Here is a 72,089-nt window from a genome sequence, read left to right as displayed (position 1 = left end):
AGAAATGCTAGCATCTATATGTGCAGATCTTGTCAAAAAAAACCATCCAAACGCCATGGAAACATAAGAGAAGGCCTGGTGGGCAATGTGGTGGCCAGAGGCTGTCTTGGGCTCAGCAGCCATGAAATGATAGAGTTTTCAGTTCTTGGAGAAGCAAGGAAGGGGGCCAGCAAAACCTCTACTCTGAACATCAGAAGGGCAGACTTTGGCCTCTTTAGGAGTCTGGTTGGGAGAGTCCCTTGGGAGGCAGTCCTGAAGGGCAAAGGAGTCCAGGAAGGCTGGATGTTATTCAAGAAGGAAGCCTCAAAGGCACAGGAGCAGGCCGTCCCCATGTGCCATAAGTTGACCAGGTGGGGGAGAAGACCGGCCTGGCTGAACAGAGAGCTTTGGCTGGAACTCAAGAAAAAAAGGAGAGCTTACCGCCTTTAGAAGATGGGGCAGGTGACTCAGGAGGACTACAAGGATGTTGTGAGGTTATGCAGGGAGAAGATCAGAAAGGCGAAGGCCTAGCTGGAACTTAAACTGGCCACCGCCGTTCAAGATAACAAAAAAAGTTTTTCCAAATATACCAGTGACAATAGGAGGGCCAGGGAGAATCTCCATCCTTTGTTCGATGAGGAACGTTACTTTGCCACGAAGAATGAGGAGAAGGCTGAGGTACTTAGTGCTTTCTTTGCTTCAGTCTTTAACAGTCAGACTGGTCATCCTTGGGGTTTTCAGGCCGCTGAGCTGGGAGATGGAGATAGGATGCAGAATGAAGCCGCAGCTGTCGAAGAGGTGTCAGTCACTGACCTGCTCCTCCACCTGAATGCTCACAAGTCCATGGGGCCAGACGGGATCCAGCCAAGGATACTGAAGGAGCTGGCAGAGGAGCCTGCCAAGCCACTCTCCATCATTTATCAGCAGTCCTTGTCACCGGGCAGGTCCCAGATGACTGGAAGTTAGCAAATGTGACACCCCTCTACAAGAAGGGTCAGAAGGAGGATCTGGGGAACTACAGGCCTGTCAGCCTGACCTCAGTGCCAGGGTAGGTCATGGAACAAATCATCTCAAGTGCCATTACGCGGCACATGTGGGACAATCAGGGGATCAGGCCCAGCCAGCATGGGTTTATGAAAAGGAGGTCCTGCTTCCACTAACCTGGTCTCCTTCTATGACAAGGTGACCCGCTTAGTGGATGAGGGGAAGGCTGTGGATGTTGTCTACTTGGACTTTAGTAAGGCCTTTGACACTGTCTCCCACAGCATTCTCCTGGAGAAGCTGGCTGCTCACGGCTTGGATAAGTGCACTCTGCGCTGGGTTAAAAACTGGCTGCATGGCCAAGTGCAGAGAGTGGTGGTGAATGGAGTCAAATCCAGTTGGCGGCCTGTCATGAGTGGTGTTCCCCAGGGCTCAGTGTTGGGGCTGGTCCTGTTCAATATCTTCACTGATGATCTGGATGAGGGGACTGGGCGCACCCTCAGTAAGTTTGCAGATGACACCAAGTTGGGTGGAAGTGTCGATCTGCTGGGGCAAGTTGGGTGGAAGTGTCGATCTGCTGGGGCATAGGAAGGCCCTGCAGAGGGACCTGGACAGGCTGGATCACTGGGCCGGCGCCAACTGTATGAGATTCAACAAGGCTAAGTGCCGGGTCCTGCAATTGGGTCACAACAACCCCATGCAACACTACAGGCTTGGGAAGGAGTGGCTGGAGAGCTGCCTGGCAGAAAAGGACCTGGGGGTGTTGGTTGACAGCCACCTGAACATGAGCCAGCAGTGTGCTCAGGTGGCCAAGAGGGCCAATGGCATCCTGGCTTGTATCAGGAATAGTGTGGCCAGCAGGACCAGGGCGGTGATAGTGCCCCTGTACTTGGCACTGGTGAGGCCGCACCTCGAGTACTGGGTTCAGTTTTGGGCCCCTCACTACAAGAAGGACATGGAGGTCCTGGAGCACGTGTAAAGAAGGGCAACGAAGTTGGTGAAGGGTCTAGAGCACAAGTCTTATGAGGAGCGTCTGAGGGAGCTGGGGTTGTTTAGCCTGGAGAAGAGGAGGCTGAGGGGAGACCTTATTGCTCTCTACAACTACCTGAAAGGAGGTTGTAGCGAGGTGGGGGTCGGCCTCTTGTCCCTAGTAACAAGTGATATGATGAGAGAAAAAGGCCTCAAGTTATACCAGGGGAAGTTTAGGTTGGATATTAGGAAAAACTTCTTCACTGAAAGGGTAGTCAGGCATTGGAACAGGCTGTTAAAGGAAGTGGTTGAGTCTCCATCCCTGGAGGTATTTAAAAGACGGGTAGACGTGGTGCTCGAGGACACGGTTTAGTGGTGGACTTGGTAGTGATAGGTTAACGGTTGGACTCGATGATCTTGGGGGTCTTTTCCAACCTTAATGATTCTATGATTCTATGATAACTGTCTGGAAAAGCAAGATTTCAGAATAGTTTTCATCAAAAATTGTTAAAAGTAACTTTAATGTCACATTTCCTGCTGTCATATTTTCTTCATTTAGAAAGTTCTGGGAAAATAGTGAAAAAGAAATACTTTTTAAAAGACAGTATAAAGATAATTACTGAACATTATCATATTTTATGGCAAAAAGATGGAGAAAGAAAGAATCTAAAAACAACATTTTGAATTATTAGAAAGATTTTGCTATAAGGGAAATTTGGAAGTGCTAATGTTTCTTTCTGAAATCTCCTTGTTTATAGAAACATTATTATTGAGAAACCAAAAGGAAAAAAATGTTACAAAAAATCAATTTAATCCAGTTAGCTGTGATTACTTTATCCTTTTGTCACTTGGCCTTCTGTGTGTCCTGATATGATTTTGATAACTAGTATATTTTGATTACTGTTGCAGTATGCAAAATGCAAATCATCACCAGATCAAAGTGTCAGGTGATATCAGAACAAAACATCTGAGGGCAATGGGACTTTCAGATGCTCAGCACTTTTACAAATTGGACAGGTGCCCTAGGCTTCTAATTTTGAAATCTCATCTCTACAAAAAGAATGCTCAATTTTCTAATTTTTATGTTCAAAATCAAGAAGCAGACAGAGAGACAGTCTCTGTGACAAATCCTTTTCTAGCTAAATTTTCCTCTAACATGTATAAATAACCTGTTTTTCTTTACTGGTACTATTATCCTTTCTATCAAGATGTGCACTGCTGGAAAACAGTTACTCCGACAAGCAGACAATTAACTGAAGGAAAACACATTTATTTTTGTATATATAGTAGTGAAGTAGATTATTTAACTTACAATACTGCACTATTGTGTGATAGAAACAGTGATATCTTTTTACAATTGTTGAAATTTCATCATTTAGACATTCTTTAAGAAAATACTTGCAACAGTAATAACTGTCATTCAGCAGACATCTGAAGAGGTTAGCTTGTAACAAGGAAATACAAAGACAACAAAGCAGGTTTCCAAATACTTTGAGAGTACTTTTAACAAACTATCCTTCTTGCTCTGGAAGGTTAGTGGGTTTTTTTTATGACAAATGGCAGCCAGATTTTCTTCATATATTTTGACCTGATTCTGTTTCTGTTGTTTAAATATGTGACAACAAAACTTCTACATTTCCAGATGAGACACTACAAAGCTGCACCCCACCATGTTTACCAATGAAATAGAGTTAGGCAAATTAAAAAAACCCCACAGCCTCTATGCCTTTCAGCACACACACTTTTCCAAGACTGTTAAGGACCAACCAAATCTCAGTTTGTTAATTTATGCTCTGTATGAAATTTTTGCTAAGTGGGAATTGCAAGTGTTGTCTCTTTTTACACTGTAGCATAGGAAGACAGGAAATTATTGCTTTTTGTTAACTCTTTATTCCATAATTGGCAAAATGAAAAGCACTGTTTGTTAACCTGGCTCCCTATTTGTTTGAGCTATCTGGAAAATGAATGGACTAGTAATGAAGCATAATCTGACAGATGATGGCAGGAGGTAGGACTAGGGAAGCTGGTTCTTAGCGTTAAAACCCTGTGCAATCCTGCTTCAATAACAGAGTAATTAATCAACTGGGCCTAACATATAATCTGATTAAATCCTTCTTTGCTAAAATGGTGTAAAGCAAAGCCCAAAATTGAGTCTGAGTGAGCAGAGAAAGATGTAGAAAGCCTAAGCATTCCAGGAGCTGTCTCCCAAATCTTGCATCTAGAAACTGAGTAATTTTTTCTTTAACAGTTGTGGAAATTAGAACTTCTTCATACCTCACAGGTTTCAGAAGGTTTGACTTAAATTTGCAGAGGAGCAGAAACCAGAGCTAGGATTCTGAGGTTGGTGTTTGTTTACAGTGGTGAAATAGTCGCAGCTTAGATAAAGAGTGACTGAAATTTGAATGTTGTCTGATCATCAGATGTTGGAGCTGTGTAACGGCAAGGGTACAATTCAGAAAAGTGTATTTGTGAATGGCTTGATATTGTTTCCTGAAATCACATTGCATCCCATATTAGAGCACAGAAACACATTTTATTCTTCCATCTTAGCAGTGTTACAAGTACTGTGTCAAACTGCTGAGTACAGCAAAATGTGCGGGCCTGCATAATATGAACCCCATGACAAAATGACTTGGGATTAGCAATTTCCATTACTGCTTAGCATTGGAAAACCTCAGCTACCAGTGCCCAAGGTATAATTCCACTTCATAATGTCGACAGGTAATGCATAAATTAACCAGTAACTCACAACAGGGCATGTGCTACTGACTAATGTAAGATGAATATTAGTCTGTTGCAATTTGGGTTCACACAAAAGTTCAGGTGCTTAGCTGAAAAATATGAACCTCTTTATTCTGCAAAACTAGCTTAGATTCCTTTTTTTTTTTTTTAATAAAGCTTTTTTTTTATACTTGTACCAAAGGAATGCAAAAATAAGAAGTGATGAATGAGGAAAAAAAATCAATGGAACTTTTATGAACTTCCAAACTTTGAGCTTTTGTAGAGCTTGTGTGAAGTCTTGGGGAGTTTTCACCATTTACACACTGTTTGAGCCATTTCTTTTAGCAGACAGCTACATGAGGTAAAACCTGGGAGCCAAATTCTGGTCTTACATCCAGGCAATCTCATTAAAAACAAGGGAGTTTTAGAATTCACACAGCCTGTAGATCTTGATAACAGTTATGCTCTCACATCGAGCACGCGCTAGCTACATCTCCCTGGATATGCTGTCCTCCTAGTCTTTGGATTAGTTTAGCCTTGAAGTTTAGTGGTCCTAAACTCAGTGTAAACATTAAAATAATTTTAGTGCTATGAATTTGTCGTTGTGCTATAGTTGGATCTCATTCCACTTAGATCCAAGCTGACTGGACAAAAGAAAAGGTGTGAGGGGCAGGGGCTGGGGAAGGGGTGAGGGGGCAGGTGGAGTGGAAGGGGTGGAGAGGAGTCTGGCAGGGAAAAGTTACACTGCACATATTCGTGAAGGAGCCTTAGAAGAAAGCTATAAAGGGAAAATTAGCCTTCTGGATTTCATTTATGTCTCGCAGTTCTCTGAGGACAAGCAGAATATCAACATAGTAAATGCTGAAGCCTAAATTGGAAAAGACGACAGTGCTGGAGCCCATATTTTGATTTTCAGTGTGGCAGTAAATTCTTGTTACCTCTTCCTAACTTCTGCTAATGCAGTTTTGCCAAAAATCTGAGCACAAATCTATGATTCCCTTTTTGCTCCATTCTCCTCTTTTGTAGTGATATTTCGGTAAATTGTGATGATTCTTTTCTTCAGCTTTGAACCTGCCCAGTTCAAATCAAGGAACATCCATGAAATAATAGTGTTTCTAGTGATTTTTAACAAAGTAATTGTATAAATAACAAAGATTTAGATTCCACCATCACTTCACACAATGGTGTTAGCTCTGAAAGGCCAGTCAGCCAACTGGCAGTGACGAAATGCAATCTTGACACTAAAATCAGTGTGATTTTTATTTATCACAGTAACACAGGGGAAGTGTCCTCAGTCATGTCTCTTTTCCTCTGTCTGAACTCCCTTTTCCTTGCTATATTGGAGCCATTGTCAGGCCCAGGCTACTGACAACTATGTTGGGCTGATCTTCAATACATTGGTAAAGTGCACTTTAAAAACACTTTATGTGCACCTCACATTGAACTACTTTGCAAAGCAACCGCTCCTATGGAAGAATCTCACCCATGGAGAAGAAACTCAGACGAGTGCTACTTCTTGGATGTATGCCATACATCAATCAAATAAAAGTGGTGCTTGAAAATTAATATTATAGGATTTATTTCTAGAGATCAGCAGGCAGCATTGTTCAACAATAGAAATGGACAAGCAATTAATTTAACATGCCCAGGAGTAGAACACTTTTTAAATTTAAAATAGACGTGATATAATTCTTTCTTATGATTTCAATTACGTTATGCTAATGTTCATAGCCATAGCTAAACTTTATAAAATATTTAATACACATAACAGACACTTACCTAGAAAAAGTTACGTTGGTTCCCAATTATCTTTCTGAATTCTGATATCACAACTGATATTTTAGAAACCTGATGACTGGAAGACAGTGTTCTTGGGTCCTGGACTTCAAACATTTATCTCTCTCTCCTATTTTTCCAACTGAATGAGAGGGAAAGATTAGTTTACTCAGTAGGAGATCCCAATGCCTGTTTCTGATGTCTCTCAGTCTTTAGTATAGGCAAAAAACTTAACTGACGTATTTGATACCAGCATAACTAGACACATAAATAAATGGCTAAGGGAAAGATCATTATGCATACTTGCTTTTCTAAATGGTCTGTTGTTACTAAGTATGTAGGCAAAGTTTACAATGGTATCAGCAAGACTTTCAGGTGGACAAGGGCATGAAATACTCTTAAGAGTTTCACTACAGCCAATTCAGTGCGCCTGCCTTGTCCATAACTGGAAAGGTCAGGAGGATTCTGGAGGCAATTCTTTAACAGGTTCTGTACACAGTTGTTATATAGCGTCCAAAAAGCAAGTCCAAAAACCCTTATGAGACTTCTCATCTTCTCTAGAGATATGACAAAACCTATAGGTATGGGATCTATGGGGCAAATGCCTTGTAGATATTCAGTAGAGGATATTTACAAGATAGTATTCCATAATAACATGACAGTAGACAGGTTCTTAACAGTCAAATTCTACTCTTTTAAGCTATTAAGACTGAACAGTGGTCAGCTATTCAAAGGAAGAAAGAAGAAATTAAGGAAGAAAATTACTGGGAAAAATTAATAAATTATATTTAAAAGCTCATGAAAAAACTTACTTGCATTAAAAGTCGTAACATGTTATTAGTATAATCACAGTGAACACTATTTGTAGCCTGCCATATTTGCCTTATGTTCTCCTATATTATGGAGAAGTTGAATTGTGCCAAGGAGTTTTACCTGGATTTCAGTACTTGTCCAAACCAACAATTCTGTTCTAGTTAGCATGACATGCAGGGCTACTAATCAGATATGACCTTATACACTGGGTTTCTGAACATTATTTCTTATCCATTTTCACTATGTATGTGCAGATATAACTAGTGTCATAATGTCATCCAACAAGAGAACAAGTGTATTATTTGTTCTTAGAATGCAGGAAAAGTTTGGTGTCACTGTATATGGGTTTCTCCTTACTTAAATAAAAAGCTGTAACTAGGCTCAAATCTAATGTTAATGTTGTCAGCTGCCTCATGGGGCCCTTTCTCCCTCCCTGTTTTCCTGTTATCCATTATAAATTTTAATAATATCACAGAAACTAATATTTGGCGTTTTCTGAGTTAGACTTGTTTATTTGTTTGTTTTCATCTCTTCAGGTAATGACTGATGTGTCACTTTCACACTTTCATAGATTTCCCAGTTAAAAAAAAAAAAAAAAAGGCAAGTAAAAAAAAAAAAAAGCTGGCCAGCTGTGGGAAATAAAAACCCAAACACTGAGAGATTAATGGTCTGATAACCTGTACCTGCAGAGTAGTAATGACAGGACCCATACTGAAATGGAGGAAAACCAAAAGGCTGAGTGAGGCACTCAGTTTAGAAATATTGGATACAACCATGACATGATTTTAGGCAGTGAAAAGCTGTCTTGTTTTACTTTTGAGCTGAGGTTTTCTTGCTGCTTCTATTTTTTTTGCTTGCCTTAAAGAGTTCAGTTTGATCATTTAAATCATGTTATCCTTTAAAAAAAAAAGGCATATAATTAATTAAACTCATCAATTTGTTTTACTTTTTTTTTCATATATTCCGATTTGTGACATAGGTACACCACGATACAAGCTAGTGTGTTATGTAGCTTACAGAGTTAACCAGCAGAATCCTATGACTCCTGCACACAAACACATAGTATGAAAGAGAAATGCTATGCTCTTTCAGTGTGAAAAGATGTAGTGTTAAAAGAAAGAATCTCTTGCTACCTTCACAATGCACTCTCTATACTCACCATAATCTATCATGAGTCATCTCTAATAAAGTCTTTGAACACCGTTTCAAACAATTTTTTCTGGACAGTCACAAGGTCTCTGTGAGAAGGGAATGTTTATAAATATCCGTGTCCACATACACTATCACTCACACACATACACATGAGAGAGAGAGAGGATTATACATATATATGTATACATCTTTCTCCCAATGACTGCAAGGAAAGTTTTAATTCCCCCTACATAATGGTCCATTTGCCTCGAGTGTTTCAGAATGGTTCAATAATCACTAGCCATGTGTGCAGTTTGTTGAATTATTTAAGCTTATTTCCAGGGGGAAAAAGACAGGGAGGAAGGCAACTGATTCAATGCAAATGAAAAGCTTTTGAAGCTCCCTATGGTGAAGATGTGATTACAGTCAGACAGTTAATAACCTAGACTTAGAAAAATCTGAAGGTTTTAAAACTGTCTGGCCAGTCAGTAAATGAGGTTTTTCCACACTATCGACCAACTGCCATGCGTTGTAATGGTTTCAGATTTGTTTGGAGTGTGAGTGGACCCACAAATGAGGAAAGGACCCCCCTGCTTCATGATTAAGAAGAGCAGTTGGTAAATCTCAAAGGTTTTCTTCTGGATTTGTGCTCGAGCCTTCAGCCTTCAATTGCGTACTTTTTTCCAAAGCCTTCAGAGATTACTGGGCTGTCCAGGTCTAGGCTTTTGTAGGAAGAAGTTCATTTATGTCACGCTTTCTCTCTAGGGCTGACAGGATCCTTTCCCCTGCCCTCACTATCCCCAGTGCTCCATCTCTCCTGTTCCTTGACACAGGCAAGTCCTGTTGCTTAATACCTTATACGTTTTATATCTTCCAATAACTGACAGTGGAGGGGAAAAAAAAAAAAAGCAGTAATCCACACACAGTTCTAACTCTAAATGCATGTAAACAGCTCTGAAGTGTTCATAGTCCCTCAATAACAATAAAAGATGTGTCTGTAATCTACGTATGCTACATGGCGGCTGGCTCAAAGCTGTTTCAAAGAGATGTTGTTAGCCAGCCACAAAGAACAACCCCTATTTATGGGCGTCCCAGTGAAATTAAGTCACTGTAGACTGAATCTCATCTCCAATGAGCTCCATTATAAATCATCTGTCTTGATCATCTTGTCCAGTGTGCAGCCACGTGGAAAAGCATAAACACTTGCCATCTGTGCAAAATGGTAGGAAGAAGTGCAAAATACTGTCCATCCTTATGCTTCCTCCCATGCAAGAAGCACTGCACTGGTGTGTGCTGCAAAGGACACTGAGGATGTGCTATCATAGAAAATGGGGGCATTTCCTTTGACAAAGGCAGTGTGCCCACAGGAGCCTGACCAATGTATACTCTTATACCATGCATGTAGCCCAGGGCTGAAGCAGCCATAGGCATCTTTAAATTATGTGCCAGACAGTTGGCAGCCAAGGAAACATGAGCAATATCAACTGACGGATGTACCTGCAGGGAATGCTTTCCACATCCCGCCCTCCGGAACTGGCCCATGGGGACATCGACCTTTGTAGTACTCCCTCAGTGACAAATTGGATGCTGATATCCTTGTGCTTCTTGCTTCCGTTTTCCTCAAAAGCCAGCTGAGAGGCACCCGGCCCCCTGAGAGGTGACTGCAGGCCTGGCACTGTGGTTCTGTCTCTCAGACAATGGGGTGTGCTGTTTCTCTGTGCCATGGATGACAAGGAACCTGCAATTTTCTTTTAATAATTTTCTCCTTTTTTTGCCCAGTTTTGGCCAAATTTCCCAGCCATGTTCACTGCCTTAAAACCCAGTTGGCCATTACTATTGCACATGTTGATTAAGGAGTGAGAAATTGCTGTCATTAATGTTAAAATTTAACAGTAACATTTTTTGAGTGAAAGGAGACAAGGAGACAAGCTTCTCCTTGCTCTTTTGTTCAGCCTCCCTCTGAACAGATATGTTGCCTAAAAGTAGAAATACAGTCTTGAAATCAAGAACCTGAAAGTATACCTGAATTACACCTCATTCTTTCCAAATGATTTATTTCCACTTTTTTTACCTTCTGTGCAAAGTTCAGCTTTGCCTCTTTTAGTTCCTCTGATTTCCTCACCCTTTTGTTGTTAGACAGATTATCCTTGTATTCTTCTCATGGCACAAGTAAAACATCAGGCAAAGTCTGAGCTCTTATGAGTCTCCTGTGACTGTTGGTTCACAAGGGACCTTCAACCTAGTTTTCAAATGTGCAGTGAATAATTTTTTCTGGCTGGGTTTTTTAATACAAACTGCCCATCTTCAGCTGTCTCTGTGTGAAAGGGGCCAGTCAGGATAACATTCATCTACTCAATCAACAGTAATTTTTGGAGAAAAGTTGTGCCTATTGATAAAATTAAAGTCAGGTTTGACTCTTCTCAGGGAATATTTTCAGGTGCCAAAGAGTTTGGGTAATCACTCCACAGCAGCCAATCGTTTAAATGTTTGCCGTCAATTGACAGTATGTGTACGGATCACTCTCTGTGTCACTTTTGAGAGTCAGATATCTTTGCACACAGCAAGACATTAGACTACCTCATATCCTGAGATTTAAAAAGAGGATGATAAGAAAGAAGAGGGAGAAACTTTCTACTTCTGAAAATTTCAAGAACAAAGGAGAAATATTAGTCTTTAAGTGAATCATTGACAGTTAGAGGACATTACATAGCAAACTATTAATGTGATTAGTTCATATAGCTTTTTCTACAAATTGGATTTGAAAAGGTAAAATATCCATGTACAGCAGCCTCTACTATGTGTTGACATTAAAAACTGCATGATAAAATGCACAACTGGAAAAACTGTCACGTTGTAACTCCAGGAAAAGGCTCGTAACATTTTATTTCCATTGAGTCTTAGAGGTCTTTTACACGGCAGATACTCAGCATTGAACTTCTTCCTGTCAGCTTCAGGTGGGTTAATAGCGTTATTAAAACAAAAGCCAAAGCTTTAGGACAACACATATTGGTGTCAGTGCTGGCAAATATGGATAAGAAGATTGCACTTTTCTTTTGCAAGTCACATGCTGAGCCTGTCAAGCATCAAATGTTAAGCTGCAGAAGGGTTACCAAAAAAGAAATGGTGCCATTTCTGGTGAACAAATACTGGAGATAAGATGGAACTGGTGTGACTTCAGGCTTTACACAGAACAGAGGCAGCATGACCTGGAGAAATGGGACCAACCAAAAGAGAGAAGCTATGCCACACTTTAACTGGCAAATCACTTTATCTTTCTTTTCTCATTAAGCTGAGTTTTCAAAACATCCATATTTACTGAATTGTCTCAGCATTTTTTAAATTCTTTGAAATGCTATAAAATAAAATGCAACTTACATTTAAAATAACTCAGCACTAGGTCCATAAGCTTGTGATGAATGTTTCATGTTTTATGAAGTGCTGTGTCTGAAAAGTTGTGCAAACTCAATAATTATCTGTGGTATGGCATTCCTAGTTTCATAGATTGTACTTGGGGTGGGAATCTAGCTACTTGTATTGAGACAGTTAATAAATTCCAACATGCAAATTTTCCTGTGCAGCAGCTTGTGAAAAAAAGGACCATTTATGCAGGAAGAGTCAAATTTTATTTCCATTGCTCATGTTCTTTTGTGTTCCATAAGAGCTTTATTGCTTTATTTCTGATTTATTGATCTTTTGGTGAGACTTCCAAAATCTTATGTGTAGGATAAATCTTAGGGTTACACTATTTTAACATTTTACCACTCACATGCTAACCCTGGCAGTAGTGAAATACCTTCAGTTGTCCTTACACTAAAGAAAATAGAAAACATACCAATAAAAAGACTTAAACCCAGCAATGTGCAGGAATGTGTATCTTTGACTGAAAGCACTTGGGGTTAAAGAGGACCAAAATCTTTGGCTTCTTGCTGTATTTATCTTGGGAGGTATCTAGTTAGAGTTTGGGGTGGCGGGGGTGTTGGTTGGTTTGTTTTTGGTTGTTTTTTTTTAGTTAGCGTTTTTTTTATTCTCTCTCATTTATGAAATCTTAATTGTATTTCCAGTGTTTAAGTCTGAACATCAGTTTTTGACGCTGCTGTCTTTCACTACCCAGGCACATGTGAAGCTTGTAATGGAGATAAAAGAAATGATCACAAGCCTGTTTGTTTCAAAAACAACCATAACAAACAAAAGATTTTTTCTCCAGACGAGAAAAAAAAGTGAATTTTGGTTTCACAGAGAAATGGGCCAGGTGTGTTTTGAACTGAATCAAAACATTAGTGCTTGAATAGAGACGAGGTGCAGGGATTCAGTCAGAGAAGTAATCAAGCCTTTCTGATGAATAAAGCAAACAACCTCCAGATCTCAAACAAAGTTGCTGTTGAATGTGAAATTGTTATTTCAAGCTGTGCATTAGAAAAATAATCTTTCAAGGAGGACAAAAACATGAGTGATTTCTAGTTTTCAAGAATTGATGGCATATCTACGCAGACTTCTGTGCTTCATAAAAGAAAGGAATGAGCATATTATATCTTTTAGGAACTATTTTCCTAACAAGCATAGCCGCCTGTGCTGCATTAAAAGCCCCAATTGTTGCCTCATAGAGAAAGGAAGAGGCAAGTTTGCAAACCAACAAGGGATTCCAAGGGATTTTTATATTAGCCCATAATTAAATAATAGTTCATGTTGCCTTCTTCCACTGGGAATTACATCCTTTTCACCTCTCCTCTGCTAAAGCAGAGACATCCATTACGATGAGTAGCTACAACACTTGTCAGATCCAATCAGCTCCAAACGACTGAAGACCAACTGACGTGTGCTCTCTTAAAGCATGGTTTCTTCTCCCCCAAAAGCCCACTGTCCTTTCACGTGCATGTAACAGTCAGAAGAGATCACATCACACAATGAAGAAAAACAGAAGCATATGGTACTAAGGGGCCTCTGCAGGAGATGGCTAAAATGCCAAGGCTCGCACATAAACAAAATATATGCAAAAATATGTGTTCATATGGAATGCCAGATACAAGCAGATGACAAAAACAGCACAGAAAGGCAAAATTCTGCCATCATTACAGTTACCTCAGAGTATTTTTTCTTTTTTTTTTTTATTATTGTCTAAAGTGGTGCACAAAAAATAACAACCACGGGCACTTAATTATACATAAGCAGTTGCAAAGTTCACTTTTCCAGTATAATATCAAGCCACGTATTCTTCACACTACATTTTGCTCATGCCTACAGTAAGTTTCAACACGACAACTGAATTGCAGACTCTAAGTGACTACACCAGCAGATTTCTCTTCCTCATCCCATTGTTATTAAATAGTGTATGTAAAAGCAGGGACATAGATTCACTGCATATTCTTAACCAACATGTAATTCTCTCTCTCTCTCTCCCCATCTCTCTCTCTCTCTCTCTCTCTCTGGAGACGCATCGCTTGCTTCCTGCTTCTAACCCAGAGAACAGTGTTTTCTGAACTGCACAACCTATTAGGTGTTTTGCAAAGAAAATTAATGTGCTGAGGATTCTTCCCTCTCCCCCTTAATTCCATATGTGTAAGATACTTTTGCTGCAATAACTCTGCATTAAACAACATGTACTAAAAGATGCTTCTTTTATCATGTTACTATAAACTGAGGCAGCAGCTGTTTTGGGAACACTTCGCAGTATATAAACTGATAGTTACAGAGCTTGTTTTGTAAGCCATAAATTGACCAGAAGCTTTAGAATGTTATTGTCAGAGAAGAAAATGTTTCTTGTGGTTTGTAATACCGTCACAAAGCATGTTTAAAGGAAACAGGGAATTTACAAAGACAAAATTCACCAACAGAGATGTTCTTTGATCCATAAAATATATCTGAAAGCCATTTCGTGCCAATGTTCGGTGACGCCATTGTTTAATTCCTGTATGAAGCCTCAGAAATGACCAAATGGATTATGCAGGAGGGGTTTTAATTTCAGCAAAATCTGTGGTTTTCCTCATCTTAATTTCTGAATCTTCATATCTTAAATCAATACACCTTTGAAAGCAAAACAAAAGTCCCGACAGAACAAGCACTGGGAAGGACCTTGATTCACTTACAACCCTTCGCTACAAGATTTTATGAGAAATTGTCTCTCTGATCATCAAAAATATGCACTCATTCTTCTGTAGCAATGATCATGTCTCTAATTCAGGATGTTAAAAAATGACTGCACTTTTAACAGCCGTCTGTGTTGATTTACACAGATTAAATTTCTTCCATTTAAAAAATGGTGTAGATCTGAATATTTTTAAAATGGTTGAGACATCAATTGATTTTAATTTCAAGAAGGTTCCCTGCCTTGCAAAGATACATTGGATGCTGTAAGATTGCGTTCTAATCTGGACTTTCATCAAAACATTCCAATAGAACCAGGCTGTTAAAAAACAGCTGTCCCAATGTCGCAAGTTATGCTGTGAAAACATTATTTTAAAAAAAAGAATGAGTAACTTGAATTCAGAATATTCTGCATGCATTTATCAGTTTGCTAAATTCATTTTGTTACAATATACATTAGTCAGAGAAGCAATTTTTTAAGAAAAAAAATAAAGCTGTAGAAATATAATGAAAAAATGTGAGATTTGGATGATTCCTCAATTCAAGTTGTCATTCATCTCTGAAACTCTGTGACATTTATGTAAGACATGGATTTCAAACAGGGCAGGTATTTTTTGCTTCATCTGACAGGTGCTGATATATTCTGGTTAGACTGTTCTTGATACAGAGGTTTAATTCCTATTTTCTATAAATACAGCATTTTAACAGAAATTGTAATTATGCAGATAAAACTTACCTTTTTTAGTCAAGTGCTTTCCTTTTTCTTTAACATTTGAAACAAAAATAAGAAACATTCTCTTTTAATGACAAAAAACTATCACTAATCTGATGACTAGAAGTAAAATAAGAATGGAATGTGCAGGGCTATTATTTTACATTTGGTAAGGAAGAAAATAATCTAAAATCCTTGAAGTGGTTTCAAAAATTAACCCATATCTCAGTTAGTCTGGCCACCCTTTTTGCCTGATGGGTATGTTAGTCACCAGTGTAGGAAACACATCTTGCCACCAGCACAATCTGATGTTGTTGCTTCCATCTTCTACCTTCTCCTCCAAGTTATCTTATGTATTGTTTTCCCAGGTTTGGACCACTCCCACAGGAAATAATCTACTTCTGAAGTGGTTATGTAAATCTGTGTAGCAAAATTAGAAGTTGCATATGTAAAGTGGAAACTGGCACTTTGCATGACAAAAGTATTTTTATCACACTGTTGATGTCAAGCACTGATGATATAAAACATGGTTGATTCACACCAGAACTTTTCTCTGATGAAACATTCAGTTTTTAAAATGACTCTTTTTAAGGATTACTATGACAAGTTGTTTTTTTTTTTTTTTTTCAGTACAAGAAGCAGGTGTGCTTTTTAAGAATGGAAGGTCTTGTTAAAAAAATCCCAAACCCCATTTTTCCTGGTGACATAAAGCTTATGGCATCTCCAAATGAAATCTGTTTTTCTGTTTTCCTGAATGCACCCTCTTCTTGTAACCTGGGGAACTGGAAAGCATTGTAACTATTTTTCAGATCTTATTAGTTAGATCCCTGGCAAAAGACAAAGATTGTAAGATCAACCTAAATACAAGTGACAGAAAGTTGTGGTGTGCAGTTCATGAGGCCTCATATTATAGTTTTGCTATCATGCAAACCATAAGTTCATGAATGCAGTTTTTAGCACCTTTATGTTCTTTTTTCTGTTATTTTACTTTAGTGAGAGGAAAATTGAAAATACCTTCTCTTTATGCACAACATCCTATTTAACAAAATAGAATGTGCAAAGCAGAAGCATTGAAAATGTTACAGTTACAGCTATGGACTGAAACTTCTTTAACCTTTATAATCCCCCCAAAGCAAAATTCTGTGTTGGATGGTCAAAGGTTAAGGAAACATAATCAATGTATGAGAAGTATTATTCATTTTTATGGTTCATAAAAGTTAAGCAGGGAGGGACACTCAAAGCATGTGTTACTGTCAGGTAACAGGTATGGTGCTGCAATGACTCAGTAAGTCAAAAGGGAAGCTAAAATAAAACCATGTTTTGAGTTTAGGCTACCACATAACAACAATGTATTGGGTCCTCCAGAATAAAAGAATCTGATATTAGTATGAAAGTCTTCAGTTTTAGTATGTAAATAACGACTTTTTCTCTTTCCAGTATGTGCGAGTATTCCAAATTTTCTCTTTCCAACATGTACTCTCTAACATGTGAATATGGAGGTAAGTGACAGCTGCTAGACATAAATGAAATACTTGAATAATGTTGATGCACACTTGAAAAATAGTTCACTGGAAGTCCTAAAGTTTTGGTGTGATTTGGGGTTAAGGTTTTTGGGTTTGGTGTTTTGTGTTGTTTTTTTTTTTTTTTTTAAATGATACAATATGTACAATTCAATATGAAACAGAGGGATAAGTGTGATTATGAGCTGGACCCACTGAGAAGGGTTGCGCTATTCCTTGTAAGGAGACACAGTATAATTTCAAATTATTTTTTTTCTAGATATTCACAACCTTGGTTGTTACAGTTCTGTTCAGATATGAAACTTCTTTTTTCAAACCAAATTTATGTGTTTACTAAGTTTTGGTTGTCTTTTTCCAGTTCCAATCCTCATTCATAAGTCTGCCAGAATCCAGGCACTGATTTGGGAATCAGGAGCTCTATGTCATTTCAAGGTGTGTGTCTCACTGAGTCAAACAAACTGACTAGAATAATGGAATCTGATCTTATTGCAAGTTACAAGATGCCAAGAAATACAAGTATGTGTGTAGTATTGTAAAGAAATGTCACAGTTCTGGAGGGTTTTGAAATCAATATAATATGATTAGCAGCACTTTCTTGTGACTACCAGATTGGTATACACATTTAGTAACAACAAAGGATGCTTTTATAGCTTTCAGACCGAAGAACTACTAAAGAAACAATTTAAAATTTAAAATAATAGAAGACAAATATATATTGGCATATCGTTTCATTTATTTACACAGCATATATGTAATTTAGTTGTTTTATTTCAAATTCAGCTAAAGTGATCTAATATTCAGATTGCAATAAGTTGACAAAATATTGATGTTTTGAGGTGCTGAAACTCCAGGACTTAATTTAATGTCTTACCACTGTGAGGTATGGATCAAGAGTTAGAGGCTGCTAGACTGGATGCAAACTGACATTGTAGCATGAAAATAACAAAATAACTGCAGTGAGAATTCTTTGTTTCACTACTAGCTGGCAACAAAACTCTATTAAATTACCATATAACATTATATTCTTTTGTGTAAATCATGTGTGATATGTATCTGAAACTTGCCCAGCATGAAGATGATTACATTTAAATAGCAAATAGTCTAAAGTCACAGCATTTATTTATATATTTAGAAGGCCTTGTCTGTAAGAGAAAGAGTGTCGAAAGGGAATACAGAATAGCTATTTCTGTAGATATTCAATCCAGCTGTTTGTACAGGGGCTTTTATTCTGAAATGAGAGTGCCTTTTCTTGTCCATTTGATAGTGGATTAAGCAGACCACACAAAGACTTTTTTGTTGTGGGCTATACCTGGAGTTCATACAGACTAATTAGAGTTGTAGCCTACCATTCTTCACAATAGTTTCAGCCTAAAGACAGGCTTTATTGTTAAGACACAGACCTAGAAGTCTGCACCTTCTTAGCAGTCTCTTTAGCCTGTGTCAGCCTGGTTGTTCTCTGATGACAGCTACACAGTAGTATCCATCTGAAAAGTGCTGACTGTCTTCATCCCAGACTCACAGAGTAATTTAGACATGTGCTGCTTCACTTTGCCAGACTTGGATCATGGTTCTCAGGATCTCAGAGGGCCAAGTTCTGACAGACACCCTCATGGTCAACACACCTCGATTCCACTGCATATAAAATAAGGAAGTGATATTTCATATTTTAAAGACTTGTAGATCCACTTTTACCAAAAGGAAAAAAAAAAGGCTGATTAGTGGTAAACATCTATCTAATGGGTTAAAAAATGCCTGGAACTGTGGGGGTTTTTTAAAGCATGTACAAAATAAAGAATGATCTATTGTAATTAATTCTGTACGGATATTGTAGTTTCACAGCCTCTTTTCACTTGACAGGTAAATGGTTGAAGACAGAAGACTTATTATGTATTTTACATCCAACCCATAAGGATTTGGACTGATTCCACAGAGCAGGTTCAGGTCAACTAAGTCCTTTCCTTCAAAGCATCATGGGTGTCTCTGAGCATCATTGCAAGCTTGTTCTGGCAGTAAGCCAGGCTTCAAAAGCCTTTCACTGTGCAGTCACTGACTCACTAATGGGCAACTGCAGGCTTTCTGATTTTCCTTTCGTTTCATGTGTTCATTTGACATAAATTTAATTAAACCAAATCTGGTGTTAAAGCAAAAAGAGATAAAAGCGATATGTCACAAATTAAAGAACTGTGAATGATACAGGAAACATGACTTTTTTTCCTGTTCCTGTAAAATATTGTCGATTTCAGTAAGCTTACTACTTAAAGTCTGCAAAAAATGTACAGATATGCATTATTAAGAATAATGTGCATCCAGGGTTAGATGAAGGTCTCAGCCCTATATTCTCTGTAGTAAAACCTTTCAGAGAATTCTTATACTTTCTTTCATACCCACACTTCAGGTAGTCACCTCTTCACAGGATATGAGACAAGTTTGCCCTTCTGCCGGCTACATATCCATAGTTGTTAGACAGCTCAAAAGCATACAACAGCAGAAACATGAAAAGATCACATATTAAATATAAAAAATCATCATTTTTCAAAGGTCTCTTTTGGTTTTTACTTAAGGCTAAGGAGGTGACAGTGAAAATGAAAAAGATCATGCTGTTAAAAAGGTTTCATTTAATTGCTTTGAATGTTGCTTTAGGAAACATCGAACTTTCTTCTTGTTCTTTTTAAAAGTCTTTTTTTTAAAATTAAAAGAAAATTCAGACTGGAAATATACTAATGCAAACTGAAAGGGTATTTGCAAGCTGCCCAGAGATGAGCTGAACCAATCATATTCAATGGGGTTCCAGTACTGTCATTTCATAAGAACTATATATAAGTTCCTAGCACTGAAAGCATTAGCACTGCAGGAAAGAACATGAACAGTGGAAGGAGGATGTAATGACCAATGAGCAATTTTTGCAAAGCCTCCTATTTGCTTATATGATATACAAGCTATGTGTGGATAATTCATGTATGGGACAAATTCTGGTGGTCAAGCCGGTACAAATAGGAATTTATTTTTCATAGCACCAGTTTTCTGGCCTCCTTTCCTTTATCGATGACCATGGGTGTCTTTGTTTTTTTCAAGGTGGGTGGGTGGGGGTTCAATGATAATTCCTCCAGCTACCGACGCCTATGCACAGAGGGCTGCTAATGTAAAGGGGGCTACGTCGCAACTGACTGAATGAAGGTCTCCCTGGCCATGCCTGTACTGAGGATGAAGGTGATTTTGTGGTGTTTTCCACAGCTGTCATCCGCATCTGTAACCTCACTCCTGCTTAGGGCAAGATGGGGTTACACATCACCCCTTTGCAGTCCTTGTTGCCTGTGGGGGAAAGCCTCAATACAGTCCACTGCTTGGGCAATCAGAGCCGATGAGAAAAAACTCTGCAGAATATAGACAAAGGCTCTGAGGGCAGGATCCTTTAACACCCTGTAATCCCCCTTATCTCTATTCCAAACACCACATAAAGCTTTTTCATGAGGAAAAAGGGAAGCAGCTTTGAAGAAAACAATCAGAAATTCTTTCTTTAGAGAAAATGTTCCCTTCCAGAATGGTAAAAATGATGTAAATAAAGTGCACAGAAACAAGTGTTATCTGGATAATACAAAGTCTTTTTCCTGCCCGTGTTGAAGCATTTCCTTTTCCTCTTCCTAACAAGACAGAATAATATTGGAGGTATCAAAATCAAAGACTTTACTTTGAATCATGAACTTACTTCATTTGTAAAATCTTATTTAACAACTAACTATTCTAAAATTCTGAGCAGTTCAAGTGAAAGACATATTTTAGGATGCAAAAATTTAATTCCATAGGATTTTTGTGAACACCAAACTGTATACATGAAAATTAGGACATGTTAATGCTTGTCTAATTAAAAAATAAAAACAAAACAAAACAAAACAAAAAACCAAAACAACAAAAAAAACCAACAAAACCAAAGAGCCAAAAAAAAGAAAAGCAGTTTCATTTAAACAGACAACTTCTCATCAACCTAGTTCTCAATGGGGATAAATTTAGCATTTGACATAAGCAAAGACATTCAGGGTACACTTTTTTAAAGCAACTACTGCTGTTTATGTGCTCATCTCCTTTTGACTTGTAGTGCTTAACTCCCTGCACTTAAAAAAATCTTAATGTTTTTCACAAGTAAAATGCTACACAGGGATTGAAAATGGAGACTATGAAAGAAAAATTAATTACAATACAGTGCTATCTTTGCTACAGACTGTAAATGCTGCAATAATATAGTGTGGCAGAGTTGATGATCTGCTTTAGGAAAATACTATTTTTTAATGACAATTCTAGTTTAACTCAACACTAACAATGGAGGCCCTGACAAAAGCATACTGGGAAAGCAAGTGGCTACATATGTTCCTCTTAGTTCAAGAGCTCTTTTACATACCAGGTGTATGTGAGTAAACCTGATAGTATGTACAAGTTATACTGTTAGTTAGATTTATTATCATTATCTGATCTTGGAGATTTATCCAGGTGAAGCAGTTTTCACTACAAGGTCTTCAGCTATTATAATTTATTTACAATAAATGCATAAAGCAACAGAGGCCAAAAACTTATGACAGTCTACATATTGCTTCATCTTTGTTCGCAATCTATTTTTAGACAAGCTTAGCACAGTTAGGCAGAGGCATTCTGACGTTTAAAAAGCTTATGTTAATCCAGAAATGCTGCACCTCCTTATAAACACCAGAAGGTGGAGGGCACCATTATCCGACTGCTTTGCTTTCTATATTTGCTCCACAGAGAATATCAGTGCCAACCTGAAGGCCTTTACTGGAGCTGTCACAAATGGTTTTGGCTAGACCTTCTCTATCTCAGTGTGCTCCCTCACGGCAGTAAGTTCCTTAGAAACTAAAATTCTAGAATGAAACATATTAGGTGAGAAACAAGGATCCTAATTTAGTTTCCTGGAATCTGTCACAGAGACCTACTGCGTAAACCTTATCGCCTTCAAAGGGAAGAGTAAAAGTAAAATCTGTGATTGCTAAGGATGAGAGAGCAAGGTGAGACTGGTTTGCAGAAGAAAAGAAAAAGAGAAAGACACAAAGGAGAAAGAATTATAGCAGACAGATGAGTTGAGATTAAGTTATCATAAATAAGGCACACTGGAATTCTGAAAATATTACCTAAAAATAACAAAAATTACATAAACTGCTAATTTGTCTAAACTCTATCGCCCAAAGCATGGTGTTCTGTTCAGAGGCAATAATCAGATCTGAAATTAATATTCACAGATTTTGCCTCGTCTTTCAAACCTGCAAGTTGTCCTTTTACTCAGTAGGCATCCTCCAGGGCTGCTTCTGTTTTTTCTGAACATTGAAGGTCTCAGGGTAGTTTCTGGAAGGGAGGAATGCATGCACTACTGCTCTTTGTTCTTTGCCAAAATGTCTTCTAAATACAGAATATGTACAATATTTTACATAGACTCATTGCATATTTAGGTACTCTATCTTTACTTGCCTTCCTGACATGTAAGTGGCTCACCCAATTAAAAAGACCTTTAAGCGGTGTAATAAAACTGTATTATTTCTCTGTTCACCTCAGTGAAAAAAGCTATGGTAGTGTACACCAAGTGTTTAGGTTTTTTTTTTTTGATGAAAGACACTGTGTACTGCATAACAAGTGTAAAATATTATTATTGCTAGACAAAAGGCCTTTTTTTTCGCCCAATGTTTCCATTAGCATTACTTTCAAATGTGAATACATGTTTCATATTTTCCTATTTTCTTCTCCAGCTGAACAGCCCAGTTGTTCTGTTTCTTCTGCATTTGTAATCCTAAACGGAGGTCAATAATAAAGATGACTGAAAATGTTTGGCAGAAGAGTAAAGAATAGGAGTCTTCTGTGAAAGCTGCATATCTGCTGCCCTTTCAAGCAAAACATGGAGACTATTTAGCTCAAACTCACTGTCCCTGATCTTCAATATGTTCATGACATTCTCACCTCCCCTTCAGCAGTGACACTGCAGCAGGTCTTCACCCATTGTGCTCAAACATAGCCTTTCAGTAAAACTCTTGCTCCTGCCCCTTGCCAGAAGGCATGATCTATTTTAAGGTTAGGTGGAGGTAGGCACTAGGGAGCTGTTACAGAACTGTGACATCAGGAGTGGGAAGCTAATGATTTATGGTAAAAACCAGACAAGTAGTGCAGAAGAGCTTCAGAAAGCCTTGAGAGTTCGTCCAAAGACACACACCCTACCAGTTGCCGTAAACCCTAACCTGAAGTCAAAATAAGATTTATGCCCAAGGGTTAACAAAGCTCCATACAACTTCCTCTCAGGAGGATGTTTTCTGTAGACATTGAATTTGGCTTAAAGATGTTCCCCTCAAAATTTTTAAAGAATGAAAGCCTAGGACCCAGTACAAAGCTAGGAAAATCATTGGTTTCAAAGGATTTTGTATCAAGACCTCCTGGTCTAAAGTAGATGACTTGCTTCCCAAACGCATGTTACTGCACCAAGTGGAAACACCAGACATGAAGTTTCAGGGAAGAGGACTGAAAAATGTTGCAAGATTGTGCATGTATGTGATTTGAATATCAAAATCTCCTGTTGAAAACATATACTGTGATACTTTTAAGAAGCTGGCCAGGCTTTAGGTAAGAGATACAGTAATGTTTACATAAATGTGATAGAAAAGAAAATTCATTTTTAAAATACCCATAATTCAGAATAAGTAGAGCACACATGCAGCAATCCTCTGACGTTTCACAAATTACACTGTTATCACTGTCTTTCCTTCTCTCCTACTGTGTAGTTTAATCATTTGTCTTTAATTGGACTATAGAGATATCATGTCAAGGACTATGTTTTACTGTATATGTTTGTATAGGACCTAGCACAGTAGGTCTTTGATCCTGCCTGGGACATTAAGGTAATACTTCAGAATAATATGCACACTATTTTCAGAATATCGTATAGTCACCTGCAAAACTGGTCAGATAATGAATAGATCTGAATAATTTATTATAAGCAAAAGGTTCTAATTAATCAGATAAATTACCAGCAATTAATAATTTAACAAATCTAACTGTAGGGAGCAATCTTTCACTTGCAGGGGAATGAACCAGATGACCCAAGATCTTTCCAATTTCTATTTCTCATCTCCTAGGAAATAAAAATTTTAAAAAGTCAGTGACAATTGAGAATTTTTGCATAACCAAAACCTCGTCTAAACCCACAATTTTCCTGAAGGCAGAATGAGACATATGAGAAAGGGCACCATGGAGATTCCCAAGAGACCCAGAAAGTGGAAGCTGTGTGCCAACACCTCTGGGGAGGTTTTTCCTTGATATGTTTGAGAGAAGCAACAAAGTCAGATTGTGTTCTTGTCCTCTCACCTCACACTGTAGCTCCGTATATAAGAAGCTCTTTCCTCCAAAGCTCGATGTATACCAATCAAACCTGAAATTGTCATATACCTGCATACACAATAGACCATTCCCATACACATACTAACATTCTTGCATTTTGGTGACCATGGTTTCACCACCTGCCTTCTCTGACTTGACAAAAAAAAAGCATTTTGAATTCTGCATATTTGATTGCTTCACATAATAACATATTTCCAAAGGCAGCTTTTGAACACATTTGTTTGATGAACATGAGCAAAAGCATGATCTACTCACAGATATTCTCTGAGCAGAAGGCTAAATTCTCTTGAGTGTATTATCTGCTACAAATTATTCACTTAGCTCTACTTAGTCTCAAAATACTGAGCTTCTCTGTATCTGGACTGGGGGCTGAACCCATCTGACAGATAAAGCAGTTGAACTGTGCTGATGAGCTCCAAAGAGAGCCAAACATCTGTCCCCATTTTGCTGTTGCATGTTCCCGACAGACATTTATGCATTAAGTCTATTTATCAGACAACACTTTGTCTAAGCCAAGATACAGTCAGCCATCATAATAGGATATATTACTAATATGGGAATATGAATGATTGTTACTTTGATAAGATATTCTTATCAGAATACAAGCATTGCCATTTGGCTTATCTTCAATACTGCCAGACATTTTTCATCATTTATAAACAAGATCTCTCATAAGGGTGATATATCCACATTTATGCAGAATGTCCCCTCCCTTTAGGGTTACAAAAATGAGATAGTGTTGTCTAGTGATCAAGTCCCAGACTTACTTTCATCCTGAGAGATATACGAGCTGTTTCTCTGCAAGCACAGAGCATTGCTTGCTCCTTGCAGTTGTGCATTCAGTGAGTACCTTGTATAAAACAATGAACTTCTTCTAAATATTCTACTAATGTTAGGTACAGAAGAAGACTCCAGCAGTGCCCCCACCCCCAGCACCATTATGCATACATATTTTTATTTAAGATATTAAACAAAAATGTTGACGAAAGGAGGGATGCTCCTATTGAAGAAGATGATAACCCATGGTGTATTTTTCTTTCTTTTCTGCAAAGGCATGGAAAGATGCACTGGTGGTTTGGTGACGTTAAATTTACTCAGCCTTGAAGTAAGGTTCTGTTTCCAAGTCACAAAGTTAGTTTGATATTAGAAGAATGAAAACTCCATCTTTTAATACCATTACAGTACAGTTGCAAGCTCGTTGATTGTCGGTGAGAGAGCAGATTGACAGCAAATCTCTTCCACGACTGGGACTTGTGTCTCCAGAAGGTTTAGCATGAAAAGGACCACGTGTGAAAACCTGCAGGTGATACTGGCAAAGTTTCCGAGGACAGATTTTATATCAGCCTAGCAATTTGCCGCGATGCAAGGCCATTGGTTCAAATTTGATTTCTTCTATTCTCTGCTTAAGACAGCAAATTTAGTTTCCAGAGGACTGAAATACTTTGGTTTAACTAAAGTGTTTGAGATTCATATGGGGTAAAAATGGTGTATGCTGAGCAGGATTTATTGATGATTCTCTCTTGCATGAAACCTTATGAAACTTTGATATATTACATTAACAATACTAATTGCACTTGTTATTTATTTTACTGATTTTTTTTTCGTTTTAAGTCCTCAAATTAATGTTGGGAAGGTATATGTAAATAAGTGCCAAGGAAGAAATATTCATTCAACTAGCAAACCAAGAGCTGAAGAAAATTTCCACCTAGAAGTCACTATTATGAGAATTAGTTTTCTGAAATGAAATTAGTGAAATGGACTGGAAAGAAATTGAAAGAAATACTGGTAACAAAAAAATCATAAATCTGGAGGATAACAGTCAGAGATTAAGGTGTGGGAAGTTAGTAGTTTAGATAAGAAAGCAATCCCATTTGAAGTGTTTTGTAAACAATGAAAAGAACATTTTGGTTTTTAATATTGTCCTAGTCAATATACTAGTTGGGACTGAATTCAGAAGAAATAAGTGAAATGTCTAGACAAACAGCTCAGAAAATATGTAAAGAGCATATATTATTATTAAGGAGACTAGAGAAGGCAGAACAATTGCAAGACAGTAAAATAAAACAAGAGAAAACAAGAAAAAAATGATTATTTATCTGTTTGTATTTTGTAGTGACAATCAGCAAAATAAATAAAATGTATGTGTTAAAAGCAGAAAAAAACATTGGCTTTGGAAATACCATTAGAGAGACATTACTTGAAATGTGCTGTGGCATTTCTAGATTCTGTATGTTAATATTACATTTTGTGCAAATCATATGTTTCATAAACATCATTCAGAATGCTCCAAGTGGTCTGTTGCAGAAATTCTGAGTTTGGAATGGAGATTTACAGCAGAGTACTTTGAGGTTACCCTGAAATAATACTCAAAATAATTGTTAGAATAATTTAAACTTACTAGAGACATTAATTTTATGACCTCTTACATTCATTATTGTGTATTTTTTATTAAATTAGTACAAATCTGAGTTTTGTGAACAAATAAGTGTAACACAAACAATTTTGTGATTAATAATGCAGAAGTGCAGGCACTTTAAATTTTCCTTTGCTTGGCAGCTCCTCCATTTTACTAACTCAGTGTTTAAAAGCTGGAAAATGTATATACTAAGATAAAAGACCAGAATATATTGCACATAAAAATTGCTGACAGAGCATTAAAACACACAGAAACAACACACAGAAAAAAAAATTCTCCTCATATTCTAAAATGTAGTTTAAATTTAAGATTCGGTCTATAGGTCTGTCCAATCACTTTCCCAAATGAACTTCACAGAACTGCTGCTAATATAGTTCCTGGATTTAAATGAAGGGGAAAAAATTCTAGAGGAAAAAAGCACCATGGATACAGTATTCCTGCACAAATTATAGCTGAACATCAGGCATTGCACCTTCAGGGCAATCTATGCATCTTTTTAACACAAACTCTCTCAGATGGGCTTGTCTGGAAACACTAAAAGCACTTGGGCCAAGAATTTTAGCATTAAAAATACAGAAGTGGCTGGAAATGCTGTTGTGTGTCAACCTTTGTTTGTCCTTTAAACCAAGAAAAAAGAACAAATGTATGCCTGTAGGCCAAATGCAGAAGGGTTTTAAGGTGGTTTGTTTTTTTTTTTTTTTTCTCCCTCCAATTTAGATGAGATTTGTACAATGAATTGTAATAGGAGGTTCAGATGACAAAAATTACAGTGGTACAGCCAAGAAAAATACCCATGGGGCTTTCTGCTTCCCTTGTGCCTGGCCTGAACTATCAGATCAGCCTTCTGGACTCAAATGCAACACTGTCAATAGGAATACATCATCTTTTTTGTGGTGTAGAAGAGCTGTCGGTTGCAATTCCCATTATTCCAGGGCCAGGATTTTCCATTAGTGTAGCCACCTGCTGGGTTTCTCTACTCAGGTTTAATGGAGTCTGAATTTGAATTTATCACCATCTGTGGGAAGACAGGAAATGAGAGGAGCATCACTAATTCCTTTCTTCATTTACTAAGCATAAGCATAATCTTTATAAGGAGATAGGCAGAAGCAGCAGTGATCAGGGAGACAGAGAAAATATTTTAACTCATATTGACATCAGAGTTCCAGACCAAGAAAAATGCTGTCTGCTCCTCAGCCAATTCCAGCAACAAAAAGAATGTCTTAATTTCCTATGTAATGTTGTACCAAAACATGCAGACATGGGATATTATTTCATTTTTGCTTCTAAGGAGGCCTCTAAAGATTTAATAATTTAGACTATTAAAAAAATAAATAAATTAAGGGCTTGGAATGTGAATAAGTTCTCAGAAGAGTTAAGAACACTGCACAGTAAAGTTTGTTTATTAAATGAAAAATCTAATATCATCAGTTTACACATTTTGTTCTTGTTTTCTCCTGCCCCCCAAAAAAATTTGAAAAAAAGCACTAAGGAAGAGAAAACAAATATTTAATTGAAAGAACTGTTCAGTGCAAGGGCAACATGAAGAACTCAAAAAATACAATAAAAAGCAGAACTTCTGTATTAACATGAAAAGGAATATTTTTGTTATTTTAGAATATCCCAACCAGATAATATTGAAGTAATTTCCTGCCTAAATATAACAATGGAAGACTGTTTGTGATGCTTTCATATGGCACTGCAGCTCAATTTGGAGTCACCAGTGGGCTAGGAACCATAATTCCAGTCCACCTAAATGTATAATTTGTTGTTCTTGTCTATTGAGGTTGAGATTTATGTACTTCTGTTTGAACATGGTAATTGGTGCTTTGGAGTGGGCAGAGGAGAAGGAGAAAGTTTGAAAATGTGTATTTTTAAAAATCTTATGTAATATCCGTCTGCACTCATCAAAGGGATGCTAACCTCCAAACTGCATTCATGAAAGGGGTGCCATGAGTTCAAGCCTTTCTCATTAATTTTGGTCCATGCATGGAATCTTTGGATTTATGATCTTGAACTTGTGAGGCTGCTCTCTTGTCATGTGCGTCAACAAAAGGAGTTTGAGGAACTTAAATAATTTAAAAGAATGTTATTCATTGCAGTGAAGAAACAATTTCAAGAGGGAAAAAAACCACCACCACCAACAACAACAACAACAAACCAAAACCAAACAAATAACTGTGAAAGTTTTCTTTTCCTCCTTTTCTTTTTACTTTTAAACTATCTAAATTCCTCTTCCGTTAGAGGAGTTTTGCACATTGTGTTCTGACAAAGCAAAAAGCCTTCAGGTTATCTGTTTTTAGTAAAAATCATCTGTCATTGGGTCCATAATGAGGCAGAGGATACAACAATCTTCCTGATTGCTTGATGAGTAAACTGGATGGTTGAGTTTACCTTGTTTCATTGTAGTGTTGATAGTTACCAATTTGTAATTTGTTAGATACCGCTTGGTCTTGTCATACTAACAAATATTGTAACATAGCTGATAATCCTACCACATTTTGCATTGCAGACTGGGATTAACCACGGGAATGACTCTTGATCATTCTTATATTGTTTGGTTTCATTATGCTTGTCTTCCATTTTTGTCTTACACCTACTGTGGAATTTGTTTAGGCTTAAAAAACAATAATTAAACATTAGGATGTGGATGTTGCTGAAATGACAGCTTTCTCATTAATGTTACGAATTGCCTTTGACCATATGCATCCTGAGATTTGGTGACTATTTTTCATTTATTTATTAGGGTTAAACTATTGTGGGACCATAAAGAACCTTTGAGGTGGGTACAGATTACACTTAAACTACCTTGAAGCCTTTTTTCTCAAGCAGACTGGCAGTTCATCAGATTCTTGCAATGATCTTTGAGTCACTGGGCAAAGTTTTCATTCAAAAATACGAAGAACCTAACATGCTGATAGAAAATAGAGACATACGTTTGCAGAGCAAATTCTAATGAAAGTTCTTCATACTTAAGGTTTCCTTCGTTCTTGATTTATTAAATCTGAAGTCTACTGGAAGATTTTCACGTGACTTCAAGTACTCTGCCTACTGGATATTGAAGGACAGGTCTTTATACTTCCTAGGTACAGGAATTCCAGTGGCCTCCAGTATCTTTGTAGAGCTGGACTTGGATGGTTTACCCCTCTGCCTTCCACAGAAGTGGTTTTATTAGTGAATTATTTTTTAGTTACTTCTAGAAATAAAAGGATGGTGAGGATAGAAGCATTATCTATTAATTGGCTGAAGAATTTACAACACATATTGGGCATCTTCCTTTTAACCAACAGTGTACAAATGTGTAAGTTTTGAAGCAGCACCACCCAAAATCTGAAGACCTAGGAATTTTTAAAAGACATGTGTATGTATGTAAGATTCAGAATCCCAGCCTGCACCTGATCTGTATGCCTGAACCTTAGTATCACAGAAGAAAAACTATGGAGAAGACAGTAAATTAAATGAGTAGTTAACTGTGGCTTGCCTGTTTTGTATGATGTCACACATATGATTATTCATACTGAGGGTGGCAACTTTAGTGATTCAAGACTAACACAAGAAAATCTGTCAGCTCTAGTTAAATGAACATTGTTATTACCTCAGGTCAAGCAGATGGAGGGCAAACTTCTCTGTTGGATTCTGCTGCTCTTTAATTAATGTCCACATTTGTTATGTCAACATGATGCATCATGTTTGGTTTAAAAGTTTGTTTTATTCCTAATACAAATGCCTATAGAATTTAATTTTCTACATTCTAAGAGTTGATCTGGAAAATGGGGGACCTGAGACGGATGAAGATTCCTTCAGTTACATTTTGGAAGAAAATATTTAGAAGAAAATTCTTTAATACTTCTGTAATATTACTTTCTTCTTCTTCTTCTTCTTCTTCTTCTTCTTCTTCTTCTTCTTCTTCTTCTTCTTCTTCTTCTTCTTCTTCTTCCTCTTCTTCTTCTTCCTCTTCTTCTTCTTCTTCTTCTTTGAAAAACAAGCCTTTTCAATGGGGAAGGGAGATGTTTCTTCTCTGCAAAAAAATTAACAAGCTGTATCTTGTGGAATGCCTCCTTGGAACATTCTTTCTCCATGCAGAAATCATGAAAATAACACCAGAAGAAGGAAAAAAAATAGTAATTGCATGATTTTGTGTACATAGGCTTTTTCATGGTAGATACATTAAAAAAAAAAAAAAAAAAAAAAAGGTAAATAGGCTGAACAAATACCTCACTTCTGTCATTTAAATCCTAGGAAGCAAAAGAAATCTGTTGGCAGTTGCCAAAATAATAAACGAAGAAGCCTGATGCTTCAAAGAAGCAGAAAATAAATATAAAAAATCTGCACAGTGTGATGTTCTTTCTTAAACAGTTGGCAGATCCAGGTTTGCTGCCCAGAAAACAGTTTTTTACAATGTTTGTAAGCATTTAATATTGCAAGTTTGTTGCATTTATAAAGAAGTTTTCTGGCAACTATTCAGTAGCATTAAGGAATTGTGTGTCTTGCATTTTTCATTACTTCAGTGAGGCTTAGCCCTTATTGGATGATTGTAAAAGCTGCCTTCAGAAGGGTTGCAATGTTGATTACCTATGAAAAGGGACTGTAGACTGGCTGTGCAGGACAATTGTTTCATCTAGAGTGTAGTCTTGGATAGAGGTCTCCAGAAGAAGTGAGTATTGGGAAGTGAATCAGTGGAAGTTAGCCATGGCCCTATGCATGTGGTCAGTGTCTCCTGCAAAAGAAAAAAAAAAGTCATGTAGGGGAATATTCTTGTAAGAATAATGACTGCACGTTACTACTTCTTTGATCTTATTCTTTCCGCCCTCCATGCTCTTCATCAAAAAAAAAAAAAAAAAGGAAAAATAAAAAGAGAATTTTAAAGGATCAGATATAGCTGTCACAAAACCACTAATTTGTATATGTTATATTGACAGATCTGCTCATATATGCATCAAGAATTTCTTTATATACACAAATATACATCAAGATTTAGTACAAGTACACATTTTTCAAAACATTAATAAATAATACCAATGTTCTTTATGGCTATACTCTAATATAATGCTTTAGTTTGTTTACATATAGTCTTTTATTATTATACCCATTTCCATTCACTTCTTATCTGAAATATTCTGCTTTGAAAATGAAGAAACTTTCCTGGTAAGAGCAGGATTGTTTTTGTTGGAAAGCAAGGGAATAATCGTTTCAAGTTTGGAGTGGACACACACACACACTTGCCAGTTCAAAGATATATGGCTTAATCCATCACATCTTCTGCTACAGAAACCTGAACAAAAGCGTGGAAGCCTAATTGTATAAAAAAGATGACGAAATTCCATCTGAGATTTGCTTTTAATGATCCTGCAGGTTGACTGGCTTGAGAAATTCAAATATAGATATCAAGTCATCTGTAATCTTGGCTATGTAGACAAGGTTGTTCCTTGTCTCTTGGCATTATAATAATATTTTGCATTTCCTTCCTTCCCCTTTCCTGCCAGTTTTCCAAAACAAGCACTTCACAGCAAGGAAAACAGTTCCCTTCATTAGCTGCCTTCCCCCTGGATTTGAGCAATATGAGGTATAGAAGAAATAACTGTTGTCCTAACAGTCCCGTGAAAATTCTCTACAATATAAATCTGGTTTGGAATCATGACCTAGAACAACCTTCTCAATAGATGAGGTTATAGCAAATAAAATTCTTGTGAAGAGTATCTTTTTTTGTATTTGAGTTCCCTCATGCCTACTGTGCATAGCCTATATTGTCCTTCCCTGGTTCTCTAAGACATCCTGCATAGTTTCTCCCATGTGATTTTTACAGACTTTTTACCTCCATACACCTTTAGTCCATGTTTACAATTTGACATACACCCATAATCGATTCCTACATTATTAGGTTCCACTTTGTTATTGAATCTCTCAGACCCAGCAATATATCCCATTCCAGGGTAACAGAAGATTCCTAGAACCATATTTTTACAAATAATTAATTCCAGCATGAAGTCCCAGGCTTGGGACATCAGATAAACTAAATGTCAAAAAGGAGTGAGTAAAGAGAATGAGAATCTAGTTCCTACCCATGGTGTCTTGAAGCGTCATTGACCTTTGTCCCAAAGGTTTAATAATAGCATGATATTTGGTGATACTGTGACACTTTTGATTGCAGGAGCCATAAAAGATTCCACTGTCTTTAGTCTCAGTATTCTACACTGTTTGGTCAGCACAAGCTGTACTATCTCCTCATATTTAAAAAAGTACATAGAAGACTCTGCAACTTTGACAACATTAGTATTTTGTCTGTTTCCAATGTAGAGAAAGCAGATGTCCACCAGGTTTTCCAGACAGCTGTCATAGCAATTAAAAAAAAGAAAGTAGGAATAAACAAAATCTATGTGAGAAGGTGTCCCCTCTGGTTACAAAAACGGAATAAGACTGGCTTTACAATGTGACATTTAAAAGATGGCTCTGAGAAATTAGAGGATAGCAGTTTCCAGAACTGAAGCTTCTAACAGAATAGCTTCCTCTGGTGACCTTACCACTGAATGTCTCCATTTCAGCTGCTCTCCTCCAACAAGCACTATTTACACCCAGCTCTAAAGTCTTTTATCATCTCTCGCTGTTTACTCACTGAAGAACCTGGTTCCCTCTTCTGCCATTGCAACCTTGCTCAAAACTTGAACAAATACCTGCTTATCCATTTTCCCCAGGTCTTTATCAAGTGCACATGCCTTGTTGACTTTCCCTAGCTTGTCTTCTTCTAACTGCATGGTTAAAAGTGTTTGGGAAAAGTTGTGAGAGCACTTGTACACAGAGGTGACTTGAAAAATCTGTCAACACAAGGTGAGAAGCTAGCTGGTCTCTTTTTCTGGATCACTTCTGAAAGTTTGAAGATCAAATGGAATAATAATTTTTCTATTAAAGTTTTAGATATTTCTTTAGTTATTTCTTTAATTTTGATATGGTATACAAAACATGCACATATATGTAGGAGCTTAGGTGTTTCTACTGACTGAATATCTTGATACAGATCAGTAACATCTCAAGAAATATTTGAAAATGCATTTGTTTTTATGTGTTCCTTCTAGTAAAGTTATTACCTGTTTGACCAGAAAAATGTCATGGAATATTAACCTGCCTATGAAGTACAATTATGTTAAATTTTGAAGCTAAATTTGAATCTATAGGTCCAATATAAAAGGATATAAATCCTACATTTAGTGAAATTTCAACACACCTTTTGCACATGAACCATCTTAATTATATATTCTTCACACTTGCCCATGTGCTCTGTCCACTCCACTTTCTCTTTTTTCCTTCTGGGGATATTTTCCTTCTAACCAATAGAAAATAAATTAATTTTGATTTTAAAGCAATAAACAACATAATATAGCTCATTTCATCAAATGGATGTATAACTTGTCATTGCTAAGACCATGAAACTTCAATATAGGTTCTGTATTGCTAACTTAATATAGTTCACAAGATTATATTGGTGAGATATTTACAATATGAACACAGCATTCCTTGAAATATTTTTAATACAGTACAGTGAATTATACTTCGGTTAAAAATTTGCTATTGCAATTTCAAAATTCAGTAAATACATCTATAAGCAGCCTTTGGTTGGAAACTGGGTTTTCAGATCCGCACATTACACAGACTCCGAGGCAGAGGCTCCTGGCTTAAAGAACAAAGTGCCTGTGGAACAAAAATTGTTAGGGGAAGAAATTAGAGCCTACGTACTCAAACAGGAGCTTATGGAATTAATAATGGGAATAGAGGAAGACATCTATGCCTAAAGAGAAATATTGGACAATAGGAAAGGCAATATGTTTAGTATCTAGAGGCAGTGGATTCAACACTATCAAAAAAGTCATGTGCTGGACTACAAAATTATGCTAAACCCAAGTTTTTTTAACCACTGTGGGTGTGTGAACACTGGACCTGTATTCAAAAGCATTTTTTTTGAAAAACAGATGAAGATAAAACTATGTCAAAACACCATATACCAAAGACTGGGAGACAAGAAGAAATGTGGGAAGGGGGGAGGGGAAAGGAAGAATGCAAAGACATAAAAAAGGCAATTAAGAAATAGTAGCAAGTACAGAGAAAAGCTGAAAAGTGCAATTCTAAAAGGTGGCTAACTCATCAAAATGAGATGTTTGAGGATAAGCTAGGTGGATACGTTGGGAACTCCATTCTCTCTCACTAAGTCTGTCCATCACAAAGAAGGAATTCCAATCTTTAGCCTCTTTCTGCAGTTAATTGCTGGCAAAGTGTGGTATATGGACTGGCAGAACCACTCACACATTTTTTACCACTACTTTTTAGCAACTAGCTGCACCCAACAAACATTTATTCACATCATAATCAAAGTTCTTTCTGAAAACCTTCCTGCAGAACTTAATGTTATACATGCTCCATTTGAACAGTGATTTTCTAAAGGCAGTCCAGCAAATGTCCTATCTTCTTCTCACAATATAGATTGATTAAAATTGTTAGTTCACTTGGGGGGAAAAAAAAAAAAAAAAAAAAGAAAAAAAAATAAGTGAAATAATGATGCCTTGATACCCTGAACTTAATCATTGGAATAAACAACAAACAATGAAAGTGAGCTCAAAAGACAAGTAGTTTGGTATTTGAGGTTGCCAGTGCAGCTCTTAACAGACAAATTGTCAGAAATTGTTCCGTCCTTTGAATCACTTTCTCAATATGAATTTATTCAAAGCAGTCTCTGCTGAAAAACTGAAATTGTTTACAGTGCTCATTCCGTAAAGCACAACATACTATGAAATGTCTTGAGCTGCTATGACCATAGCAGAGACTTCCACGTAACACGTGTTATAGAGTTACAGTACTACAGTAACTGAACAAACAAAGCAAACCTTGCCATACGGACAACTGCATCCACACTTGGAACTGTATCATGTAAAATTGCTATCTAAAGAAGAGTATTTGGACAGCACAAAATTTCTTTGCAAACAAGCTTCCCCAGGACAAAATGTAATCTTGTTCAAGTCAATGTGGTATTTGTGCCATGCCCTCTCTACATGTTAGCGGGGAAGAGATCGCCTACGGACTTTTAAGATAATTTGGGCTCCTAAGACATACATGCACTTCCAAAACACGTTTTCCCTTCGATTTCCAGTTGAAAAACTATTTTAATTACTTTTTATGGATATTTACAAAGAATTACTTTCTCTAAAAGATAAGTTTGCCCTCCTTGGATTCCAAGAGTAGTGAAAACACCAAGCTCAATCCCATGTAAAACAACATTAGTTGCACTTGCATCTTAGAGGAATTTACCAGATATATGATTATTATATTTCAGTGGGCCATGAGCTGGGAATGGTAAGAGTTTGTCTGTCTACATGCATTGCTCATCAGAACTAGAACTTCCTAGTCTTGCAACTGAAACACATGATAGCTTAATTTATGCTATGTGAACTGCATTTTCAAAAGGAAAAATAGCTGTGACCTTAATTGGAATAATCAAAAAGATATATAGTTATGTTGCAGACTTTAAAAACTCAGTAAATTAAGGGCAACAAAGTAGAAAAATAAAACTTTACAACCTATAACACATCAGTCTTTGCTGGACTCTATACCACAATGTTATGTGGAGAAGTAGATAAATATGTTTAGGAACATAAAATTGCTACAAAGAGCCTATTTATTTATTTTATTTTCAAATTACAGAAGCACCTATACATTAGTACTTTGGATGCCTGAAGCTCAATTAAAAGATAAAAATCACAAAACCAAAAAACAAAACCCAATATTATAGTAAGACTGTTCCATCAGGTAAGGCAAAACATCAAATCAAAGCAGCAGAGGGAACAAATTCCCCAATCTATTTTAGAGCAGCATCCCCTGATAGATGTGAAAATAAGGTATGTTCACAGACATCACCCCAATGTTTGGACTAAAGTGGCATTATCTACTAAACAGATTTTTCTCTATTCTTTAAGAACTGTTGATTAGGACTATGAATTTTCTTTAAAGTGTTTGTGAGTTTTCTTGAACCATGTTGACTATTGAAAAAATAGCCTTTGAATGTTGGTAAATATTTATTCTGTCAAATAATATTCAGCTTATTTCCAGCTCAGCTTCTGCCAGCAGAGCTCCTTTGGGCCACAACCTATTTGTTACAGCAGTGTTTCTGTTGTGAAGACTTGCATGATCCCTCTTTATCTGTCTTCCTCTATAGCTCTTCTGTGTTTCTATGAAGCATTTATCATCAAATAAAATGCATGCCTCCTAAACAACAGCCAAAACAATAAAAGGTCAATGGTTCATTTCTCTCTTTATTGCAAGTAGTCCTTGTACTTTGCCTCTCTCAAAGGAGTATTCCCATTTCAGGTACAGCCACCCAGTTTGCTACTGTGGTGACAGATGTATTAGCAGGAGTATTTTGGTTTATGCCTTGTCACTGTTTGTTTCTATTGTAAATCCTGTTATTGTGCTGCTTTTAGTTTAAGCAGATAAGAAGACTCTGTTCCTGTTTCAAAGGCATTTCAGTCTAAGGCTCTGTTTCAGCAAGGTGGAAAAGCCTCTGCTTAATTTAGAGAATAAATAAATAATAATTAATAAATTAATACAGAACTGAAGAAGAGAAGAAACAAGAAAATAAAGGCAGTGTGATAGAAACGTACACGCCAGCCCAGTACCACTGCAATAAAAAGTCATGAGCAAGAAAACATTCAGTCTACAATCTACTTAAGCCAGAGCATGGGTGGTTAGAACTAAATAGTTGTTCAAAGCTTAAAAATTGCTTCTAATTTACAAAACTTGAGATCAGTGTTTTCTAACACTCTCCAGTTGGTTAGGAGGCCCTCAAATACTCAGACTTATGATAACTTGATCGCACATCTGTGTGGACACAGTGTTATTATATACTTTTCCCTGAAACAGATAAAAAGCTCATACATTCCCTTTTTCATCACAATGCAACAATGAACAAGTGTCTTTTGTGCATCTTATGCTGGTAACACTGTGTCAGTTCTGCTCTCCTCATTGGTAATCTACAGAATATTGTGAAACAGTCAAAGATGTCAGTCTGTATTTTCAAAATGCTTGATGTTTCCAGGCCAGAAAGAGCATTTAAAGGTCCACCCTAAAAATTACAGTCAATAGTTTTATTCCTTAGACATAATAGTCTAGTGGGTACAACAGCTTTACTTTTGTAAAGCACATACATACAGAAAATAAAGAGTTTTCTCAGCAGGAAAATCAATAATACTTTTTTTTTTTTCTATAAAAAAAAAAAAGGCCCAAAAATATTTTTTATACATGTTTGAGAATGTTTTCATTTATCTATTGTAATGGAGCAATACATATATTATTATGTATTATAAACATAAAATCAACACCCATTCTCCTCAGAAAACAATAGCTCTGACTTAAGGAGCCCTGTAATTTTGGACATATATGCAGCATTTTCTGAGAGGTTAGAGATATAAGGACTGCATAAACTCAGTAATCAGCAGATGATCAGCCTTTTGTTCACTGGGGATGGTTAAAGAATCTTTAATAACATTAAATATATGTAAGCATTTTTAAGAGTTGATGTCTAAATAAATAATGACTAAATTAAAAAACTAAATGAGTCAAGACTGTAGCACTGAAGTAAACCTTCAAGGACAGAAAATGAAGAGATCCTTTTCAAAAAGGGATGTTCATATCGCCCAATATATAGCCAGAGAAGCTTCTTTCTATAGTCAGTGGAGACAGAATCACGTGCAGACAGAGGCCAGAGAGAAAGAGCACCTGAGCTATCTCCTGCTGTGGGTGGCTCTCAGGAGAAACCTCTCTCTTCAGTTCAAGAAGCAGCCTTGTGAATCTAGCCAGCTAATTTAACTAGCATAGATTGGTATCTAAAGTTGAGGGATGCAAATACTCCCTTAAATCCTGTATTAACAATTAAATTAAACCGTGTTATCAGAGTCTGCCACGAAGGCAGTATGCTGTAACAGTTTGTTCCTTTTTTTTTTTTTTCCCATAAGTGAAGGAGTTTTATTAACAATACTGTAAAAGATGTTTAAAAAAATATCTTATGTGTCAGTTGACTTCTTAGCTTTGAATTTATATGTTTTTCATGAAAAAAGTAAGAGAATAATGGATTTTTACTTCCAGTTTGGCCCAAAAGAAAAGATGTCCATTAAAAACAATTTTTATCCCCATAATTCAGCCTTACCCTCTGAATGTTTCCTTTAAAATATTTTTGTATTCTTTTCTCCAACTCTTTTCTTCATATATTTTCTCTTTCTTTCCAGCATACATCATTCCATTTGCAAACTGTTTTCCATTCCTTGGTTTTCTTCAGCCTACCATTCTGTTGAAATACCTTTGTCAACCAAACATTGGAGACTCCCTATTCAGCTTGTTTTTCACCACAAGGTAGTATTATCTGTTGTCCCCAAAAGTCAGAAGTAATTTAGTGTTTTATATATGTTCAATTTATCTGTGTTCACTCTTCTTCTCTTGCCGGTGTCTTCAATCCAGGGTGTCCATTATTTTACAGACATAAGACTTAATCAGTTTTATTACTTGCACCAATCTCCTTTTTAATGATTGTTGTCATTACTGAGGTTAACGATCTTTGTCCTTTGAAGACTTTCTTTCATTTTTTTTTCTGCAAAGGTATTTTTTCCAGGGTGTTTTAAATTTTTTCTGAATTGGTTCTGTGCAATGGCAGAAAGACCTCTGAATTCACTGCCTAAAAATAGCCATGATATCTCACCAAAGACAACCAGGTCTACAGCAGCACCCACACATATTAGCAGACATTTTCACCTTTGGAAAGCCCAAGTGCCAGCTCAGGCCAACAGCTATGTGAAGGTTTCATTCCTCATGGTCTGACTACAGGGAAAATAACTCCAATGCTAGAATTGCAATCTTAGCCCAACCTTAGTATGTTTTTCGGAGAGAAATACAAAGTCATGGCAATTTTTTTTACTGAAGATCTGCTCCTCCCCATGTTTCCCACAATTTCTGTTCCACTGTGTCCCAGTCAGGGTTTATTTGCTGTGCTTTCTTCCCACTCCAGACTTTGATTAGAAGTCCTGAGCAACCAGGGTGCTAGAAAAGGTGGAGGGCAACATGAGTTTATTCAAGAAAACATTTATAGGTTGTGTTATTTTGGCCTTCCAAAGCACACACATTTTATTCTACAAGCATATATACTACTTGTTTTTATTATAACTGAGTGTATGTGTGAGAAAGGGACAGATGTATTTTCCCCACATTCTTGAACAGATTTTAAATGAGCAAGTTTATCATTAGCCATACTCAGTCTGTTCTGAGACACATCTCTCCTACCAGCTACAGCTAGAAGATAAGTCTTGAATACTGTGATACAATTTGCTTTTTCAATTCAAAATAGAAAGCATTCAATAATGGAATGAGATTGTTCTTTTATAGGGGAAGAATAATGCAAGTAATATTTAAAAAAAAAAAAAAAAACTATCAGTAAAATATTAGATTCCGAATATTCCCCCGTCAAACCTCTTTTGCTTGCCAGAGCTGTATACTAATGAAAACTATGTATACTAGTGAAAAGAATGCACGGAGAAGAAATACACTATTTAGACTCAGATTTGTTTCATATCTTTTTTTAATGTTCTAACTATTTGGCTATACTTGCGTCTGCTTATAAATAAACAGATATAGGGATAGAAAGATCAGTGCTTTCTGAAATGGACAGAACAAGTGGCAGCATGTGTAGAATGAAGTCTTCTGGTATACTGCCAGTGTGATGTCATGAATATTAACTCTCTGCAAGTGCAGTTCTTTTTGTCAGCTAAGCACAGGTATGACATTTGTGTATGTACCTTCTTTGATTGGACAACAAAACATTGCATTTTTGGGCATAATTCACATTATTTACCAAATGGATCACCTACCTTTAAAAATAACATCATAGCAGTTCCATAATAGCAGAATGACTCTTTATGTATTCAAGCTTGATTAAACTGAGTTCAAGAGACAAGGATTAAATCAGATTGTAAATGAAAACCCCAGAAAGATATTAATTTTATAGCTATCCTTACATGGGTTATGCCCTGGGGCTTTATTATAAAGAACAGTAAGTTCTTTAAAATGAAGAAGAAAATTAGAGGAATGAAGTAGATTATATAGTCAGCTATATATGTCTGGATTATTTCCCATACAAAAAAAAACACAACCAAAAATAATTAAATAGTTGCCCCTCGTTCACAGAGATGATCTAATATCTCAAACACAAAAGAATGCTTACCTCACATGAGAAGAAAAACAGGATTACATTTTCCTCTGATACAGTGTAAAAACTCTTAAATGCGCACTTAATAAAATTCTGTGTAAAAGTTACTATATGTACTCTTTTCACGGACTGACTTTCCTTTATTTACCTCCATCTTCATATCCAGCTTTAATTACGGGATTTGCTTATCTTCAGACCGTAGTGGCTACTTTCATGCACTGATTACTATTTTGCATGTTGTCCACCACCACTGAGTTTGTGGCCTTGTACAATTTCATTTGTGTTTGAAAACATGTGTAACAAGAAAGCAAACGTATATTAAAAAAAAAAAAAAAAAGTTTCCACTTATTATTGCTCAAAGTTAACAATATTATCCATTTAACCCTGTTTATTGCTACTATTGTACATTACAATTTGAATTCAACCTCAATATCAGAAATATAGAATTTTTCAGCTTCTTGAGAAGAATGAAGTTACATAGTTAAAATATAACATGCCACCCAAACAAAAATCCTCCATGCACTTGCATTATGCTGTGTTTTTTTTAGAACATCCCTTATGTAGTATCAGAAAAGCAGATTTCTGTACCTTTAAAAATCTACATAGATAAGAATATCAGACTGATAAGAATGTTTTTTGTCTACCATCAAAACTTTTGCATTCCTTGTCTTGAAATTACACTTTCTGACACTGAAGATATATATCCAAAAAGGGTAGTCAATTTAAGTAATTTTGTCTTTTTCTCTCAATGTACAAGGTCATTAATTGCTATTGGGACCTTCATAAACCCTAGTCTGCTGATGGGGTGAGAACTCTATTGTTAAATGTATTATGGCAGGGCTGTCTTCGGAGATTGCCTGCTTGATTGCTTTGTAAAGGCCCAATGGCACACAGCAATTAAAATCCATAGACCTTTATAACCCTACTGATGTTTTATGGGTCTTTTTGTGTCCTTCGGTGTGGTTTACCATTTGTGTGTCTCCCAGTGGATCTTCTTTTCAGAACTCAAAGTGGGATTTTTTTTCCGGAGTGATAAAGCTAGTTATACATCATGTGAAAGGTTAATGACTATTTTCAAAAAGAGCATATGTTTAATGTCATAGGGTGAAAGTTATATTAAAGAACAATTAAGTAAAATCACTTGCCATTTTCTCATTCTCACAATATTTAGATATTACTACTACTTACGTACAGTCCATTGAGTTGATAAGTCACTGGATGATTTAAAACTATTCAATTAATTTTGAAATACAAGTTTAACTTCTTAAGCAGAACTAAATCATTGGACAATTTGTCTGTGTGTATCCATATCCATATGGAATGAGAAAATGCCAACTCCAGAGCATGATCCCCAATATCTGCTACCATGAAAATGCCCCTTCAGTGAGGCACTGAGAGTCTCCCACTCAAAGTGGTACACAGAACCAACACACAGTGATGGACTCATGAAGGAGTTACATTCTCAGAGGTTATATAGCTTCATATTGCCTCATTTAAATGTTTTCCCTTGGTGTCTGTTAACGGTGGACTAATCAATGCAAGTAACACAAAACAAGCATCTAGTGAATGAGAACCGTGTTTTTGGCCTGCCTGTGGTCTCATGGACAAAAAGTCCTTTCAATAACACTTGAAATCTTTGGAGCCACAATTGATGAACTGTACGATCTTTACCACTATTGATCTTCACATTAAAAAAATGTAGCTATTTTTCTGATTTCTCATGAGATACTTGCATCATATTTTCAGGGATAGGAGAATTGACTTGTAAAATTCAGTATGGAATACCCATTAACTACGATAGCACCTGTGATTTAAAGGAATGGAAGATGCCTGCCATTAAAGGGAAATAACTAAACATTTCTTGGAGATCTCATAAAGCTTTTTTTTTTTTTTTTTTTTTCATTCATTTCTGTATGTGACAGAATAGGTGATTTTAAAGAACTAAATTACTCAACAGTGCTTTAATTCTGAAACAGCATACAGACAAAGATTGATAGAATGGTAGAAAAAGATGTGAAGATGGAACAGGAAACAAATCAACCATGAATTTGTTTTAAAGAGGCTTTTTGAGAATGAAATAATTCACAACTGCTATGAACTACCAAAGGCAAATAGGTTTTAGAGCCTAGCAAATGGGAGAAGTCTATTTATATGCATTTTTATTGAAAGAAAGGACTATTTAAATATGAGGTACCTATGACTTGTTGATGTCCACATCACTTTCACAATTTGTAAATCTAAATGTAGTTTTCATTTTGTTCTCAATGCCAGTCACTCTAGCCACTATGGACCCCAAGTTCGCTCGTGTATCTTCATTCTGTATTATTGTAAGTTGGAGAGGATTTAGTGGCCAAAGTAGACCTTCAGAAATTCTCAGTACAATTGTGCAAGTCTACAGTTACCATAATTAAAGACATTGGGCTTTAAAGGTATAGCTGGAATCCAAAATTGGCCTGCAAAATCTCTATTATTTCCAGTGGCAAGCAAGATGATGATTGTCAGAGGCTAGGGCATGTGTAAACCAGTGATAGGGAAGGAGGGAATATCCTTGTACTTAAACTAATTGTATTTCATATGGAAATCAGGAGGACACAATGAATAAGGAACTTCACAATACCAAAGTAACAAAGCCACTTTGTAACTTGGTTATCACAGCTGAAGGTCCCCAGACAACTCAACAGTAAGTCATTTGGACCCAGTTTATCTAAATAAGTATTTGATCTTCTCATGTCATGACCCACAGCATGCAGTCAAGTATCGTGGTCTCCTTGGCTTTTTAGCTGCTATTATTCAGGGTTGTTTCATTATTAAGAGTGCCGACTGCCATACAATATATTTTGTGGTTGCAGATTATTCTCACTTTAGTAAAGAACAGCAGTGTGGTGCCTACCCTCAGAGCAGGAAATCTTTCTTTGTAGGATCCAGTTTGCATCCCTTGTTTGACTTATAATGATTGGGAAGAAAATCTATTGACCCTCAAAATAGTATTTGTTTTGGCCCCAGCAGTTTTCATTATTTAGGCTTTATCTCTGAGGTTTGAGACAGAGATTAGAGTCCTTTGTCCAGGTTTTGAGAAGGAAGATTAGGTAGGTGATCCAACTGCATATTTCATCATAGCTAAGATCCTAATATGTGTCTGAAATTAGAGTGTTGAGCATTGTTATGCAGACAATTAACTGGATCTGAATCTGATTTCTTGCAAGAGAAACCTGTTCTCACAAAAGGATGGGTTTTTTTTTTTTTTACTTTCTTCTCATCCCCCCTTCCTTTTTATAGAATGGTGCCTACCAGTCTTTTTCCCATCATTTTGTTTGTTTGTTTGTTTATTTAGAGAAAGGTGGCATTTGTACATAAAAAATGCAAGACTTCATATTTTGCATATGAAAATATGACTAGGAATATAAGACAAATTGGACACACTGATATTTTTCATGAAATGAAAAAAACAACAGCTGTTCTTATAAAGTGTTACAACTGCTTTACTGACAGATTAATATCTCTTTCTTGCTTGTTGATTTTCTTGAGCATTTTCTGTGTTGCTCTTGAGCTGATTTTTTTCTTTTTTTTTTTTTTAAATGTGTACCCAGCTCTTCATGTAGTGTAAAATGCAAAGCTAAATTGAAAGCAATAGTGCTCTAATGATCTATTCTAGGTGAGAGTACAATCCTCAGAAATTCAGTCAATTTTTTCTCTATTTGTGAATAAAAAACAAATGTTAACCTAAAGGAGATATCCATAATCAGCTACCTTTCAGGTTTAAAGATGTTTTCATCACTACATCATTCAGAATGCTTATATAACAGTGAAATACTGTAATTTGCAACACATAACTCCACACATAATGTATGGAATCATGTGCACTTCCCTCACTGTTGCAGGTTAAAATACAGCTGATCAGAGGGTTTTAAACTATGTGTTCTAGCAAATATGCATTATGTCAGAGTAAAGAACGAGTTAATGAACTAGTGCACCGGGTACCTCTGAGTCCTATGAATCTAGAGGACAATTGTGAAAACAGATTTTATATCATCTGTTGGAAGGCAAAGCATTAATGATACTTACAGTGTGCCTTGATCCTCAGTATACCATGGTGGCTCTCAGATACAATGTGAACATACTGACTCAAAGCACTAAAGCATATTTAGTGCCTCATTAATGGGACGACCACAATTCAAGTGGAATGCAATAACTTCGCTTCCGGTAGGAAGAGAGCTCTGAATGGTAGTTACAATAGCATGTCATGACACAGATCAAGCAGTACTCTCCTGAAAGTAATTTTCTTAGGTGGATCAAGGAGCTGAACCTTTTAAGCACAACATTTCCTGAAGACGTCAGTACTATGAAGATTGTTTTTGGAGAGATGTGATGTCTGCAGATACATGAGCAGTGTTCACTGAATTCAGAAACATGTAGTGTGAACTTCACACTCTGGTTACTCTTGTGCTACAGTGGTGACAGGGTTTAATTGGACCTCTGTGCTTCAATTCTGAAACTGTTGGAAGGAAAGCAACTGAAGTACTTTTGCAGATGTTTCTTCCTGGTAATGAAAGGAACCTGGCTGGTCTAGTTTTAAGTAAAATAGCTGAATTAAAAGCTAAATTAAGGCTTTCTGACATGGATGATCAGTGATTGCAAGCCAAAGTCTTGAAATTAGTTGACATTTCATACGGCAATCAAAATGGACTCAATGAAGCGACTGAGCTGTCCATTGAGGTCCTCTCCACCATGACATTCATTCAGGAGAAGTAACTCATCAGACACACTTTGATGAAATCAGCTAAGACACTGTGGGAAAGTATCCTTTTGGGGAAAATGAATCCACTTTGAAAGATCTGAAGGTTGGTGGTGTTGAGAGATTCTGAAGGTACTGGGAACAAGACACAAAAGAAAACTGTGTTCGGTAGCTAAAATCTAAAAGGGGACAATTTTCTGACCTGATAAACAAAAAATGATAGGTTTTGTTGCACGGCTATATGAGGCAGAGGCTGAAACATCTGTAATGTAAAATGCCATTAAGCTAGCTACAAGAAACATGAAGCAAGTGCAGTTGTTTCCAAGTAAGCATTTCCTAAGTTTTAAAGACTCTAATGATGAAAGCTGTGCAAAGAAATATTAAGCTGGACAATACTTACATTAAATCTACCTTTGCAAAACTTCAGTGAAAATGTACATTTTACATAGCTCAACAAGATACCAGGTTTGTCTCCTGCATACACCTCTGTTCACTGGGATCACTCAGATATGCAAGGGATACAAACATGAATTTGCAAAATCAGAATTTAGTTTCTTATTCTTTTCAGTATTGATGACCTCTGATAAGTATGAAATGTAGCGTTTATTATAGTCTGAAACAGGCTCCATTACATTTATTTTTGTTATATATTGTACTGCATTATTTTTTACACAAATGAGCCCTGTAGTGTGAGTGGTCAGCAAGTGTAATATGTTTCACAACAAATTGTGAACAAAGTAGATTTTTTTTTTTTAATTTTTATTTACTTATGGGCACTTTCAATGAGATGAGATCAGTCAAACAACTAAAGTGAGAAAAGTCTAAAATAATGTTTATAAGTTTTATTTTTCATTTCAGATCAATAGTTTGGTTTAAAATGTTCAATTTCTTTTAAACCACAAGCTAAAATGATGTGACTTTTTAAAATAACATGAAATGTTGTTTTGAGACTGATTTTTTGTCTTTGAAATGGCCTAAAAAAGGATTATTTTTCAGAGTTAGTATTTTTACAAACATACATAAACATACACAAATATATTTCCACCTTTATTGAAATACTAGTTGACTGTGAAACTTTTCCACATTAATTATTCTGCTCCATAAAATATGCAGGTTAGGGGATAGGGGTAAAACATTTGACCATATTTACCTCTTCCATTTCCAAATTTTTGTAATACTGTTAACTGTGTCTTTTCTGTGTTAATATACACTAAAGAATAAAAAGTTTTTATTTCATACCCTTTTTCACTTTTTTCCTATAGTCTCTTTTTTTTTCCTAAGCTACTGAAGATTTAAATCACATAACTTCATTAGTCTCACAGTGTGCCTGTTAGAGCATCGCTGTCCCACAATGTCTTCCTTTTTGCCATGAAACAGCTGTTGAGCCACCAAAAGCCATCCCTCAGAGTTTGCCGCTGGAGAGCCACTAGCATGGCTAAACAGCTGAACAGCAGAGGGCTCTACAGCATGGTGCTTTTCCACAGCAGGAAATATCAAGCCTACGCTCTACTTTCAGATCTCATCCTATGCAATTCTTGTAGCGCACTGTAACAGGAGAGAGATATTCTTGTTAGAAGTCATGATTAATTAAAATATAATATAGTCAAACCCTTTTAGTCCTGAATATGTGATTTTTCCTAGCCTACCAAACAGCATTTACATTGCTGTATTGATAGAAGGTTGTAAGTCTGTTCTTCAGATTCACGACAGTTTTAGTTGCATAGAAGAGTGATGTGAAGACTTTCAATCCTCACAGGTGTACACCCACAGATAACAATCTCCCATAGACATTTAATTAGCAGACCCGAAAACCAGCTCCAACTAATTCCTCTTTTTCCTCCATCATAGACTCATTCATCTTTCAAATGCAGTGAAAACAAAAACAATTTTAGTGCATATTCCCAGTACCCAGTGATGAATATAGAAAATTATCTATTCTGAAAAACAAATACTTAAGAATGCTAAATACTTTTAGGTACTTCTGCAATACTGTGAACTGAGAACAGAAACTTAGTGTCACTATTTCTTGTCAAAACTGTCTTTCAGATGAGCCTGTCTAACAGACATGAGCCTGCACAATCACCATAGACAGAGCAAATCTTAGTAAATCTTGCTATCCAGAAGCAGAAATAAGGCAAAGTTAGAAAGGTCTCAGGGTAGTCTCATGTCAACAGCAAAAATAGAAAAATAAATAAATAAATAATAAATAAATAAATAAATAAAACCACCTGTCATCATTTATTCAAGAGTTACACAATTCACTGCCAATAACAAAATAAAAATGTTCCTTATAAAAGGCAATGGTGCCTGAGAGATATTGGTTTTTATCAAGTACTTTGAGAATAATTCAGATTTGCAGTCTGGTGGACCAATACGTAAAGAAGCTGAGTGTTTCAACCATGAACACAAACAGAAAATATGACTTTCTACCATATAAACAGATGTATGCTCAAGGTCCCACTGTAAATGTATAATAAAACAGTGTGACATATAACCCCAGCCACATTATAGACTCCATTACTGTGGTGATTTATCAGAAACTGTACATTATTCACTACTGACAACACTGTCAGCTTCAGGCACACAATGACTAATAATATTATCAGAAAGGTTAAGGTCCTGTGATCCAGGTGCAGAGAGACAGCTGGGTAGACTTTAAGAGACTTAAACACAGTGTTCATGGGCTTGTATGTGCAGAAGAATCTACAGGTCCTATGAGTATGCAAACATCACATGCATGTATGCTTGCTTTTGCATTACCACATAGCAAACCTTAAAGAAGAGTGAAGAAAAATGCTAAAAAAAATAGCAGTGAAATTTTTAGAGAAAGATGGAGATCCCTCATTTAATTTTATGTGGGCTGAAGCGTACGTCAATGGAATATGAGCTCTTGTTAGCAAGATATGTACAATTGTTACAGAAACGGCTGTGATTTGAGATTCTACCACTTTACAGTATAAGGTATTGTCCCCTGTGCTCTTGCTGCTGGGGGTCAAACTGATGAGAGCTCTTCATCTGCATGTGACCGAAGTCAGCCTGGGTAGCCTAAACAACTACTAAACACTATCTAAAATGAAATATCTGACTTTCTTGATTCAAGAGGAGCACTTACATGATCCTCCAGGCTTTCTTTAAAGGCAGAGGTACAAACCGCAGGAGGGATTCAACAAATATTAGCAACTGAACTGGGGTCAGTAATATCTGTAATCACCATAGCCACTTCTGCAGCGATTGTCTGGTCATAGCCTTAGCTGATGCTCCATCTAACATCATTCCAGGTGCATTGGCATAAGCCTTGATTGGCACTTGCATTAAGCTAAGATTATATCAAAATACTCCCTTCTAGTCCATCACAGCCATGAGAAGGGGGCATGTAGGACAACAGAATAGTTACTGGCATTACAGATGGATTAAGACAGTGAGATTTCTGAGTAGGATAGGCTTGGTGGGAGCAAAGAAAGGCACAATTTCAAGATGTGAGAATAGTCAGGGAGCCAGAAGAAACAGGCAATTTCCAAGAGGGTTTAATTTGGCTGACACAAGGGTTTATGCATGTTGCATGTGCAAACCAAACCCTATCAGTGTGCCTAATTCACAATTGTCTCCCTCAGCCATTTGTAAAGCCTTCCTGGAAGTGTGGGTAAATCACTTCTTTCAATAGAATATATACTTATTATTCTCTCTCAGCTTAAGAGCAGCCAAATGTCATTTGTTCTTACCAGAATAAGAGAAAAAAAAAAAGATTAAAAAAAAAAAAATAGTATCTAGAGCATTCCCAAATATGTGAAAATCAATAAAAAAAGAAAATATTCTTAAAGTTACAAGTGGTAGAATACAAAGGTTTTAGATGACATAACAGCAGTATGTCATATTAACAAGCTATTCTTTATTGTAAGTACAATGAAAATAGGGAATGGTTAAACATGAATGACCTGGGACTTAACAGGATTTCCAAGAAGGATGGAAGCCAGCAGAATACCACCTATGCTGTGTTTATGATTGTATCTGTTTCTACTTACATTTTTTTAAAAGCATATTTTGTGGCTTTTTACCACTTTTGACTGACTGTCCAACTAGACAAATGGAATCTGTTTCTATTTATCTCTCTACTACAGTATTGTAAGTGGGGTTTTTTTGGCGTCATTTAGATTTTAAAGGAAATTTGACAGCAGCCTTATCCAAAGGGTTTCCATTTCCTCTTTTTTCCCTTAATTTGTGTTTAACTACAGTCCACTGCTTTGAAAAGTCATAAAAATATAACTGCACAAAGTTCTCCATTGAGAAAGTTTTACCTATTGAGAAAAGAAATATAGAACTATATCTATATTCTAAAGCACTCTTGAGAAAGCACCAGGATTAAAACAGACAGCCATTCAAGATTCTTCAGGAAACTCTGCCCTTTTATACTGAAAGAGTTCTTACCTGATGGACATTTCTTCATAACTGGCATGCCTTGAACCCTGACTTGAACTTTTCATTGTGAAGCTTGTGGTCTTATTTTTAGTAGTTCACATTGTATTTTTATTTAGTGGTTCTTAGCAGTAATATAACACATTTCTTTCTCACTTAAGCTTCTATTTGTCTCAATCATTATCACCATAAATGGATTTATTATGAAGGCAAGAAGAAAAATGCATGAAGAGTCAATAAAAGAAAGGAACATAAAGTGAAATTATGAAGCTTCAGGCATATTTTTTGGCTTGTTTTTTGTTGTTTGTTTGTTTGTTTGTTTGTTTTCCAGGAAATGGAGGAAGGTCCAAGAAAAATAACTTTCCCCTTCTTTTTATTTTCATATAAGAGTTATAGATTGAACGTGTATGTCATAACACAAAATCCTATATTTCTGTGTAACAGCTATGAGAATCTCTCTTAGAATACTAAAAAACATACATAAAAATCATGATAGTGTAAAGCTGAGCAATTTTTAGTTTATATGAAACTACAAAATGCCTCATTAGCGATTCCGGACTTCCTTTCTTTTCCCAGCTTTCAGCTATACCTCAGCAGGAAATTTACAGTACTGTTGAGAGTTTCCAGTGATGAAGAAGTCTCCCCTCTGCTCTGGTAGGATCTTAAGTGGCTGACTAATACCTAGATCTGTCAGCAGTCCTGCGTAACTGGATCTTAGTGTTACAGGGAGGGCTAAGTCATATTTCTAGAAAATTTAGTCCCACAAAGCTTATTCAAGAATCAAGAAAAGATTTGTTACTCTGTGTTCTGCACTTTCTGGAACAGATTTCAGACCTGGATATCAGGATGTAAATGCCTTGATTAAGTGTATGAAAAATTATTGATGGGAAATGTGCAGTTTATTGAGGCTGTACGGCCAAATGAGTAGTTTGGGGTAAGTGTGAAAACCAAAAAAACCAACCTCTTGTGGACCACAAAAATTAGAACTCATTTCCTTTGTATCATTCAAATAGGCTTTCCCAGCTTGGCTGATTTCTATCCCAGTCATCCTCCTGAGAGTCAGGAAATTATTTCCGTGACCACTTTGTAATAGGGGATCCATTTGGTATTTTTATCAGGCAGGTTCCATTTTACAGGTATATTTTTTTCTGTGACTAGTGAGCAACAATAATTTCTATAAGGGTAAGCACTGAGTTGTAATTCTTAAATATGCACTACCTCCTTTCTCCCCCTGCTCTCCATTAAAATTTCTAGCTATAGTTAAAGGTTTGCAAAACAGGAGGTGCAAGTATTTCTTCATCCTTACATGGAGGCAACACAACCAGTATCTGTTTGATAACGTCAGCCTTCACAAGTGGGGTGACACCAGTGAGTTGTGTATGATAAAAATGTATTATTAGTTTTAGATATTATCATACCCATGCTTAGCATTAATAATATTGATTATTTAAGGCTAAAGAATAAATTCTAGACAGAGATGGAAACACAGTTCAGCTGCCCTGTTCCAGTGGCTCTTTACCATTCATTAAATTCCTGTTGCGTGCAATCAGCTCAAGCTGGACATTTCTGCTGATGAGGATGTGGCAGATGAAACATGACTGTTTATTCTTCTCTTCCTTTCCAATTACTTATTGCTTACTCAGTTGCTTATTCTGTACCGGCAGGGAAGGTTCAAGGATAGTATCTCCAAAAGGATTTAGTTGTGTCAAGGCTGTAGTGGCTGCTGTTAGTTTCATCCCAGATGGTTTGTGCAGGTACACATGTGCTGTTGTCCCTGTGCCCTTCTCTCCCTCCCAGTTTTAAGTGTTGCTGTTTTAAACAGCAGCTACTCCTGAGTGTACCCAGGGGTCTGCACAGCCACTGCCACATCACTCTGTTATCAGTGCCTTCCAACAAAAAGGCAAAGGCTGGATTTTTTTGTGTGCTTTTTTGCACCCCTTTGAAATAGCTCATATACCACTATTTTTTAAATCTTGGCTTATTTAGACAGGAACAGTTCGCATTTATTTTCTAGCAAAGGGGATGCATTTCTGGCTTCCACGTCTTTCTGCTCAATCTGCCTGACCACTTACTGATCTACAGTATTGTGACTCATTTTACAAACACAAATCAAAGACAACATCCTTCTCTTAGAGAGCTTGAGGGCAATTTTCAAAGGAGCAGAATTCAGATAGGCAACTAACTTTCATTGCTTTCCAATGGACTGAGCATCTAATTGCATTTTATGCCTCTCTTTTTTGGATATAGTAATCCTGTCTGGCAGTACAACTGTCATCAAAGAATTCCTTGATAATGTCTGTTCTCAGGCCTTAAGTCATTGACACAGTGTTGTTGCTCCCCTATACATCAGTTCTTACACTGTGACTATGAGTGTGAGGTAAGGCAGGAAAGGGTTAGCTCTGTCTGTTTTACCATGGGGCCTGGCAGCCCTGACTACTTTCTTAACAAAAAGAAAAAAAAGGAAAAAAAAATGGGGTGGGGAGGAGAGAGGGAGAGACAGAGAAAAGGAGAAACAGAAAAAGTTCTCATGTCAGCGGGTTTCCTAGAACATAAAAATTAAAAATGAAGGAAATTAATTTTTCATGAACTGCTCTTCAGAATTCAGCTTCTTAAATCTTACAGCCTGTTTATTACACTGAGGACTGCAGTTACTTTCCATGGAGGGCTTAAGCACTAACTGATGTTACCAACCAAGTACTGATTAATACCTTGTCCTGTGGGGTAAGTTTGTTGTGAAACCAATGCTCGTAAGATGGCATTTCAGAAATCTTTGTCTGCTCTTGTGACTGATGTTTTTCATCCTCCAACTGTGATACAGTTTGCTTTTATTCAGGGTAGAAGAAGCCAATCCCAGTGACTCATGCCTTTATTCTAATGTAATTGTAGGTTTTTTTTAATTTAAAATATTACTGTATTTCAGCATCAAAATTCAAACAAATGAAATGTGTTAATAAAAGCCAAAAGCAATGACAAGGAAAGCTGTTATTGAAAACATAGTAAAAGAGTGACCACCTCATGATCAAAGACACCATCCATAGCTTTTAAAGAAGTGCCTTGTAAAAATCTGTGTGATTTATTTATGCTAGTAACTTAAAATAACAACAATTAAAACTGAAAAGCCTTGTTCACAGATATGATTTACACAAATATATGTCAGGGTACAGGAGAATCATTACAATATGCAAAAAATCATAGAATCATAGAATCATAGAATATCCTGAGTTAGAAGGGACCCACAAGGATCATTGAGTCCAACTCCTGTCGCTGCATAGGAAAACCCCAAAATTCACACCCTATGTCTGACAGTGTTGTCCAATTGCTTCTTAAACGTTGTCAGGCTTGGTGCCATGACTACCTCCCGGGGGAGCTTGTTCCAGTGCTCCACTACCCTTTGGGTGAAGAACCTTTTCCTAATGTCCAGCCTAAACCTCCCTGGCATATCTTCCTGCCATTCACTCAGGTCCTATCATTGGTCGCCAGGGAGAAGGGATCAGCACCTGCCCCTCCTCCTTCCCTTGTGAGGAAGCTGTAGACCGCGATGAGGTCTCCCCTCAGTCTCCTCTTCTCCAGGCTGAACGGACCAAGTCACTTCAGCTGCTCCTCATACAGCTTCCTCTCTAAACCCTTCACCATCTTTGTAGCTCTCCTCTGGACACTCTCTAGTAGCTTTGTAATCCTTTTTGTAGTGTGGTGCCCAAAACTGCACACAGTACTCAAGATGAGGCCGCACCAGTGCAGAGTAGAGCGGGATGAACTGATGTACAGTGGGGGTGCTACTTGGGTGGCAGGAGATCAAGAGTTTATTTGTATTACTGCCTGGTATCTCACAACTAAAGAATTTCATAAATATCAGCACACTGACAGAGCTGCCTCACAGAGCGAAATTAAATACTGACCAGCAATACAATTTTCCTATTGATATCACTAGAGATGTTAAGTATGATTTGATGCCTGATATTAAAACCTTTTTTGTCCATATATGTACAAAAAATACAATAGCTCATTGTGAGTATGGCAGGGATGGGAAAGATGGGACTGAAAGGACAGGAAAGAAAGAAGGGGCAGTGAAATGGCAGGGGGATGCTGAATAGGTGTACATTTGAGTTGTAAGATATGAAAGGGACCACGGTAAGGTATGTGGTATTTAGTTCCCATCCATACCTCTGTTGTTGCTCCCAAATTGGACTTAAAACAGTCAAGAGTGGGGACAGGGTGTCATCTCACTCTGATGGACTCTAGAATACAGGCATGCCCCTCATGCCTAGTTGGTTTGTTGGCAGAAACCTGAATTCAGTTCAAAGTGTGTCTCAGTAATATATTAAAATTGTGCATATAAGCACTCAAATGTACAAACTCTGCTGTTGATATAAGACTTCACAGCTCATTCCACGTGAGTGAATGCCATCTTGCTAAGGATCAGGCTGATGATCTCTGTTGCTACTGTTGCCATCTTGGTTCCGGAAGAACCATCAAATGCTGGGAGAAGGACACTGACAGAAAGCAAAGTGGGGAGCCCAAAAACACATAGTGCCAGGGCCCTGATGGCATAAACAATGCACCTGACCAGCCTCCCATGTGGCCTCCTGCCTTACCCTACTCAATGGCCCTGGGGCTCCATCTCAGCTCAGCCTGGGGCTGTCAGTCCGTGCTCAAACTCCCTTTCAGGGTGTCGGGGTCCCTGGGCGCTGCAGAGGCTTGACACGGGGCAGGCAGAGCAGGGTCTCACAGCCAGGGCAATTGAGCCATCATACGTAACTATGCAGCACCCTGTGCTTTGCAGCGAACTGCCTCTTTGATTGTAGGATCACATATTTGTTCTCAAATAAAATAATGAATTTTTTTTTTTAATTAAGATGTGAATGTGCATAATTTTCTAATGCTCATCTTTTATTATAATGATAATTCATTTTCATCAGAAATCAGTTCACAGAGCTAAAATGCTCTGATGATAAATTCTCATCTCTGCATGTCAATATAACTTTCAAAAATGTGCCACATATTTTTAAATGTGCAGCAGCACTGCACTCCTTGAGGATACTCAAAGAGGAGATGCAACTTATCACAGCCGTAGTTTACTTGTCATGCATAACAGATATTCCCAAAACTGGAACGCCATGTTAGAGTTTCTGCTGAAAGAGGATTGGTGAGAGGATCTATTGTTTGAAGTCTGTCTTGATTGTAGGCATTGCACACAGCAGAATTAAACATAAATCTTTTAAAGGCAATCAATTTGCTACAGTGCTGCATTTTCAGATGTATAACCTGGGGGTTATCTTTGAAAAAAAATGAAATAAACCCAATGTGTCTCTGTGCTCCTCTTCTCCTGTGTAGATTAGAGTGTTGGTAATATGAAGGGAAGTGTACTTCAGGAGCTCTCCTTCCCAGAAGTCCCCTGACTGCAACTCCATACTACCTATTTCCTCTCTGTCGCCAGCTTCTACTTCCCCTGATCCAGCTCTCTCTGCTCCCGCTGCCATGAAGATCCCATGCTTTTGATTCCTTCTTGATACTACTGCTTGTCAGGAATTTTTTTCCAAAAATTGTTGCTCATTTAGACATCCAGAGATTACTCTGAGTCTCAATATTAGTGCTGTAGCAACTCTCTGCTTGCACTCCAAGTCAAGAGACAGCGGCGTGCAGTGGATGGTCTTCTTGACTGTTTTTATAATTTGAGATTCCTAGTCAAAGCCATGGCTGGCTGAAAGAAAAAATCTTGTCCTTATCTTGAAGGAGTAGAGAGAGAGGATATTCTTTGTCACTGGCCAGAGTTACAACTGTCTGCCTTCCCATCCCAGCTCCAACAGTGAAACTGTACAGTAACGGACCATATTTGTGTGCACTCAGCCAGATGTACGTGGAGCAGGAAGCCATCAGCAAAGTGTCAAGTCTGGCCTTACTTCCCTAAGTGGATGAGGCTCTTTTTAAAAATAAGCCTTGCAGTCCAGAAGTTATTGCCACAATTTGTGAGGTTCTAAAGATAATCCCTGTTCTAAGTAGAAGGAAAAAGGGGTAGCATCTTCAGTATCACTGCCTAGTAGCTCTTAGGGAATACCAGGTCTCTAATGATGACTACATATCTTTTTCTTGTAAGTTTACTTACAGTCTACCAGAGAGGTCTGCTTATATTTACTGCTTGTTTCTACATCCCTGACTTTAATTGCACCTAACCTTTTACATCCGTTTTTTATTTTGCCTATTGCAGGATAGGTACTCAGTGAAATTATGGTTTCACTTAAACTAGGATAAATGGATGAGGCTACAAGGTAGCAAAATTTGACCTTCCTTACTCCTCAAAGTGAATTAGCAGGCTCAAGCAGGCAGAGTATTACCACCTTGTGAAAAAAATAGAAGTATACAATTTCAGCTGATCTTCTACAGCAATTTTTTTCCATGCCCTTTTTCTTCATCCCAACACAAAACAGCAGGGAGGAAAGCAGGGTCAAAATCTGTAACTGCCTCAATATTCCCTCAATTTAAATCTTTTCAAGAGTTCAGCTTTCATGCAATTTTCTCACAATGAAAAAGAAAAAGATGTAGGGTTTTTTCTTGGTTTTCACTGGCAACGGAAAGTAAGTATGTATAGTCTGGAATCCTCATGCAATGCCCATTATCACAGTATCTGAGTGCTTCACAGGTCATCATATGTACAGCTCTCATACCTTTTTTTCCATGTCCGAAATTCTACCTCAACATGTAATGTATTTTTCAATGTTTATACTGCATCAACCAATTATTTCTACCTCATCCCTCTGATCACCCAGGGGATATAAACTTCTACACACTGTGCATTAATGTCTTGAACTTCTTTAGGCAGCAAACAGGTTGAATTGGAATGAAAACATTATTACATATGTTTAGCATTTTAGATGTGTCCATTTTATTAGCATTTAATGCGTAAAATTGGCAAATTTATTTGACATACAAAATACAAATGTAGAAATCATTACTTTGAGGCAGTAAATGCCAGGCAGGTTTTCTCTTCACAGATAACATTTAAGAAACCAAAAATATGACATTTTTCACTAGCAAAAGAAGAAATAGAGAATGGTAAAGACAGGAATTATTGCTGTTTTCTACCCTGAATGGCAGATTCTCTGTTTGAGCAACAGAACTCTGGATATAGCCCAGAGACAGTCCTGGCTCAGAAATCAACATTTCAGCATTTCTAGTGCCAATTACATTCATTTGCTTTCAGTTTTTGGGGGAGGGGAAAGCTGGGAGGGGAAAATAGCATGGGCAAAAATAATGAAAGAAGCCTGGCAGCCATGTTCTCACCATCCTACAATGTTCTTTTTAAGATCTGAATAAGGTTGTGCTCAGATCTCCATATTCGTTTGTCAAGGCACAGCTCCTGCTGTTGGGAATTCTAGTACTGCAATGGTTATTACCACTTTGCTAAAGGCGGCTATTACTCTAGTTATCTAAAGACAAGGAAAGACAAGACCCTGCAAAAATGAGATTTTAATCACTGTGTTGTTTTATTTGATACTGATTTTAATCATTTTTCCCCCCTGAGCCTCATTTTTATTAAATTACAAAATATAAAAATGATTGTGAGCCCTGCTAGAGGTTTCTGATTTAAACTTCTGAAGTTGAATACTGTAGGAGTATGTACCTGGAGGAATTTTGCATTGCAAACGTTAAAGATCCTTTTCTACCCAAAATCTTTCTTTCTTTATACAAGTATACTTTTATTTACCAAACACTCTTACATAGTACATAGACAAACAGTGCTTAAAGGCAAGAAAGTCTGTTTGCAATCTGTACAATCAAAAGTAGGTAGGCGTTTTGACTTAGCATGCTGTGTAGCTATGCTTATGATTGCAAACTGATAATGGGTTAGTAGTGGCTGATTGGTATGTGTATGTGGTCTCTTTGAACCCACACACCTCTCATTGGTTCCTTAATGTTCCATCTCCCTCTTTTTTCTAACTGCTTCTTATAGCCATATGCTGTCCTTTGTCACAACTAGATTAAAACTATGGGGAAGAACTGTCTTTCACCAAACAACCTTAACACAATAACATAAGAGACCAAGCTAATAAAATAATACACATGCTAAACTACAATAAGGCAAATCCAACACTTAGCAAGTTCATTTAAAAACTGAAGTCTGGTCTGTACAGAAGGTAAAATTTCTCAGCTTGGGAAAACTTGAATAGGAAGTGATATCAGCTAGAATTTGAGACAATAATTTAGAAGAAATATTTTATGGAATGAACACTTATTTTGTCCCAGCCATCATAACAGCAATGTGCAAATCACTGTTTCCTCTGCATGATGGACTAACTGAAATTCTTTCTGAGAATTTTTTTTTCTATCAGCATTGATTGCCTACTTTTGATTACTTTATGGCTTTTAAGTGTCTGTTTAGCTGTGGCTGGTCACATGATGCACGTTACATCCCTGTACCTGGTGAACATTATTCCTCTCATCAGGAAACCCCACCTGCATGATGTGTAGAATAGACTCTTGCCTACATCTCTGTCTTGAAATGTTTTTCTGTCTGTGTTCTTGTGTTGACAAAAATAGGGACAGTAATAAAATGTACCATAATATTAAAAAAAATTAGAATGTGACAGATTAGTCTGCTATCTTCTTTGATAAGGTTAGCTTGATTTCTAAATAATACCATTCATGTAGATTTTTGTGAAACATTTAATATGGTGAACTATGGGAAAATATGAATTAAAATGAAGGAAAGTATTAGCAGCAAAACTGGAGGGCATAAGGAACAGTCTGAAGAGGATGCAGAATGGGTAAATGACAAGAGTTATGACTTGAAGGCAGAATTGTTAGGCATTTATCTTGGGAGTCATCTTATTTAATATACCCAGTAATGGGTAAAGAAGGAAACATTGTAGGACACTACTAAATTGCCTGGATACCATACATTAGGGAACCTTTACAGATGTACTGGAGATGAGAACACCACACAGCCTTGAGGACTAATGGAATAGATGATAACAGTGGGTGAAGCTTACTATATAGGAGGTCCCTTCCAGGTCTGTCTTCCAGACGTGAAATGTATGATCACTTTAAAACCAATGCTGGAATGGAATAGAATATGGCAGTCAGTCACCTGTGTTTGGACTGCCAGTACTAACTCCATGATATGAAAGTAATTTTCTTCTTTCCTTCCTTCCTTCCTTCCTTATTCTCCCCAGGAAGTTATGTTCAATGTCTGTAGAAGAAGAAAATTCACTGTTTGTAACAGCAAAAACTAGAAGCCACCAATACCAATGCCGCTAACTCAATGTTTTTCAGAGTAGAAAAATCTAATGTTAGAAGGTCTATTAGTGATACCGGATGGTATTTGAATCATATAATCACTGAAGTCATTGGCTTCAGTGACACCTGGATTTCAACTGTTGTTTTTCATGAAATGAGTACTTCTTGAAAAGGGGAACTGACACAGTTCTTCAAAAAACTTCGGCACTAATACCATTGCTCTAGGAAAAAAACAAACAAATATTCCAATGAAAAAGGAGCTAGCAAAACAACTACTATTGCCGCATACTTTATTGTGCAGTTCAATTGTTATTGTAATTATTCAGAGTATAGTCCACAATTTTAAAAAGTTCAGTGATTTTAATTCTGAACACAGCTCTGGTAATAATGTATCACTATTTACATTCCCATATGTCTGCTAGACTGTGCAAGATCAAAGCTGAGCAAAACTAGCCCTTCTCACTATTTTGTCACCGTCCCTTACCCTTATAGGCATGAAAATGGAAATTTTTCCCTGTTATGGAGAGATAATGTTGCTATGGTTATAATTCTATAAAGGTAAAGTAGATTTATCAAAATAATTGGAGGCATGATTCTCCATTAAGGTCAAAGATTGCAGAGACAGGCTGACATGAAATGAGTGAACTTTTAATTTGCTTTTTTTTCCTCCTTTACTTCTTCCCTTCCTGTAAATGGATATTCAGCTGGGATATGCTGACAGAAGCCTGTCCTGGGAATGACATATTAAACCTTAGGTCTAAAATGTTAATGCATCAGTTAATGGGACTACCCAAAGCTCTGAAGGCATGCACAAACTTACTTTTACAGGACCCTTCTACAGTTTAGAGAGCAAAGCTGGAAAGATATACAGTAAGTATATGTATAAAGCATGTTAAGAAAGTTTCAGGGTTGTGTATATTTTTGGTTGTGCATATTGTTGGTACTTGGTGGAGTTCACGCTTATGGATACCGATGTAGGCGGCTATGAGCCAAGTTAATTAATTTGCTGGTTTCCAATAAACATTGACTTACAATATCTCTGAGTAGTAAAGAAAAAATCAATGTGAATAGTACAGGCCTACGAGTAATCATTTTCTTCTTTAGGGTTGTTGTTGACACCTAATGTACAAACAGTGCTGTACTAACTTCTTTCTATTAGTTACATGTGTGTGCTAAAACATTATTCAGGTAAACTGGTTTAGCAAAGCACCTAATATTTTCATATTGTAAGACATTATTTTCAGTATTTATAATGTTACAAAATTTAAGTATTTGGATTCAGATTTTATATATTAATGTCCAGCTTGGACATGTTCATCCTTTTTTCCCACTAAATAGTGGTTAGATTTTTCTGAATGTGAGGTAACAAGAAAATGTACTGGTTTCTCCCTCTTAGAAATTGCAGTGGCTTATCATTCCAATTCTCCCAAGACTTTCTGATGTGAGAGTTATCGCCAGATATTGACATCATGAATATGCCTTTAATCATGCCTGAGAAAATTCCAAAATTAAGGTGACTGGGCCCTGAAAAACTGGTTTTCCTTGCTCAGTAAAGTTCTCCTGCTTTCTAAGGATGTCACCTGTGCTGCTCTTTGGCTCCTGTGGGACATAATGAATTGCCACCAAGTGTGGTAATGGGGACGAGGAAAACATTCATAGTAAAAACTATGCTCAAGTACATTTGCATGTGTTGTAAAAAAATGCCAGGGTAATACTGTTTCCTTAAGAGGAATGCTCAATGGGAATAGTTTCCCATTTCAATTTTCATTAAATCTTTTCCCAGGAGGTTGAAGGTTTGGGAAGGGGGGGATACTAAACATTTTGGTATTGGGGTGTCAATGGCTGAAATATATTTCATGTATAGAAGTATTTTTTTTCATGAATACAAACACAAATCTGTTTAAGAGAAATACTGCTGAAAAGAGAAATCCCTCATTCAATCAGAAAAAAATACTTGAAATAGAATTTTCATTCAGTTTTAAAACATAGTCTGTTCTTCCACCTATAAATTGTGCTGTTTCCATTCAGTGGAATAGCTACTGCTTCTTTCACATTGTCAGGTGTAAATTTCATCTGTCATATCTCTGGTAGGATACAGGATACTATAGGCTACAGTTATGTGCTAGCAGAAGCATGTCAGATGTAACTTGCTTTAAAAGATTTTAATTTTTGTCAGTTATAATTACTGTTTGTCTATGAAGAGACATTGTTTTCTGGATACCTACCTTTCCTTTGAGCACCAAAACAACAGTGGGAGTTTTGGGAATCTATGAAGGTCATAGTGGGCAAGGGAAAACCAACAAGGTTATCAAAGATAACAAACCAAATTTGCCCTTTTTCTTTGTTTCTTGGTGCTTTTTATATGATTTCAGTTAATACACAGCAGCTCTCTATTCAGTGGCCATGCAAAACCAAAAAATGCCTTGATTTTATATTATGAAAACACCAGATATACCCTCATAGCTATTCAGCTATTAGATTTCCTTAGAGTTTTGCCAATATGACAGACACCCTAAAATTTATGAATGATTTGGGAATAAGCTCAACCTGGGGAGAAAAAATACTTATTTTCTGTGATCCTGTTAATTACTTTCCTTGCTAGCAGTTCATGACCTTTCCCTCATTCATGTTACTTTGTGATGTGTTTGTTGCATCCACTAAATGCCAAAATATTGTGAGCTTCTCAGTACTACTTTTCCCCTTACAGTCCTTCATGATTGCTTTATGTTCAATGAACAACTTACTATTTTTCACTCCAGGACTGAATTTGGCCAGGAGATTAGCATTTGAAAAGGACTATTAATTTATTTAGTTCATCTGCCTGCAGGTCTAGGTTGATTCCCTCCTGTACAGGGATGACACGACTGTGAAAACACAGGGAGAGTGCAGTTCTTTATCTTTTATAAATCACTTATGCAGGACATGTACATTTATTTTAATATAAATCTATAGTATGCTGTAAGAGGTTTATCTCTTATTGTGTGGGACCATAATGTGTGTTATGCTTCCTATTGTAGCTCATCTTGGCATATGTGATGTAAATTCAAAATTTCTGTTGCTTGTGTGCCTTCTGAATTTGGTGCTCTTGTAGCACCAAAGGATCATGTTCTACTTCTAGGCCTCAAAACAGTACTTTTAGACTCTTCTCTGCTATTTACATTCTGTTGGCCAAATACTCAAAGGTTTTGAGGTTATATCTTTTGAAACTATTTAGACTATCATATCCAAACCCCCTCTTACAAATCTTAAAACATTTTTTATGCAGGTTTTAGGTGAAAACTAAATAGACACTTAATTTATAAGTTCAATAATTTTCTGATTTGTAGTTTACTTGTTTTCCAAACTGATGCTTAATTTATCCATACATTTACCAAACCATCTGATGTAACAGCCATGGATTCTGCAGTTATGTGCTTGTCTCCTTTTGTTCTGTGTATCACCTTGTGGTTGGTTAGACTCAAGCCACTATTTTAAAATTATAAGATGACATAGTGCTCTTGCTTTCTCAAGAAGGTTGTTTAGAGTGCTGCCAAGTTTTGTTTTTGTCAATAAATAGTCTGACCAGTCAGGTCCAACATTGTAAGTAATATTTTCAACCTTCATCATCCCTAATTTACCATCACTTAAAAAGGTATTTCCTGTTAGACTGATTTGTTCAAGAGATAGTTTATTGTTTTCAAAAGACTTATTGACAGCTGGCTGATCAGAGACCACCATCCATCTCACCTATGATCTGTTCTTTGGTTAGTATTGACAATTTTTACTCTATCAGTGAAAGCTGAGTGCTTTATCTATTAATCTGTTCACTGCTTATTTTTTGATGATGAACAATCATTCTCTTTTATTCCAGAAATACCATCCTCACATAAGATTTTTTAAGCACCAAAGATAATAAAAGCCGATCAGTATTTTTAATTACAGTGCTACCAGTTGAGGGGAATGAGATAAACGAACATAAATTCAATACTAGTTTAAGGTCTCAGACATACTTTGAGTATTTGGGTTTGCTACAAGTTTTAGATGGGATGACATTTGGAAGCAGGAGAAGTTAACAGGATCTGGTCTGGGGAACTGCTGGGTTTCTTTCAGAAACACTTCCATTAGCATCTATTTCCTTGTTTGAGACTGTACAAAAGCATCCCAGCATAACCCAAAACAGACACACTGATGTGGTATAAAAATCTTCTCATATTCAGTAAGTATGCAGTATCCTTTTTTGTAACAATTTATTTCTTTTCAGTTTCATCACAGAAAAAAAAAACAAAGCTGTTAACTCTAAACGAGTGCTTGGTAGGCTTAGAACAAATAAATGAACTAATATACACAACCTGAATAATTCAAAGAGCAACTCACTGCTGAAGGAGGTAATCAAGTTAAAGATTGTGAAAGATCAAAAAAATTAGTCTTATAACCAATTTTATAATTTATGACAGTTTTCATTGCATAGAGTAAGTTAAAGTCAGTGCTTTTGGGTATAAAATGATAATCACTGTCTTTCAGCTCAGGGAAGGAATCCTCTGTCATGAACACAGTAACACAGTAGGCTGGATGGCTGGTGGCTGAAACCAATCATGTTCAAGAAATGGTTCTCTTCTCAGAAAAGGGAGTTCCCAACATTAGTTCTCATAGCAAATTCACATTCAAAACATTTATACCCATTGTACACTTTTTCACTTCTTAATTTTCCAAAGTTTCCATCATGGAGACTTAGTTGAAACGGAAGAAGATGTATTACAATGTCTTTTAACAGTTATTTATTTATTGAATTTATTTTTTCAATTTATTTTCCCTTTTTTTTTTTTTTTTTTTTTTTTACATTTAATTACCTTGATTTTTTGCACCTAGTGATCAAGAAGCCAACAGTTTTTGTCAGACGTTTTTTCAAATTAAGTGGGGGGTGGTTGGAGGCATTGAGGTTTTGCCTGTTGATTGCTGGGTTGGTTTGCTGTAGTTTGTAACTTGGTGGGTCTATGGCCTGGCTTTTTAAGTTTACTTGAGTCCTAAGTGTTGTGAGCTGGACAGAGACTTAGCTGCACAGTGCCAGTCTTCCTGACTTCTGTGGCAGCTGACTATGCAAGGAGAGTCTGCCAAAGGTTATTATGATAGTTTTGGATCAAGGCGTGATGAGCTCCTGTTGTCAGCCCTACTACTCTGAAAGCATGAGGGAAATAGTTTTGCTCAGAAAGATGGGCTACATGGCACATATAAACATTTATGAAGTTGGAAACCTTTAGAAAAAACATCAGACATGTCTATTCAGATCAATTAGAAGTCAGGGTTAAATAAACCCCAAAACCATTACTATTGTTCTGCTGAGTAGCATTAGTTCTAATCAGAACTAATGAGTCTAATGAGTTAAGTATTTGAATGTAAAGTTAGGTTAATATTTATTTAAATCGAAGTGGCAAAAGTATCTGGAATTTGTCTCCCAAGTAAGAAAAATAGTGTAGGAAAGGAGCCTAGATCTCTTCAGAGGACTAATAACCTAACTGAAGTGATAGCTGCAACTTTTTAAAAAAGAAAAGAGCCAATAAAAAGGCATAGGGGAAAAGAGCAGAAAAGAAGGTCATGTCTTAAAATTCAAGAATTATAGGAAAGAATTGTGAAAAGTGGAATTGATACATGTTTTGAAAATTATATTCATGCAAAAGCAAACTGTTCTTCAAGCAGATGGTGCTATGTGGTGAGGATGTGGTAGGGATTAAATATACATTCTCAAAAATCAAGGGAATATATTAAAAATGCCTCAGTTAAATATAAAATAAAAGTTTCATATAAAATATAATTTTATATATATTTATATTAAAAAGTTTTATATAGTTATATATAGTTTTCAGTAAACATGGCAGCATGGAGAAGAGCAAATAAAGGTGAGCTGGCAAATGAAACTGGTAGTCTGAAAATGGGAGTTACTATGACTGAATTGGAAGAAAATCTGAAGGAATTTAATGCATTCAATTATAAGCAAGTTTGAAGCTACATCCTTGGGTTCTGAGTAAGTAACATATGACTGTCAAATAGCAAATTCTTTTGATTAAACTAAGCAGTCAGAATAACGTACAGGGAAAAGGCTGTGTAATGCCTGTGGTTAAGACAAGAGAAAAAAAAGATCCAGAAAGATACAAACCTGTTAGCCTGATCTCAAAGGTCTTCAGAAATTTTATGCAAATGTTGAGGGAAAGTTGATTAAAGACTTAGGAGGGGGGAGGGGAGGGGAAGAGGGAAACTTTTATATGAATTATGTAGATAAATTGTGCTATATTAACCTGATATTTTGCTTTGACATCTTGTCTTATAGACAATAGGATTCCAGTAGATATAAGCTACCTAGGTTTGGTTAAGCATTTAAAATAACATCACAAGCAAAATTGTTAATGAAATGGGAAAAATGGGCTTTAGCAGACAACCAGGAAAGAATTTACTTAAGCAATGATGCCAAAAGGGCAGATATTTGCTCAAAGAAGTTTCTTAGTGATGATTCTCAAGGTTGAAGCTTGAGACAGCCATTTTAATATTTGCATCAATGACATTAGGGAAAAGAAAAAGAAAAAGCGAAGTTCTGCAGATTGTGTAATGTCTACAGGAGGTGGCCAGAACAGAACACAAGAAGGTGTAGATTACCTTGAAGACTGGAGCCAAAAGGATAAATAGAATTAAAATCTGTAATAGCAAGTGCAAAATAATGCTTTTAGCTACCAATATTTCTGCAATAAATTGGGATCCAATCAGCTGAAAAGAGCAGCTGTGATCAATTGCAGAATTACTGTGAACCCAGTATGTTGCTGTGAAGAATGTAAATGTGATCTTAGAATGATTCGGATAACATATTCTCTGTGAAGATATGAAAACTATTAACATCACAGCACAAGGGGCTGGTGAGACCCATCTAAAATATTCTTAATAATGATCATGGACATATTCTTGTACTATTAAATAATAGCTTCAGTGGAAATTTGGGGAAAGCAATGAAGATCAAGTGAACGGAAAGATACCATCTGAGAGGAGATTAATATAGCAGGGCTTAGGTGGCACGAGCACAAACAGGTGGCTGGCTATGAATTTGTTCAGTACAGTAGAAGAATGTTTGTACCATGAAATGTCAGACCAGTGATTTTTAGAATACCCTTTTTGCAATAGCAGGAGACAGAGCTGGATGGCCCAGAAGGATCCTTCCAGTGCTGAGTCTTATAGAATAGTTTCAGAGTGGTCACGCTTTTCAATATAACATAACTAGCCCAAATTTTCCAAGTAGAGATTATATTTTTAGATAGCCAGTCCACTTCTGATCTTCCTGGAACTATTGCAACAGTAACTTCACCGAGAATATTCATAAAATTGGATTTGATGCAGAAAGTTGTTATTTATACGCAAACATCAATAACAATATCAGCTAGAACAGGACAGTCCTATAGAAACTTCCTTTGGATAATAAAATTATGTTTCAGTTTTACTTTCCTCTTAAAGTCCTTCTTTCTGATACTGAGGACACTAGTGTAGGCACCACTCAGAACTGCTGTGGTGAGGTTTGGACTAAGAGAATGTCCTTTCTTCTCTCCTATTTTGGTACTAAATCATAAAGCATTCTGTAAGAGGTCTTCCTGTCAAAGGAGCTGTTAGAAACTGACTGCTGAGGCTGTTACAGGAATAGATGTTGAAGCTAAGAGGTAGCTTTGCCATCTTTCTCTATACAGGTCAGCACAGTGCCACAGAGATTAAATAGAATTTCACAGAAAAGCCAAAAAATCATTTTAATTGAGCCTGGACCTTGCAGCACAATATTCTTCTCTTAAAATAGAAAATTTCTTAAAGTAGAATGTTCTAAAAGAGCTTGAAAAGTGGCTTTTAATACTGACCTCAGTTAAAGAAAAAAAAAATGTGTTCTTTCTTTAGTTCTATTTAATCTTCATGGTACAGAGATGCGTCTCAGAAATCTTTCCCATCTTTTCCTTTCCACTTTTAAATTTGTTAACTTTTTTCCATGATTAATATATGAAGATATATATTTAATCTCATTACTTTTAATTCCAATACATTTAAAAAAAGAACAACAAACAAAAAAGTTTAAAATGTAGGACTAAAAAACCAAAGAGAAAATTTTTAGGTATTTGTTTTAAAATTAAACATGGGACAAAACCACATGATTTCCCTTTAAAATGTATTTGGTTTGTTTTAATTCTTCCTTGCTCAATTGATACCTATAATCCTATTAAAATCACTGGGAACTTCAGGGAGAATATAGTCATAGGACAAAATTATGCCCTCAATTACCTCTGTGTAATAAGGTTTGAATTTGCCCCTGAATGTCAACTTCGTCTCTAAAGATCTCACTTAACACCTTGTCAGAGCTGGAATCAGTGTCATAATTGCATCTTTTCTTTCAAATGGATTAAATTTACTTTTACATCCAAGAATGTTGCTTAGTGGCATTTGTGCATTGCAGGCAAAAAGTAAAGCCTTTTCACTGAAACCGAACATGTGGAAGGTAGAAGACAATTGACTTGAAGTGAATCTAAAAGTCAGCGAAGACTGTAACTATAGGACAGAATTGTACTGGGTAATGGAGCCTGAACATTGCAGCTACTAATTATAGTCCAAATTATGTCCATGGGGGTCTCTTTCTGCAAAGCTGAAGGAGCGTTTCTCCAACTCTTTCACTGCTAGAGCAAGGTACTGTAACACACGGGGCCTCCAGGGATGCTGCTGCAAGTAAAAGGAGAAATGTCTTGTTCTTCAAGTGTTCCCTGCTGGCACAAACCCCTCTGGGCCAAAAAAGAAATTCATAAGCAATCAACTTAGGCACAATTAGTCATGGATGGGGAATATACAAAATAGCTAAGGAATTTCATTACGATAACTCCCGTTTACCAAAACTGTGCCAAAAATAGATGGTTTCCTGCCTTGTAATAAAATTCACTCTCCTCCAGAAAACATGCAAAATACAGTGGAAATTTTTCAGTATGATTCAGCTTTCAAATCTCCTGATCCAGAAACAGGCTCCAGGCTGTCCTATTTAAACTGTCGGTTTCATAAATCTTAACCATCAATTAAAATAAATATAACATGTCCTGCAATAATAATTTTAAACACAGAAGATACTCTATATCCTGAAATTGACTGATAAATTTCTGACTGCAGACATCATTAACATTTAAGAGAAAGAGTAAAAAGTTTGTGTTATGAAATTATGGTCAAATTAAGTCAAAGTGTACCATTGTAAAGCTGCATTTAGAGGTTGTGCCATTTTTTACTTTAAAAACAAAAACATAGACAGAAGGAATAAGTTCCCTGCATGTAGTTGCTCCACAGCCTAAATAGTCAGAGTGGAACTTAGATATAGATATAGATGTCAGTGCCACATCATTGAGCAAATGTGAATGAACAAGCATATCGGCTCCCCGCTAGGCTGTTTCTCAAGAGTCAAGATAAAAGATGTGTCTTTAGATTGTGTTAGCAAGGGCAACGAAGATACCAAAATTCTAAAGATAAACTCTAAAGATAGCTAAACGTTGTACCACAGCCTTTTCACTAGAGTTATCACTTTTTCTGGATAGATAAACCTAGCACATCTACAAGTACTTTTCATTTTGGAGTGGACATAAAATTTCAGACAACTTACAAGGTGAGATAAGCAGTCTACCTGCAAGATTCCTGGCTGATGCCTCTGCCTGAGGAAGGCTCCTGCACAGATTTTGTGTGCAGGAGAGTAAGGGGTGACCTAAGGGGAAGATCCCTTCCACAACCCTAGACAAGAGTTTTACCACCTGGTGACTTTTCCTGCATTGTGTGTTTGCACACTCATTTTCATTCTTGATTTTACTTAAAATAAGAATATCATTTTGGTAGAGAACAGAGTATGTCTCAAAACGGGTTGTATTACAATACATTGAGAAATGCATAAGAAAATTTGATCAAAGATGGAAAAAAACCCCAAGAGACCTGGATTCTGTCTGATCATTTTTCCAAGCAGTCCCTCTTTGAAAGGGCTCTGGGCTACTCTGCACTGTGTTTATGATTTGATTAAAACTACCTGCAAACTAACGAGACATAGTTCTTCACTACTGGCATAGTGCCATACACCACCTGTCTCCTCTGTCGTGTCTCATATGTTGACTTTGTTCTCACTATAAACCTAGAAAATATTTTTTCTAGATAAAAAGCAAATTGCTTCATACGTCTGTAATGGGTAAATAATGAATATAACAGCTATGAGACTGAGTGACAGCAAAAGTAGCAGGGAATTTGAACTTAATTCATATTACACTTAGATACCCAGACTGTGTAAGCATTCAAATACCTTATTGTAAAGATATGCGATGGCCAAAGATCATCCACATTTTTCTGAAAAATAGAAAGAGTATCATCTTAACTGCTTATTTACATCTCTGTGGGACTTCTCCAAAATGCTTCTACTATGGAGCTACACTTATATGGTATTAGGAACTTCTGACTAATCCAGTAATCAAATGATTGCTTCTGAGGTGAAGATGTGACGGTATTTCAGCATTTTACAGTATCTGTCTATTTGTTCTTGTGCAATTCATAATTCCTACTACAATCTATGAAGCACAGATTCATAGAAGTTGAGTTGAAGAGTTGAGGCCCATGCTTAGTTTAGGTTGTACTGTCTCAGTTCCTCAGGAGTGTTTATGTCCTTTCTCTTTGCATGCTGGCAAAAGCAGAGCTGTATCATTACTGCATCCTTCAATTTTGGAATAACCTCCCACCAGATATCTATTTAACATAGAGTTCGGTCACTTTTAAAGCCAGTAGCACTGTGTACATCTCTTGTTCCTAGATTTTCACTAATCACAATTTCTGGAATTTAATATTATGATAATCTCTTTTTAATTTTCTTACTTTCAAAGTGTGTGTGTGTGTGCGCGCGCGCGTGTGCGCGCGCGCGCGCACTTGTATGGGTGGGCATGCATGTGGGGATTGCAACATTAAGTATTTGATAATCCGGTTTGCTTAATGTCAGTTTCTCACATTTTCCACCATTTAAAGTACTTCCAGATTACACATTGATGGGTGTGTAAATGACAGTAATAATAATGATAATAAGGATAATTTCTGCAATTTGGAAGTGAATTTTTCTGAGTTCAGCTGTTCCCATAGGATTTGCTTTGCATGCAAATTAGGTATAGAAAATAGGCCCATTCTGATTTTGAAAATGACCTGAAACTGAAGTAGATAGAGCTTTGAGAATCTGATATCAGCCTAGGTAACCCTAGTAATTTGAAGAAAACTAAGACATTGATAAATATTAGATTCATGAAACTACTACTAATATTTAAGTGCATAGTCATTTATAATGGGGAGTCTTGTATATATTTAATCATAGATGAAGTAAAGGTGAGGTGAAAGAAAAAAGTACATCTCTGTATAATTAAATGCACACACACACACATAAATATGTGTACACACATATACACATATGTATATACATTTATACTTTTTTCCCTTGCCTCAAATATATATACAAGGGTGGGGTTTTTTTAAGATCTGAAAATTATGAGTTTTCTAAAAATGCCTTTGGGATCTATTTTATCTCTGTATGTGAAGACTAACTTTAGAATGATCCTACACACTATGTATCATTATTAAATAATTATATTTTAACTGATCTTTGGAATCAGTGAGACCATTACTTGTAAAGAGACAAAAACAGATTTGAGCTTCACACAAGTCCTGAACTGAACAGACTGTATCAGACCCCCTTTTTGCTGTCAAAAAGAAATGTATATTAGCTGGAATTTTGAGCCCTAATCTTGCTTCATGTCGCTTGTTTTCAACTTCTATTGAAGTTAATGAGAGTTGAGGATACCCAATACTTTGTAGGAACTGCTAGGCAGCTCATGGGAATGTGTTCTTTATTAATTATATTTTCTTTGAACTTCAGCACTTAAAATTCAGGCCCCCCATCTTGTAAACATTTATGCATGAGAATGATTTCTCACATGTGCACAGTATAACCAAATTCAGTGGAATTATTCAAGTATCAGAGAGTTTGTAGAATCAGGCCCATTGTCTAAAGATCTGCACACATGGAAACCAATGAAAGTTTTACCCTCATAATTTTACCAATGCCATAGCAATTTCTCCCAATGCTTTTGTGACATTACAACTAAAAGGGTGCATTGAAGGCAGAGTAAAAATTCTGGCAATATGCATGCAGGTTTTATTCGCATTATTGAATTAAAATACCCCTCTGTTTTGGATGAGGCTTGTCTTTTAAGTGTCTGACAGGAATAGCTGCTCTTGAGGAAGAACAGACTTTGAGAGGAAAGACTCAGGGGAAGACAGGGTGGGGGAGAATGAGGCAGCCAGAGCCCAAAGCACTTGGCTAAACTGTTCTGTATCTTTCTTGAGCAGTTATTTTCTCTTTTAAAGCTTTCAAGTTTTAATCATTACCTTATGGGATATGGTAAGAAATTGGTAAAAAAAATAATTGCATACAATAATCATAAATGAAGTGCACTGAATTTCAAAACAGATTCTTACTACCAACTTCCTTTAAGACTTAAGGGAGCAGCAATTTTCTGACAACACTATCATTATTATTTACTATTTAAATTGAGGAATAAAAATGCTCCTGTTAAGAGATGCTTTAAAAATTAGTCTTGGGACACAAGCCAAGCTCACTGGTGGGGTAAATATGCAATGGAAATTTTCAAGATGCCCAGTGAGACACTTCAATCTTTAAGGCCTACTCCAGGTCTCAGGGAGACCAAGGAAATGTATGCAGTATTAAGTTTCCAGTTCCTCCTGATGGCCACCCTACCATACTTTCAAAAACTCCTGATATTGCCCAGGAAAGGTGTACCCGTGAAATGTGATTTGTACCACAGTAAATCAGGAGTCAGCTCACAAATTTATCTGCAACCAAGGCAGACCTGCAGAGCAGAAAAGGCCTCAGGACAAAATCCAGAAAGGCAATAAGGATGATAGACGTTGAAATGCATTACTCTGAGGCACTGGGTTTCCTAGATTGCAGTCTAAAAACCCTTGCAGATCTTTATTTT

This window comes from Platalea leucorodia, assembly GCF_965183815.1.
Source record: "Platalea leucorodia genome assembly, chromosome: Z".
Taxonomy (NCBI): domain Eukaryota; kingdom Metazoa; phylum Chordata; class Aves; order Pelecaniformes; family Threskiornithidae; genus Platalea; species Platalea leucorodia.
The sequence above is the reverse complement of the archived record's forward strand: the minus strand, read 5'-3'. Positions refer to the sequence as shown.